The sequence below is a fragment of the Anguilla anguilla genome, chromosome 3, assembly GCF_013347855.1.
Source record: "Anguilla anguilla isolate fAngAng1 chromosome 3, fAngAng1.pri, whole genome shotgun sequence".
Taxonomy (NCBI): domain Eukaryota; kingdom Metazoa; phylum Chordata; class Actinopteri; order Anguilliformes; family Anguillidae; genus Anguilla; species Anguilla anguilla.
This window is the reverse complement of record NC_049203.1, coordinates 19,013,996-19,086,084: the sequence shown is the minus strand read 5'-3', so window position 1 is coordinate 19,086,084 and position 72,089 is coordinate 19,013,996. Positions and strand designations below refer to the sequence as shown.

General features: G+C 41.8%; 1 protein-coding gene across 1 annotated transcript; it reads right to left on the bottom strand.

The window, feature by feature from the left end:
• Nucleotides 1–21,231: 21,231 nt before the first annotated feature.
• On the bottom strand, nucleotides 21,232–60,007 carry sh3bp4a (SH3-domain binding protein 4a). Its single transcript, XM_035411326.1, has 5 exons — nucleotides 59,869–60,007; nucleotides 43,689–43,887; nucleotides 40,466–42,825; nucleotides 23,614–23,802; nucleotides 21,232–22,837 (listed from the first exon to the last, which is right to left on the bottom strand). Exons 2-5 carry the CDS (start codon nucleotides 43,807–43,809, stop codon nucleotides 22,613–22,615), a joined length of 2,895 nt encoding a protein of 964 aa, XP_035267217.1. The 5' UTR covers nucleotides 43,810–43,887; nucleotides 59,869–60,007; the 3' UTR covers nucleotides 21,232–22,612.
• Between the last annotated feature and the right edge of the window lie 12,082 nt (nucleotides 60,008–72,089).

The following is a 72,089-nucleotide window of genomic DNA, read 5'->3' as shown; positions in this document are numbered from 1 at the left end:
ATGTGATCTATTCTTAAAGCTGGATATTTGAAGTAATGCAGGTTGCAAAAAAAGTACAATGGCATCAGCTCAGAACTACTGCAATTGTTTTATCTGCTAGTAGGTAACCCCCAATAAGGGTTTCTGCTCATTAAAAAAAAAAATAATAATAACACCAATTCTGACAGTTGCCTGGATTAGTTTTCAACAGTCAAACACCTGACCAATTAAAATGACAAACCCAGTTTAGCCCAGATTAATTGCTGGATTAATAATGGGCATGACAGTGACAGTAGTGACTCAGTTAAGCCCATCTGTGAACACAAGTGTTATTGGTGGCCTTAAACAGATTACAGCTATTATCACTACAGCCTCCCACTTCCTGTGCTTTCAGAGACGTGATGCTTGAAAGAGGAGACCCTACTCCCGGTCTAATGCTGTATGTAAGTGTTTCCGCATGGCAGTAGCACTGAGAATCTCATACGTACCAGTGGGGACATTCCAGGTCAAGCTCAAGGGAACAGGGTCCACTTCTTAGCCTGTTACAACTTAATTAAACTTCAGTGTCCTGTGAATATCCCATCGGTCCGGATTTTGCTCAGCCAAAAACTTTAATAAATAAAAAATGGTTCTTGGCTGAATCCAGCTAGGGGGGCCCTTGAGGCTAAGCCAGGTGGATTGTGGGAAATTGTGCTGGACTTTAAGAGGGGGCAGGTGCGCAACAAGCACAGGTGCGTGGAACAGAGTGATGGAGGAGATCACTCATCTCCCCAGGCGTACGTTCCCATAATTACAGCAAGATGAGTCTCCTCATGTCTGATCTAGAGAGGGATGGGAATATGTCAAAAAACACAAATTATGGCTCAGTTTTCAGGCCGCCCAACACGCACTCAAAAATACATTCCGTATGGAATAGGTTTTCGGAAACCTCTCAGAAATACCATTACCAATTTTCCCCCTTATCAGGCTAAGAAGAGGACATTTGTAGTCTTTGAGGCAAAATAAATTTAGACATTACACGCAAGGAGTAAAAGGTTCCGGGGCTGCTTGAAATTTGCTATGTAAAGCAGATTCCCAGATTCTGCTTTCATTTTCTGTCGTGTCTCACGGTGAGCCCATGTACCTTGTATAAAAGAGAAAGGTTAATATCTATCTGAAAGCCCCCATTTCAAAATCACATCCACCTAGAAACAGTCAACAGACACATTTTAGATGGAGCTGCAGGATAAGACAGGAATGCAGATAAGAGCCTCTCTGAGGGTCAATAATAAAACATAAAAGGGAAATCGTTGCCAGGGCTGTGTTCGGCTTTCGAGACCAGAGTTTTAAGGCAATTAAGGTGCTTTTCTCTTTTCAAAACTGCGCAAATCTTGATGTTTTCATCTCAGCCCGCTTCTGGGGATAAAACAGTTGTCCCTGCGTGACTGGTGATCCAAACCTCTCAACGGACCAAAGAGAAGTGTGATGATGCTGATTTAATTAGCAAGCAAGGCCATGTTTGGAGAAGAGACTGAAGTATGGGCTTAATAGGATTCGCTTCAGGCAAAAATAAATAAATAAATAAATAAAATAAACAAGAGGAGGGGTCTGGTAGGGCTAGTCCTGTTACATGTGACACCATCACATTGTTTTTAGTCTGAAAGGTTGATGTAAATGGGAGCAATGCATTATATGAGACATTTTTTTTTTTTATTTAACTGAGAGAACGACTTACTTAGCTCAGTTTCCTTATGCTGTCCATGTAAACAGCTGGAAATGAACTGAAACTATGCTAGTTAGCTGCTTGGCTCAATGATACAATAGAGCCCCATTCAAGACTGAGGCAACTTCCTGTTTACAACTGTTATTGTCTTACTAATATATATTATCATTCGATGGGGCCAGAGGGGAACATTGGAACACACAGGCTTTGCTCCCAGTCTTCACTTTGTAAAGATTTATATTAAATTTCAGTGAGCTGCGTGGCAGATATTAGCTGGAGAACAGTCACCTCGTAATGCACAAGTGCTGTGAGAATTTCACAGCAACATGGATGGCCTACTGCAAGGCATGATGGGAAAACTTAGTTGAGCATAAGGGATCTGAGGGTCTGAAGGGGGGTGTGATGCGTGATCGTCAAGACGTCCTGGAAACGTGAACAAAAGCCATGGTTCCGGTCATTGTGAGAGCCAGGGAGGGGAGGGCAGGAAACCGGGGAATTGGGGGAGGGGGTAGCAAAGGCAATTCTCCTCCAGTACCATGATCCCAGTTATAATTTTCATCTGTAGACTGTCTGCTGCAGTATCATTTCGATTTTCCTAGTGTTTCTTGTTCGGACCAGAAATATTAACAGCTAAATTTGTACATGGCCATATCACGAGACTGGATGAAAAATAATGAAACTGGCTCGTACAGGACTATAACTCAGTTCAATGGTAACTCAGGCTCCAGCTCACCCTGGCAATCACAGCATTCATGGTGTTCCCCCTTTCTTTCTTGGAGAAGATCAGGAAGGAGGGGCTTCATAATGTAATACAAAGCGTGATCAAAGGAAGTTTTAGAAAGGGTCAGAAAAGGCAGAAACTGAAACCCCCCACACCCCTCTGACCCTCTGTTTGTATGACAGGTTGCTCATCCTCCCTCAAACTCCTTAGGGGACACTAAAATGTCCACAGAAGTTTTGAATTAGGAGAAGGAGGAGTCCTGTCTCAACCACACATTGAAAAGGGACCCTACAGAAGGAGTGTGTAGAAAGCCGTGTGTCGAGAAACATGTCCTTTGGGAGACTGTGTACTACAGTCCTTTGAGAAACTGTCTCAGCCCCAAATATCAGTCCTCCCATTCTGCCATGCATTAGTTCACCACTTTGGTAGCCTCCATACTGTGATCCCATTTTTATATCTGTAACCCTCTTTGCTTTTCCCTTGTCTAAATAAAGTGAAAAAAGCACAATGAGTGTGGACTGCCTGCTCTCCGTTATGTCAAGAAAAACTTTGATTCCAGAGTTTTCCTTTGTGGGTGCTCATTTGTTTTACCACAATTGCTCTGTAGCAGTTCACAGCTCCTGATAAACTTTGGGCAGGGAAAGTTTTACCCCTCGCCCAGCCTGCAGAATAAACTGTGTTTTTTTTTTTTTTTTAGATTAGATTCGAATTAATTTATTGGTTACATCTGTGGAATAGTGTCTTAAGCCTCACGTGCATACATTACTCTACACAATTTCCGACAATATATCTAAAAATGCATGTGATGGCACGTGACTTACGATGGGCACAGGTGTTAAACAGGCCAATGAAATGGTTTTGTTTTGCTATCTTCTGAAGATGCTCATAACCTGACAGCGTTTCTATTTTTGATACTTAAATTGCCATGTGATAACACACCATATTGAAGGACAGGGTGATTTCCATAATACATAGAGTGAGGGGCTGCAGGATGGCTCATCCTGTCAATGTGTTAATGCGCTGTTACAGTGTATGGATGAGCCCTATGGTGCTGTCAGGGGCGCCGTCAGGGAATTTGGGCCAAATGGAAAGATCTCACAATGGGACCCACCACCCTGGGCCACTCCATCCCTGAACAATTACGACTCAATTTTTTGAGGGCCCCTGTCAGTAAGGGCCCTTGGAACCATCCTAACCTCCCACCCCCTCCAAACGGTGCTACCGGGTGCAATATTGAATTTGACCTGTGCCAGTGCCAACTGTGTCCAACAGCACTGCAAGGTAACACACAGTTGATGATGGGCCAAGGGTTTCAGCTGGCTGGGACTACCATGTTTCATCACGCATCAGCAACCCCCACACAGTAAAATGTACAGTTTTACATCAACTCTTACAGAGTACATAAGCTCATAGTTGGACTTATACATACTCTGTTGGAGTTGAATTAACAATGAACATTTTACTGTGCACCGGACCTGCACCTGAAGCATCTTCCTTATCTCTGTATGAGCTTGACTTTTTCAACTGCGGTGTGATAAGAAGTGACAACGACATCAAGTGCATGTGTGTGCTCTCCGGAATCGAGAACGGAGGTTTGCGAAGAGCATCGCAACGTAAGCACAAATGGGCTTTCCAAACTAGGGGGAATCAAATAGAGAGGAATGCAAGCAATGTCACACTTTATGCCATTGAATCTTATCCCATAAGCTGGTGTCTTTCTTTCTGCACAGGATTCACAACAGGAAAGAGTTCAACTGAAACCAAAAAGTTATTTTTCTGAGGATGCGTTTTATTCTGTGCACACAATCAATATTCATGTCCCAGTCAGTCGGTCACACTCATCTCAATTTTACCATCATCCTCAAAATGTAATCTGTCATTCTGCCAAAACGAAAATAAATCTCTCATTGATCGCACCTTGTCGGTGTCAGAGCAGTAATGGGCACAGAGCAATTCTGCAAAAAAAAAAATGCTTGTTTGCCAGCCAATCTAAAATGCCCACTCCATTAATTTCCTGGTTTCAGTCTAATTCGGTTATAAACATGTACACGGAATGGCAGTAAATGGCAATGCATTAACATTTCGATAATATATCCCAGCAAATGAAACCCATAAAAGTAATTATTTTCTGTTGAAATAATGAGCTGGTTGTCAATTGCGAAAATGAGGTGGCCACCTGATATAGCAGCTTTGTATACTCTCTGTAAGTTTATTGTCTTTGTGCTGCAAGGTCATTGTCTTGTTGGCCTGCATACATGAGATCTGTTATTGGTGGGGGACTGGTTATTGGCATGACCTGGTTCAATGGGGCCACAATAGTGTTTCGTTTATTTATTTAATGTGCTAAAATCGCTTTCTCTTCCTGTGCGGGCCATTGATTTTGCATGCACTGTGAGCCGGGTCGATAGAGCAGAATAAGAAGAGGCAGGAGCTGTTCTCAGATAAGCACCATGCTAATGACCCTCCTCTCACCCAAGGTCCTGCTCTGTCTTGCGCTTCAAAGAGCTCATGATCTTATAGGATGTGTTAGCACCGTGCTAATGACCCTCCTCACACCCAAAAACCTGTAACTGCATGAAATACACTGTCAGCTTTAACATATCATTCTCTCGTCATCATTCAAAAGGGGTGCAAGTGCATCATGGATATGGTTTTTGTACACACACACACACACACACACACACACACACACACGTACACACACACAGCACTCCTGCAATGCAACAGTTCCACTGCAGAATGAGATCAGCCGTTTTCAGTGAGCTGTCAAATAGCATTAGCATGTCTGCTGTTGTGAGTGTTGTTCTTGCCAATAGCTCAATTATGAGATTGAAGCCTATTGTTTATAGCCTTTAATTTGCCAATACTGATTTAAAGGTTCTGTGGTGTAGGGGGGGGGGTTATTAATGTGACAAATTAATTGATAATTCCAGGTGGCTGACCAACAGTGAATGAATCCAGATAGATTTTTTATCTAAATAGTCTTAATAGTAATAGAGATTATGTTGTACATTTTGTTCTTCGGTTAAATATTATTTGTTATTCAATTCAGACAAAACAGAACTAGCTTCACAGTTCGACATGAGGTAAAATGTCGGAGATGTAGTCTGATACAAAATCCTGACCACTCTCTGGAACTCCATGCAAAAATTAATGTTCACAGCAGTCTGGTTATGAAAAGATACCGAGAGACTTCTTGTTCTCTCAAGCTTGGTTTATTACAGAGTGTCACTGTCTAGCAGTCAAAGTAATGTTTTTCCACTTTGCAACTAGCCCTAAAAATTACTGTAAGGATTTTATTTATTTATTTACTTACTTATTTTTAAATATCATATTTCACCCAACTTCTTTAAAATATGCCCATTAAATATTAAAAAGGCTTCCTTTTAGTTATTTGTAAGCAAGGAGTTCTGCTCCTTAGTTACAAATCTCCAAAGGATTAGCACTGCAATACCCAAGCAACTTCATCCACATAAACCTACTTTAGTAGCTGACTGCTTGCTCGTCATCAGAATTTTAACAGTTGAAAGAAAGCGGGGCTTTAAGCTACAGAACCGCTGAAATAAAAATTACATTCTCTCATCTTGTGGGTCAATTAGAGTCCTTCTCCACATTTACTCCAAAACTTAGATTAGTTTGTATAGAAACTTAGGTTAGAGTCCCTACCACAAACTGCAGTGTTTTTCCTCATAGCTACGTGCCTGTAGTTCAACAGCTGCCATGTTTAGACGTGCCTCCTAAGTGCTGGGTGATGTATTGCCTTGCTCTTATTTGACACGCTGAGAGGTGGTTTGAAAAGGGTAGTTTTGTATTTGTGTTGCATTTACACAGGTGTATCTGACTCATCCGTCAATGTCAGAGGTCAGCTGCCCTTAATCTACCCCCACTTGCAATAATAGCGCAAGACAGATGGGTAAGGAAAGGAGAGGAAAAGGAAACTAGCTCTGTCGGCCGGCTCAATTTCTACCGTTTGACAGCATAGTTTTGGCTGACCTGTGGCAACTTCCATCTGTTGCATCTGTTACTGATAACCCTGTTGCATGTTTGCATCTGTTACTGGTTAGCTTCTTTTGTAGGTTAGTCGAACAGTTTATGTTTTATTGTTTCACTGCTTTCAATATTAATTTGCTGTAATTTTGTCTCTGTTGCCAATGTTTAGTTTCCTTTTCTTGTGTCACGTGGTTTATGTTATTATTACTCCCGCTTGCATTTTTTTGTCCTTGCAGTGCGCTCTGTTAGATCATTTGTAAAGAGCAGTCTAATAATGGGTCGGCTGACACACACATAAACATGCACTCACGCGCACACAAACACGCACTCTGGCACACACGCGCACGCACACAACAAGCCCTATTCTCTTGATGTAGCACTGGGGGTGGAGATAAGTCGCTGTCTGCTCCAGCTGTTGCCATGGTTTCAGTGTGTACAGGGCACACCGTGTTCTGTTTACTAGGAGTGAACTGCTTTTCAAAAGGTGCTTCAGTCCTGTTGTCACAAAAAAGAGAGAGACCCACTACATTTTCCATCATCTTCCTACTTACTCGGTCCTTCCTGCTGAACACTTGAATAAATAGTGTTGGGCCATCACCATTATTATGAATTAATTGAACTTACATGACTGTGTATGTATCTCTTTCCCAATTGAATCCTGTTAAATTCAATTTATCAGTATTGGCTTGATAATAACAGTATTGCATTTTGAAATGCAAAGTAACAAAACAAAAAAATAATAATATTCTCTCACTCACTAATCCCAGGATGATTTTTGTCTCTCTTTTGGAGTTTATTGTGTGTTTTTCTTTCTTAAGGATCTCTAGGAAATGTTTAAATTATTTATAAAATCCTTTAAAGGTATAAAGAAAAATCATTTCTCATATAAATGAAAGCAATCCAGCAATAGATCTGTTTGCATAAAGATGTTGTTTTTACTTTTTTTAACCCTCGGTCAAACTCTAGAACCTCCCCGGCCCAGAATTAATGTCGACTTACAAAGAAAATGGCCCCTGATGAAAAGGATGTCGGCAGAAGAAAGACAACATCTGCCATTCGCTCAACGGTAAGCCGGGAGAGCTGCATCCGGTCCCCACTGGGCGTGGCCCCAGGGGGGCTCGAGTTCCAGTGGCTGGAGCCAGATACTGAAAACCACCCCCCGCTTCCCTGACAACCAGCTGTGTCACAGTAATCTTCAATCTCTGATCCCCAAACCTTTGATCAGAATGTTACATGGTCGGAGTATGGATATCACACAGCTCATTTAAGATGGAGGGCTTCAGGATTTATTTTCCTATTTGTGTGATGACCTTTTTCCCACCACCACAGATTGAAATGTAAATATTGTTAAAAGTAATAATTTCACCATTAGACCCAATGTGCACAACAAGAATGTGAATAAGAGGCAATTCAATGTTTATATAATAATAATAATAATAATAATAATAATTTTTTATTTATTACATGTTTCAGAATGGGCATTCTGAAGCAGTACAAGGTTACCTATCAAATAAATACAAATCATTATACTGCAATTTAGAACGTAAATGTTGATATTATCAGTACCAAAATAGAAAGACTTGTCATCCTAAATAAAAATAACATGTATGAAATGTTTTTGAAAGGGCCAATCCAATGTAAATACATTCACCTTTCCGCAAGATAAAAGAGTTGGAATTTTTAGCCAGATCAAATAATTAGATCAAAATGAGTTTATTTACATAGAGTTGGAAACCACCCTTTAAATGAAATGGTTCTCCCTATTGCATCTGTAGATAACGGCCAGATGCTCCAGAAAATGTACTGGACAGGTTCCACTTCAGGCGCAGTAAAATCAAATTGCAGAAGGTTTCATGTAATGTAGCTCTCCTCATATGACATTGAAATGAACCTCCAGTGAGCAGAAGAATGCTCACAGTAGTAATAGTACAGTAGAAGCAGTTCAGATGGGCTGATCTGTTCAGATGCATTTTTTAAACAATAGCAGGTTTCTTTTTCTGTAAACACAGTCAAAGGAGTGCTCTGTTCAGGTCATTAATGGAGGGGCCTTTTACGAGCGCTAAATTAGCTGCATCTGGCCCGGAGACATGACATAGACCATTACTCCTCCGCCCCTAAGGCTAACAGCAGAATTAGCAAACCTTTCGGTCAGTTAATCTAAAATGCCCGTCGTCCATCTCCCGAGATCCTCGCTGCTTTTGCGCTGTCGAGGAGGGCCGCGGTCTCTTGAGCTTGGCCAGATCAGGAAGCGAGCTCTGTTATTTTGCCTTGGGTGAAGCAGCAAAACACCCCGCTGTGCGCCACGAGAGAGCCGCTTTACACCCCCGACTTCCTCGGCCCTCGATCCTTTGAAACAATCCGCCCCTTACGGGGTATAAAAAGACAGGCCGCAGCCCATTCCAACGAACGCAGCCGAGGTCAGCGCCACTTCTCAAAGACGGTTAGAAGCATCCGGCTAATAGGAAACGGATACACGGCCGGTTTTAAAAAACGGAACGGAGTTCTACAGAATGGCATATCTTCCTCGTTAAGTTGCTAGGTGATGGCTGCTTCAAGGACCTTGAAGTCTTCCTAGGCACAGAGACTGGAATTATGGAAATGTGCTGGGGGTAATTAGGCCAGAGGGAGAAGCTCTGCTGGGATATGCTCTGTAAATCTTTACACTGCACACCGGGCACCTCTTTCAGGCTAGAATATACAATATAAATGTAGCGCAGCATAGATACAACCCCACAGATTCAAATAAAAAAGAAAATACCTCACTTATCTCCGATGGAGGAATAAGTCTGTGTCAAAGTGCAGAACCACATTCGTGATTAAAAATAACAGTCATTGTTGCTGTGGAAATACTGCGCTTTCAGCTTGGTGGTCAGCGTAATCAGCTTGGTCAGGGCATATATTTTCACCTTCGTTGTGTGACCTGTTTTCCCCTTAGACGGCCGTGGGTGTCCTGAACGTGCCTGTTAAAGAAAGCATTGTTTTTTTTTTGTTTTTTTTTTGCTTGATCTGAAATGGTCCAACGCCTCCTTCGCTTCTTGGTGCTTTTTGTGTCTCAGATGATGGAGACTGCACTCTCATGACACCCCTTGGCAAGTCTGCGTATGCCGAGGTTACCAAGGACATGAGTAATTGTCACAGTAGTCCATTCAGCAAGCTGCTCTTTCTCGCTCTAGTGCTTTCTCTCTCTCTGCCTACCTCACTTTCCGAGTACAGAAGGACAACCACTTCCACCATCCCTCAGGAGGTGATGCACACTACATAGGAAGACTGTCAAACAGGAAGTGAAATTGACTGAGCCGTATCCCTGCAACCATAGACGTTGGGGAAACAGAGCAGAGTGCCACAGTGACATCTTAAAAGCTTTCCACCACCACCCGAAGTGTGATAATAGAGTGTCGAACAGCTAAAACGATTCCATTCACAGAGCAGCCCTCGACATTAGCCATGACATTGCCAATGTCACCCTGAACTTCCTAATGGACATTGCTGTCCCATTCGTGGCTGACCCCGAACGGACAGGCTCTGTGGTGCAGTAATAACTCATTTCCCAAAGGACCAGAAAAAGCTTCACACAATACACAGGTCTCGCTGAGACAAACGGGGGTTTCTAAAACCCTAGGGGGCAAATATTATCTTTTCGTATCTATTCAATGAATCAGATTAATCATGATTTTTTTTCCCCAGAAACAGAAAAGTTTAGAATGCCTGTTCAATTAGTGGCTAGATGGTTCAATATGAAATAATGGTATATAAAAATGTGAAACAATTTATCATTTTGATATTGTATTGCAGTCCTGTAGATTTATTTTCAAATATTTTGCTTGTATAATTCACAAATTAATGATGAATGTTGATAAATGGTGTACTTTTTAATTTTGTTAAAATGGTATATATTGCAAAAAAAGAATACATAAATGTATTCAAGATATGCAGTTTTATGTAATGTTATGGACACATTTTTGGATAAAATTCTATCACTAGTTGATGCCAAAACATATTAGATTTGAATGAACAGAATACATAATGCAGTCCAAGCATGTGCAAAAATAATACAGCCATCTGCCTATACAAGCATTCCAATTATTTTTAAGACACTGAGAGACAGTACTGATTTAGTACATGCTTCATTCATTTTTACAGTTACAGTACATTTTAGTCATTTAGCAGATATTCTTATCCCAAGTGACTTACACAGCTTACATTCTTTACAGAGAATTTGTTTATAGAGATGGATGTTTATTGAAGCAACTGAGGTTAAGTACCTTGCTCAAGGGTACAATGGCAGTGACCCACCTGGAATGAACAGCCTTGGAGTTATATTTCCCAACCCTTCTCTTGGAGTTACAAAGAATATATTCTGGACTCCAGTTTCATTGGCTTGGTGGTGGTCAGTGCCATTTCTTACATCTGTCTACCCCTGGACATGTTAATGCCAGTCAGCCAACTAGTCCACTTCAGTCTACAGCCAACTAGTCTACTAGATAGGTTAGGAGCTAAGTTACGCCACGCGTAGGTTATAAACATGTTTAAACTCTGCTAGGGTGGGCAGCAATACCAAGGTTTACAAGTAGGTGCTGATATTGTTATAGGTGCCAATATTATTATTATTATTATTATTATTATCATTATCATCAACAGGATAGTAGTTTACCTCTTTTAGGCAAGTCTATTGTGTAAATGTGACATGACTGAAGGTTATAATCTGTGATGATTAGTCTTAAAAAATAGACAGGGATGGGTTAAGGTAGTTGAATGACACCTGCCTAAGAAATTAAGATTTTCAATCCAGGATTTCAATTAATGGTCACAGATTGCATTCAAACTTAAAAGGAATATGACATTTTTAGCATTCTTTAGCCAACTGCATCTCTATACCCATAGTTTGAGTGTCCGGTATCTCTTCTGGAGGGTGGTAAAGTCATAAAATTCTGAAAGGAGAGGAAACTCTCCAGGACAACAACCTCCAGCGTGGTCCTAATTGCCCCAAAGGCATTACTTTGGCGTTTGTAATGCGGAGGGGGGGCAGATAAACAGTGAGGAAATTGACAACATTACTGTAGTCACACAGAGCAAGTTTGCCTGATCAATTTACACCGCCTGTTTCTTAAAGGTGGTAATCTAAAAATTTGATATCTGACAAACCACTATTATGTTCAAAATTAAATTAATTAATCATGGTCACTCATTTTGTGGTAGTAATATTAGTTCTAGCTATCCATCTAGCTATGTTAAGATCACTATATTATTTTAAGTAAACTGAACTGAAGGAGCAAAATTTCAAACAGAGGGTTCAATGTATGCTTTTGTACTCTCATAGAACTGGCTATGGTAGCTACCAATGTCCTTCTCACGTCTATAAGACGTGAACGTCTCTGGATGTGCTTTGACAAACTTGACATTGTCAGAATGAAAAGGTATTCATACTGGCGTCACTATCGTGATAACAATAAAAAATAGTTAGACAAATAAATCAAATCATTTAAAACTGCCCTCTGAGTCTAGGAAGGTAGCTTTTAAATGTCAGCGTTTCCATGGACAGCTGAAATGCAGTGAAGGAATCTGAAATTAAAACTGATGAACAAAATAAATGGTGCATAATGATGAATATGACACGCCTGGTTTTGAAACATTTAATATATGCCATTGTTGTCGTAGTTAATGAGTTCCGATCATATCCTTATTGTGTCTCATGTTCAACTGTCTTTTTGCACTTCTCAGCCAATTCTGGATTGGAATCACATTTTTTTATTTTATTTTTTTTACAAAAAGCTTGGAATCACTTTTTTTTCAAGCACTTAGCGTGACACCAGCCAGCATATTGAAATATACACAGTTCAAGAGATCAATGATGTGAACCTTTTATTGAAGAGGAACAGGGATGTAACTAATCACAGGGATGGGGGGATTTCTGCCTCATCCATGAAGGAAAGCCAAGGATGGAGACAAATGAATTAGCATTCTGGGGATAAACAGGACACCTTCTCAGCCCACGACTGGAACACATGCACTCACAATCACCTTGTGTGCAGCCAGCAAGTGGCAGCCAATTCAATTTTCAGAACAATGCCCACTGGCACAGGAACTGGGCATCTTTTTGTGCAGAATCAGCACCTCACCACCACAGCTACACTGCTACCCAAAATATTCACATAATTTCATACAGTATGCAGTTATAATTCAAGCAAGATAACTGCCATTTACATTCAGTGTGTACTGTATACAGTATACAGGCTAAGGGCCAATAACATTTTGCATGCAAGCATAATGCCAAAATCAGTCTTAATTAGTTTTACTAATCATGAACATCAAGTCTATGAAGACTCTAACAATCTATATAGGTCGTTTAGTTTTACTACTGAAAATGGCACTCAACTTTCCAAAGTTATGGAAGCATGACTGTCACACGCCAGCGTGATACCCCTGGGAGGGAGATGCCCAGTTCCAGGAATGCACAGCTGGTTGCTGCATGGAGAGAGAGAGACCGCACGTACACAAAATACAAAATTAAATAAACGGACGCCTTCATCCTTCCCCCTCACGGGTTCCAGGCAAAAACAATGAACTAAAACAACAGACTAAAATAACAAAGACAAAAGGAAGCAAAACAGAGTGGCAACTTTTCAGTTCCCCGCTCATAGCTGGCCAGATTTTCACCTGACCAGCTCCTCTCTTACTTTCTTGATCTTGTGTGCTCGAACAAAAACTCCAAAATAAAATGAACTGAAAATCATAAACTTGCTCCCAGTCTTGGCCCCGAACGGTGGAGAGAAACACACCTTTAAGCACCTGGGCTAATTAGTCAATGCAACTCAGGTGCGTGTGCTGTCTCCACCAGCCGGTGTGACCGAGACCAATACGCTTCTCTGACAGACTAAATTCCACAATGACATTTTGCATATACATTTTCTACAGTTGTATCACTCAATATTTTTTAAATACAGCTTTTATGTTTGACTTGAAATGTGTGTTATTACAGTTATTGACATTACTTTGAATAAATATTTGCTGGATGTGTGGTCAGTACATCCCTCTGTGTTAATTTATGCTTATTTTAACTATTTTCAGCCCCTTTGCACTCACTTGAATGTATTGCAAGCATCACATTTCTTGTAGATCGATCCAGGCATTTTTTAAAAACTGTGAATAGGTGCAACATTGTTAAATATAATGTTGATGCGCTTCAACAAAATGTTTTAACACCTAACCTATAGACATTGCTACAAATTGGCAAACATCTATTCATGAATAGGCTATAATCAGTGAAAATGTTAAACAAAGTTAACTCACATTAACTCTAATCATTTAAAGCCACCCTCTGAGTCTAGGAAGGTAGCTTTTTAAATTGCTTTTTTTCAGAACTGCTGAAATGTGTAGAAGGAATTTGAAATTAAAACAAAATAAACTGGGCATTATGATGAAAAAAAAACATGCCTGGTTTTGAAACATTTAATATATGCCATTGTTGTTGTTAATGATATTGAGTTCCAATCACTTCCTCATTGCGTCTCATGCTGATCTGTCCTTTTGCACATATCCGCTGATCCTGGATTGGCATCACATTTAATTATTTTTATTTTTTTTACAAGAAATGGAATGATATCAAAACCTAGGACAGAGAGGGGTGGGTTAACTCAGAAATGTAATTTTCAAGCACTTCTGAGACAGCCAGCCAATTTGAGGTACACAGGCCAAACAATCAATGATGTGAAACCTTCTATTGAAGATGAACAGAGATGCAACCAATCAGGGAGGTGAGGGATTTCTCTTTCATCAAAGAAGAAAAGACAAGCATGGAGGCAAATAAATTAGCATTCTTAGAGGAACAGAATTCTAAACAGGGCACCCTTTCAGTCCTCCACTGGAATGCATGCTCTAGCTTCAACTTTGTTTGTAGCCAGCAAGTGGCAGCCAGTTCAATTTTCAGAACAATACGCGGTGGCACAGGAATTGGACATCTTTTGTGCAGAACCGGCCTTTCTCACCACCACAGAATAAAGACAGTAGAGCCATCTGTGCAAAACTTCAAGTGTCCAAGATAATCCCTCACGTATCAAGATTCAATTCCTCTGTATTTGTGAGGCTTTTACCAGCTCAGTGGGACAGTAAATCAATGAAAAGGTACCCCTGTCTGACCTTCCCACACCAGTCACTGTGGCAGCGGCTGGCAAGAAGAAAGAAATAAGTACTGGAGCAAATCTGGATTCTGTGGTGTGTCTGAGCCACAGAAAAGCGGGACAGTGGGGACGTTGGGGGTGGGGGGGGGGGGGGGGTGGGGTGTAGTTTTTGGGCTCCCCCCCATCTGTACTTGTGGAACTTGGGTCTGGTAGGATAAAACAATAACCATGGCAACTGACAGCCTCCTGCGTCCAACTGAAGAATCCAAATGGGAGAAATTAAATTAAATTAAATGAAGAATAAACAAGAAATATTTTGATTCTCTGTTTTTGTCTTTATTATTCTTATTCTCTTGAGGAAGTCTTTTTCAAAAAGCCCACATTTTAAGAAACTCTGTTCTACACTAATACCACTGGGCCTTTTGGCTGTGGCAAGAGCTGCTTTCAATACAATATAACGATTCAGAAATCTCTGACTTACCATAGTATCCTATGGCTATTCATATATATGTGCAAGATTACAAAAATAAAACAGTGACAGTAGGGTGTGTGTGCGTGTGTGTGTGTTTCTGTGTTAAACCTCTATTCTCTTCATAAATGTGTCAATAACTGTTACATATACAGAACACATGGGAGACTGACAATTAGATGAGGTTGGTTTCAGGGAAGCTAGTTGTCTTGAGGCTAACTTTGGAGATGAGTTGTAGAGAAGCTAATTGTCTATTCAGTTCTGATTCCCACAGGCATGACTTACAGACTCAGATAAAAATGTCCTGAACTGATATAAATGCTGACTTTCGCAGCAACGATGGTTGGTCAAAGAGTAATGAACAAATAGAACATTTTTTATGAAAAAAATCAATCATAAGAACATTATAAAATATGATTCATGCAGCAAATCCTACAATACCCTATTAAGTTTTCTGAGTGATCAATCCCTATATCCTTTGTCATCTAAAGCCGCGTTTCCACCAAAATTACCCGGAACTTTCAGTCCCAGGAACTACTTTACCAGGAACTAAAAGGTTCCTTCAACCAATGGTTGTCTGCGTTTCCACCGGGGTCTAAAGTACCGCGAAGATTAGGCAAATTAGCCCACTGACGTTGTCGTCGGTCCATCTGTCATATGATTTCTTCTGTAACCCCATACTACCACCGAAGTAGCCTACATTATTTTCTAATAACCGGGACAGCCCGGAGGGGTTTATTCCACTTATATACAACGGGTTACCAACAATGACTATATATGGTTACTTTTGTATTTATTGATTTTCATATATCCTCTCAAACACATTCATTAACAGCAGAAAACATGCACACGTTGTAAACAATTTGCTGTTTTATTACTTTCTCGTCGTCAATTCCATATAGGCTAATCGCAAAATGACAAGAATAGAACGAAAACTCGGACTTGCGTGAAAATGTAAATTAGTAGTGGTACAGCCACCGTTTGCTTTCCTTCGAAGTTACTGCTAGCCGAGCAGCGAAGTGTGCCCTCCAGATGCGAACCATGCACCATAAATGAGTCCATAGTCTTCCTGGTCTTTTCGTGGAATTGAAAAATGGCAGTAAAATTGAGTAAAATTACGGCAGTCTGAAAAAGCTAAAGGGAAGATTACTAGAATTAACCTGTTATTTTACCCGGATAAAAAGTGCGGAAGGTGATTTCCAGTTTGCTTGTACTGTATCACCAATGTTAATTATGCAGAACTACCGCATACCTCACATAACTGTATCAAACGTTTTGAGTCAATTACAACGGGCTAACAAAGAAAATCCGGAAGAAAATATTCAGCAACCGAATTAATCCGTTTGAATGTTTTGGTAGCCTACGTAATATGCTGTCCCAGCACGAATGCTTAGCATTTTATAAAACGAATACTAAAGCAAGAAAAGAACAGAAGAGCACACGTTATAATTCCAAGACGTTGACAGGCTATAACCAAAAGTAGGCTACTGCGCCGCATAACATACAAGTTTGATTTGAAGTTATTATGAAAATAAATTGGTTTGCCGCTGCATATTTTCAAACATGGCGGGTAATGACGGAAAATAAATACAACACAAATGCTACGAGTACTCGACCAATCAGAAATGTTCAGCGCTGCAAGCTCCACCCAAAAGGTTCCTGTACTTTCGGAAAGTACTACCCCCCGAGCAGGAACGTTTTGGGGGGTAAAACAAAGCCCCCAGAACTAAATTTAGAGCCTAGTTCCTGCGGTGGAAACGCACTGAGTTCCTCAAAAGGTTCCTAGTTCCGGGGTATAGTTCCTGCGGTGGAAACGCGGCTTAACTGGGGAAAATGCACATGCAGCTATCCATTCTGAATGACTGGGAGCATTCCATCTGCATACACTTCATACATATACAAGTTTAGTTTAAGGTTCAAACCAAGACTGAACTAAGTGCAGATAGAACACTGTCACTGTCGCCGTTGTTGCCATTGTCGTAGTCGTAGTCGTTGTGTTGTCATTGCTGCTGTTGCTGTTGTGGCACTTGTACTTGACCCTGTGCATCTCAGGTCACCCGGTTTCAATGCAGGCAGCACATATCAAGGTTAGCACTAATCATGTAACTGCCCACAGCTGCGACTTCCGCCCGACTAATCCACTCCCCCATCTCTCCGCCTGCAGCCAGCACCACGACCACGCCGCCCCCTCACAAAGTGTTAAACACACAGTTGGGTTAAAGGCCATTCAGATTTAAGGGGAAAACAGGGTCAGCCAGTCTTTTCTGAAAGGGTGAAAAACAGGCCACTTCAGTACACTAGTCATACATATATCAGTCAGTTAGATGCTTCTATTGAAGGGCAACTTGTTAGAATTTGTAAGCAAACTATCCATTTAGTTTTTTTTTTTTTTTTCAAATCTGTAAAGGGACACAACAGTTCACATTTCAAATGGGTAGGCTATTAACAAGTATTTTAACCAATATATATATATTTTTTAATATAGGTAAATATTGATTTTGCTCTTATTTCAGGCTTTTGGGTGAGGCTTAGTTGATCCAAGTAATTCAGTAGCTACTTTTAAGGAAATAGTCACAATTATGTTTTTATAGTAAAGGTGAGGCTAAATGACATGAATGTTTCAACATTCATCAGTGAAATGGTGTGTGCTGATAGTATTTATACATCTTAAGTGGAAATGGATTGCGCTTTAGTCTTAGCCCCGGGGTGCACAACTCCTGTCCTGGAGGGCCGATCTGCATGCTGGTTTCTGTTCCAACCAATTACCGTAGTTTTAGTTTTCTAACAGATCATAAACTACAATGGTTCACTCCTGAACTTAAGCATGGTTAAAATCTTTAGGGGAGTCTGTGGCTGTACCTTGCACATATACCAAAGTCAAATGCAAATATGAGTGAGCTAATTAAATAATATAGAGCAGAATTTGGCATGCAATCCTAAACGGATCAGTTCTTTTGCATTCTTGATTGTACACCTGGCTCCTTTAGCACGAGGCTACGCACCGCTGACCTGTACAAACCTTGCAGCATTCATTATTTCTCAAATTTGGTTTCATTGCGTGTCCGAGACTGTCCACTGTGCCTGAGACCACAACTTAGACCCTAAGCCCCGGAAATGAAATACAGAAGAATTGAAGAGTCTATGTTGCTTTACACAAGCATTCTTTTTCCCTTTAGACATTTATGGCTTTGCAATAGAGAATGTTCATTTCATCAGGCAACAAATACTTTTTCTTTCTCACCACAATATAAAATGCTTGTTCAGTTTGATTCCAGTTATTGACTTTGAAAAACTCCTTTGTTGTTCTAGCAGTATGTTTGAGATCATTGTCTTGCTGTAGAATGAAACAACATACCCTTTAATAAAAGCTGAAAACCTGCACTTCAACCAAATGTGAATTGTTTGATTTAAAAAGAAAAATCCAAAATTGTGGAATAGAGCCAAAAAAAAAAAAAAAAATTGAAATAATCTATTTGTCACATGTAGTAACATCAAGGATCTGGCAAGGCTTGAGCTTGGGTCACCAGGGGTGAGAAACGGCTGTGCTAACCATGGCACTAAAGATGAATTCACTGTTTACAGAGCAGTTAGGCAGCCTCGGCAGTGGATCGCTACGCTACATACAATAAACACACATTTGTATGGAATTGTTAAATCCATCCTGTCTCATTAAAAAATGATTTTTCATGTTTAAAGGACAATAATAATAATGAAAAATTTCTCGCAAAATAAAATAATGGTAGAGAAAGCGAGTTATACACCCCTGAGCCCTGTTCCATAAAAGGTAATGGTCCCCGTCTGCATCAAGGGGTTTACATCTGATTAAAAGAGACGATTAAACAGTGACTAGCAAAACAACAGAGATGAAGACTCTGAGGAAATGGACATTGTGATGTAAAGATCGTGATGCAAACGGTTCAGCATCAGTTGGCGTCCACAGGGTTGCTCACCCCAATGTGAAACGTGACATATGGCTGCCTGCATTCTACTTTATGCCTTTGCAATTAATTCCAACTTTATTTTAATTTGAATTCCTTATTTCTCCCGCAGTCATCCGTATATTAACTGCAGAATCGTGAAAAACATGCCCTTGGAACCATTGCTCCAGTTAAAATACTGCATGTGACTGATTTTCAGCATAAGAATGAATAAAGTGCTGGGGAAAGCATAAACAAGTTAAATAAACAAACGGATAGAACCCAGGAGCACTGAAACACATCACTCCCCTTCCATTGCTTTTCCCTCTGAATTGGTCTGCACTTTCAGTCAAGCACTGTAAATTTGCAGAACTGTCAGCGTTTTGCCTGTTCATAGTCTTTTTGTGGATCCTGAGGTGTCTGACCGCAAACACACAGGAGCTCTCTGCATAGTAAACCTATTCCGATTTAATTTTGCTCTATTGGAGTACGATCCCTCTTGGACTCACAAACACTCAGTTTGAGTTAAGATAATACTGAAAATTTCAAAACAGTAAAATTTTTAATACTGATGCTTTGTCAAAACATTGCATCAGTGAAAAGAGGTAAGTGCATAAGCTCTGGAAGCTTTTACACAATGCTCTGGAATACATCACAAGACCATAATTCAGAAAGTTGCACCGCCAAGTAAAAAAAAGAAACCTGTGGAATATTTATCCATCAATTAAAAGGAAAGAAAAATATTAAAACTATACAGACAGTCCAATTTCAGTGATTACAGGAGTAATCGGCAGTAGTAGTCCATTACATTACATTACATTACATAATGTAATGTAATGTAATGTAGTAGTCTTCCACACAGACCAGACCAGGAGTCATAATCCAGTCCCGGAGGGCCGCAGTACCCGGAGGTTTAATTTCAGTCCTGGATGGCCACTGCATCTGCAAGTTTAACTCTAGCCCTGGAGGGCTGCAGTGCCTGCAGGTTTAACTCCTGTTCTGGAGGGTCACGGGGTCTGCAGGTTTAATTCCAGTTTTGGTGGGATGCGGTGTCTCTGTGTCTGCTAGCACCAGCGAATCATTCAAGTAATTGAATGACCAAATAACACAACTTGTTCTAAAGCAGTTGACTGAGCTGACAGAGAGGAAACCACTAAAAAAATTTAAAAAACCGCAGACACTGCAGCCCTCCAGTACAAATTTGACATCCCTGGCTTGGACCGTGCTAAACTGTTTCAGCTGTTGTTCAGTAGCAATGTTTTCTAAATGTGGAAGTAGCATGCTTAAGTTGTGCCTTAAGTACCTCTTTAGCACAGGGGAAATGAAATCAAGCAGAAATGTTCTGCTAGATATAGCAAGTGTTTATTAATCTGGCCTGCAGGGTCATTAACTTTGTTTTTGCTTGATACATCCAACATCTAACACTTGATTTTCAAACCCATAAGCAGTTCCAAATAAATGTATTCATCATTTATTGTTGACATGAAGTCAGAACTCTTAAAAATGATCTCTCACATATAGTATCTGCATGTTTATTTTAATGAAATTTAGAATCCAGGGGGAAGAAACTTCTCCAAATAAAGGCCTTGATCAGGTGTTTGAGTTCAGAGGAGGAATACATTTAAGAGAGGAACAACCTCTCCCGGAACTGCTCTCCCTGAGGGGCGAAGAAATGTAAGGATTGTTAGAGTGGTTTTTTGCACCACACTTATTTTTCATGTGTCATTACAGAGGCTCCTGAAATCACAACAAGTCAAAGAGATGGTGGTGAAGATGGACCTTGGGCTTTTTTTCCCAAATGAAGTGTTTAACAGTAGCATGACATGATGGAACTGGGCTTGTAACTTCAAGGTTGTGCGTTCCGTTCCCAGGCTGGGAAACTCTGAGCAAAGTAATCGTTCCTTGACAATAATGGAAAAACTGGAGACAGGCTGGTTCACTCACTCAAGTTCTGGCTGATTATCCATTTCTTTTTGTGTGTCACACTTACATGTTAGCCAAGACGGATGGCGATGATGCGCTGGCCTACTTTCAAGCTACAAAGCTGTTTCATCGGATACTGTCGGCATTAAAATCAAAGTGTCAAAACCATGAAAGAAGGAAAGAAGCATACTACTATGGCTGACCACAGCAAACGATCAGAGAAAGCCAGAAGCGGAAGCTTGATTTAAAAAATAAATAATTATATATGTATAAAATAAATAATAATAATAATAATAATAATAATATGAATTCACCAGACTAAATTCAGGAAGATAAATGTGGTTCCAGCTCGCCAGTGCGGAAGAGATATTAATGTGAATTTTCCTCGTAAGAATTATGATCAGGATACAACGATGTAGCAAGAAATATTTCCAAATGTATCCACTTTATTGAATTAATGGGGGAAAAAACTGACAGATGGCTTTAAATGACTTGTCTTTTCATCAAACATTTTTGGCAGCAAATTAACAAAAATAATGTTGACTCGGGTCATGAGCGCATCCAATGTTATGCCTCAGTGGACTACAAAATAACCAACACAAACACAAATGACTGAAAATATCTTGCACTCTTCCACCAGAAAGATGTACACATCTTTTCATCCAGACACCATGGAGACGTGCTTGCGAGACTTTTCAGAATATAAACAATAAGTCCAACATTAAAATATCCCTGTAACCATGTGTACAAATATTTACATTCATTTTTTTTTATTTCCCTCGAAAACAGATGCAGTCACAAAATAATACAACCCCACCCCCCCCCAGCACTAAACATTGATACAGTACTCTGCACTGAATACACCACAGAAAACAGCTGAAAGCCTTCAAATGAAGGGCAAATTCTTGAAATAAAGGTAGTTGGCATTGATGACAGACACTTGTTTTCAAAGCATATAGGCTACACGTGTCAAAAAGCCTTATTCACTTGTTTGATAAGCTTCCATACAAAATGTACAAAATCATGTTTGTAAAAAGTGGATAAACCGGTAGAAATGTCTTCTGGAATATTCTATAAAGAGCTGCAGCAGGAGCAAAGGTATGTGGAAAAGCTTTAAAGTAATAAAAAATACAGAGGTCGCTCTTCAGAAGAATGAAATTTGAGTCTCACTTACACGCTGTTTTTCATCTTCGCGTTTAAGGTTAAGCAAGTAAGAATGAAATGTAAAAAGACCAAAAGTGAGCAGAAATCCGACAGTTGAACACGGTCATTGTGTTTTCAACATAAAAATTTGAACGTATATAAATATACATATATATTTCCCATTTAAGACATGACAGGGTTAACATTTAGTTAAACTCCACCCCCCCATAATTAGCATTCAGTCTCTACGTAAATGATGTTGGATAGTGTCACAGTGGTTCTAAAAAACTGGTGCTGTGCCATTTTAAGAGTAAAAAAATATATACTGTGAAGGACATCAATAAAAATACCCTTTTACAAATTAGCAAAAAACCAAATACTGAGACCACAACAGTGATTGGCTAGGGAGGCTACCCACAATTGCTTCTGAGTTAGGGGGGAAAGGAAGGGGCAGGGCAAAGATGCCAAATTCTCCCATAGGAGCAGGGCAGAAGGCAAGAGCCTACTGGGGATTGAGCGGGAACAAACAGCCATTTTGACGGTCGATGATGAAAGGCGGGCATCAGGAAGAGGCGGGGCTACAGTCACAAAGACCCCGCCCCCCTCCCTTGTGAAGTGGGGGCTTGGGGCGGAGTCTCAGGCATTGGGCGTGGTTCAAATGGCGAAGTCATCCTGAGCGGCGGGGCTGAAGGCGGAGCTCCGGAGGACGTCCAGGCAGTTGACGAGGATGAGCGTGCCCGTCAGGTGCTTCCAGCGCTTGGTTATGGGGCTCTTCATCTTGTCCAGACCCATGTGGAGCTCCTGGATCACGTCCCTGTAGCTGTCCCCGATCTGGGCCGCCCACGTCAGCAGGAAGTCGTACGCTGGCTTCCACATAGCCTGTGGCGAGAGGGCAGAGGACGGGATCAAAGGCGAGACAATACCCTGGGCTTAATATCGTCCTTTGATCCGCTCCCTATTAAATTCCTCCCTCAATATTCCTAGCTTTTCTTATCTTTTCCATCATTTCAGTCCCCATTCTGTTCATTCTGCCTCAGTGCCTGTAACTGTACTGTGTAATACTGTCATTGTCAGACTTATTATTCTTATGGTTGTATCCATCCGTAATAACTCCTGGTCTGCTATCTTATGAAAATTATATAATACCTACACAAATTCATCCTAATTTGTTTCTAGCCTTGATGTGCCTGCATTGTTACATCCTAGGCTGAGGAAATTTGGTTGATGTAAATAAAAATGTGAGCTCACATGGACTCCACAGAAACACAGTGAATATTAGCAAAATAAAGCAAATAAAGAAAACTATCAGTCAATACGTAACAATAAATTATCTCTCTCGTTATGCTGTGCAAGGTCATTATGAATACAATAAGTAAATAAGTAAATAAATAAATAAATAAATAAATTCAGTGATGAAACTAGAAAACTAAGCCATTAATGCAAACCAATGCCATCTCTACAGAGAGAACTGCCTGCAGAGAGAAATTCATTTGGATTTTGGTAATAATTACTGTTTTTAAAAATGAAACCCACTGTTTACTGTAACATTGTTCATTTTAATGAGAGGCGGAATGCTGGCTCAGCCTCCATGGGGCGATATTGACCCCCCCAAACCCGCCCGCCCCCTCCCCGACGCGGGGTCCCACTGCCCTCACCTCGCCGTCCACCACCCCATTCTTGTCCCGGTGGGGCGCCTCGTAGGCATCCATCTGCTGCCGGGACACTTTGGCCAGCTTGTCGGCCAGCTCCCTCCAGCGGGCCGCCACCTCCACGGCCGTGGTCAGCAGGACGAAGTCCATGACCAGCCGCGCCACCAGCCCCTGGCAGTCCATCTTCAGCAGGGCCTGCGGGAAAACGAGCCGGGCGCGGGGACGCGTTAATCGCCATGGTCACCGCACATTAAGTAATCCAAAAATTATTACCTAATATTACATTTACATTACCGTACTTATTCCCTTACAATTCACATTTTAGCCATTTAGCTGACACAGCTTAATTTATTTACATACCGTACATTTATACAGCTGGACACTTTTGGTAATTCAGGTCAAGTACCTTGCTCAAGGGTACAAAGGCAGTGCCCCACCTGGGAATCAATTCTACAACCGTGCAGTCACAAACCGAGTTTTCTAACTATTATGCTACTCTACTGCCTCTTGCAACATTAAGCAGCTTTACATTGATTTAGACACACACAGTTTTATTAGGCTACATTCTATTTGACATCGCAGTTTTATCCACAGTGAATTGAAAGGGCACATTTCTATTCAAGTGCTACCATCTCAGTTACATGAGCCACAGTGGCAGGCCTGGCTAACACCCTTCCCAGACCTTCCCAGACTAATACAGATTATATTATACCGACCCTTATCTATCTGGATGGTAACAGTAGCAATGCAGATTTAAGCACCTTAAGGCTAAATATCTCATTCCTGGGCACAATAGCTTTGGTTCTGCCTGGGAATCCAACTACCATCTCTCTGGCAGTCTCCCTTTCAGATCCCCAATAAAGCATCTGGGATATGCCATTAACTCTGTGAACTTACTTAATGTTGACACAGGCTTCCAGTAATCTAAATGGTGCAGCAGAAATCTTATAATGGATCTGGTTGGCTGGGGCTGCTAAGTTGAATCCACACATTTTGTCTACCTAATGATGGGACATGGAAAAGTTTGATTTATCATGCCTGGCCTATGCTATGCAGTTTATAGCAGTTTGTTACTGAAGAATTACCGAGCAGTGACCAGACAATGCTATCATTTGGCAGTATGCCCTTTATTTTCAATCACGGAGGAACATGTGACATGTTTGAAGGTACGAGTTCAAGGGGTCATTGCTAATGGACAGTATTGCATTGTTTTTGGGCTGTCAAAGTGACTGATTTGAGTCTAATTAATAAATCGAGGAACGCGTTTCAGACTCTGGAGCTTTGCCAGATGTGTACACAGTGGTTCGATTTTAAGTCTCACTTGATTAAATAGTCAGCTGACATTCTTTTACCTAGTGCAGTGACCCCACTGGCTTTTTTGGGGTCAGATATGGAAGATGTTAGCATATATATGGCTAAATGTACATCACTTATTGATGCACCACCTACAGAGTGGCCTCGCTTCGGATTGCTACCTGAATATGGCACGCTGCCTGCACAAGATCACCGTTTATAAGAAACAGAAGCCGACCATCGGGTCAGTAGCAAAGCAGAGCTGCAAAGCTGAACATATTCATGAGCCTGACAAGTGAGGTAAGCTCTCGAGTAGAATTCTTGCCCTGGTAACTTCAGAAATAGGCCTCACCAACCGTGATAAGAACAGGCCGGAGCACACACTTCTTTTGTGTCTTTCCCCACAGTCAAACACTGCAACAGTCAAACACCGGAACTGCTCTGAGAGATACTGCTTGTCTTGTCTGCCGAGCGCCAATCTTCTCTTTGCCACAGCTGGGCTGAAGTCTGCTTTTCACACTTGTCTTGTCACTGGCTGGAGTCCCTAATGGCCGTGCCGCACCGGCAGCTGGATTTGCTAGTGAAGGTGCGGCGGGAAATCAAACCGCGGGCTGCCCACTCCGGCTTCAGAAAACCAGCCGCCGCCGCCGAGCCATTCGGACACCTGACAGGAAAGCTCTTCCCCGTCGCGCGGTGTGATCCCATCCAATTCAGGCTCTTGCGAGGTGGGTTACTCCACACCGCACCTCGCCGGGCACGCTCACTGGGTTCATTACCGAATTCCACACAGGGGTAAGGGGGGGGGGGGGGGCAGCAAGGCGGCGCGCTGCCAAGCGCATTACTGAGGGGGATAAATGAATCCGGAGCGATTTGGGATGCAATTAGTTTGCTCTTGCGGTAGAAAACAAGCGCCAGTGATTACGCAGAGATAAGGTGGAAAAGGAGCCGAGTGCGGGCAATTACAATGCTGGGGCAGCGCCGCGGGGAACACATGCTTTTCTGTCCAGGGAATTATAAAGAGGACGTTGCCGGGGTCAAACTGACCCCAGTTTCCATCGCCTTGGTTTGTTTGCGCCCACTTCACCCCCCTCTGTACCCCTTGGCCTGAACAAAGCAGAGGCTCTACTGTCTGTTGACAAAAAAGATTTGTGTTTCATTCACAAATATGTTTGCTGGGCGGAAACCAGCGAAGAGAGCAAACACACGCACCCTCACACACAAACACACTCACTTGCTCACACACACACACTCACCCACTCACGCACTTGCACGTGGACACACACGTACGCGCGCACACACACACACACACACACCCATCTCTTGGCGGAGAGTTAAAGCGGGGCAGGGCGGCCCAGCCACGGACAGCTCTGACTGGGGCAGGAATGCGTGGAATGACAGGAAGCGGTAATCCCCGTCGGCCTCCAGGGCCTGACTGGCAGCCCCATTATCATCCCGTTTCAACGGCCGTCTCAACGCCGTCCCTCACACACACTTTCACTCGCGTCTTCCAAATGACCACGTTATTCATCACTGCCAACTTTAACAGCTGCCCTTTGCCAAGGGTATCAACCTTGGCAGAGGAGCGAATAGAGCCTGTCTCATCTCTAGTGTGCCTCCATTTTAATCATCCTTAGGGAATGGCCAAGACACGTCTCCTCAGTGGACAACCGGAACTGGTCTTTAAAATAAGGACTCTGGCCCTCTTTTGCAGCAATGAAGTACAATGCACAACTGCAGACCTCCTGCAATGTCTACAAAATCGTACCATATTTGTGTAGTGCTGGGTTATCAAACTAAAATCCTGTAGGGTTGTAGCATCTGTTGATTTTCATTGTGTTCCGGCAAAAAGTCTGCACACCCAAATTGTCTACTTTGCTGCTCACTAAAAGCATACCACAGAAACCAGCAGACACGGAGACCATCTAGGACTGGAGTTTGACATACCTGGTTGTGTGTCATTGGTCTGTAGGCTTTGCGCTAGGAACTAAAAATCCAAGTCCAAATCTCAAGATTGACTTTGAGCTCCAATGGGGATAAGCCTGGTGGCTGAATGACTGAGGTGATGTGGGAATGTCTGACCACGCCTCCAGGATCCATGATCCTGACCATGTATATTGGGGCATGAGGGATTATGGATGCCACTTCATCATGGATATGGTACATTATAGGAAAAAAATAAACTCTGAACTGAAGGTGGTGTAAATCAAGGGTGAGGCTCTCTCTTGCCTGGCTTTAGAATAACAGTTAGCCTATATTAATTAATATTCATATATGCAAATATTGGACCACCAAGTCAAATCATAATTAAAAGTGTGCATATATTTCAAGATAAGAGGAAGAGGTTAAAGTCGAGAAAAAATAATGTACACTGTGGATTTTATTTCCAAATCCAAAGGAAATGACCGAAACAAATTGTAATGCTTTAGTTCTGGGGAGAAATAAGACCGTTACTCAGCAAACTGTAACGGATTAAGGAGGCGAGGAAAATGTTTTGTAAAATTGTCTTTATAAGCCTTTCCTCCTCATTTGGCTGGAGTCATTTCTGCTGAGTAATTATTAACAGCATGGAAAAAAGTTTGCTCATCAAAAAATAAAAAAGCCAGTTCATTACTCCAACTCTGGTGCACAAACATTTGTTTGATCGGATACACTGTCTTTATTTTAAAATTGTTCATTGGTTTTTTAATGAATTTTGTAAAATTATCCTCTCCTGAATCTGGAAGCTATAATGTAGCTAATCCCTAATTGATCTGTGCTTTGTCTTCCTGATATAGGGTGACTGAGGGCAGCTCTCAGAGATTTGGAAAGCTCTGGAAATTGTAAAACATTGAAGCAGAGACACTGGCATTGCTGACCTTCAGTGAATCCAACATTCACAGTGAGGTCATCATTCTCCTGAAATGAGCAACAGCCTTACGGGACACAGGAAGAGGAAGTGAGTACGTTAGAGAGGGATCCTGCATCACATGACCTGCGTTGGGATGGCAGTATAGTAGAATGGGTATGAAACTGGCTAGGCTATAGGCCTACCTCAGAGGATGTGAGTTTGACCCCCAGTTGGGGCACTGTCAGTTGTCCCCTTTAACAAAATACTTAAACCAAATTGCTTCAGCAGATATCCAGCTGTGTAAATGGACTGTATTAAATATAAGCTGTGTGCATTGCTCTGGATAAAAGCATGTGCTAAATGTAATTATATTCTTTTAATTACCAGGCAGGCACCCTAATTCAGTTTTTGTGCACTTACGGGCCTAGCTCTTCTTGAAACAAAAACATTAGCCTAGAGAGACGGTCACTACTTGGGGCACAGTTCCAGTACTATCTCATTTAACTAAAGCCAGGAAGAAAAAAAAATCACTGTCTTCATTATTTTCTTTCCATCAATATTCATGAAATACAGAAATAAGATAGTATTCATTAATATGATATATTCTTCCTGAAAATGTGAGTGAATGTCATGAATGCAGATCACTTTGCAGTAGGTTATTACAAACACTGACAAACTGCAGTGCTTCAAGGGGCAGCGTTGATTATTTGTGTATTCAATCTTGGGAGCCTTGGAATACAGGCTAAGGATATTAAATCCACAGCGAGTATTTCTCATTTCTACATGTGCGTGGGTAAGTGTAAAAGTCATTTTGGCGGGGGACCCCTACTGCTTGCCTGTTCTGCTCTGGTACTGAAAGCATGCCAGCAATCCAAGCACAGCTCCACCCTGTGGTTTGCATTCAAGTGTTGGCAAACTTTCTGCCAACCGCACAACAGGAAGCTGCAGTTGTGATGACACATTTACAGTACACACAGGTATGCATGACATCACTGACCCAGATACGCTGAGTCTGGTCAGACCTCTGGAGAAAACAAACTGGAGACAGGTTCCTTTGAAGGAAGGCTCAGCCAAACTGCATACATGTTTTTAACACCAAAGCCCCGTCGCAAGACTTCAGAGCAAAGTTCTCCTCAAAGTTGAAGCTCCCTGGAGGTGGATAGGGCGTGTTCACAGCGCATCTGAAGACACTTCCTCCTCTTCCACTGAAAGACAGCTTTCAGGGTGGAGGCGACTAACAGTATCTCTCAACCCCACCCCTCAGTACCCCCCCTCCCCCACCCTGTCTTTGCACAACCTATCTGTATTTTTCCACCAGGACGCTTGCACAACAAAGTAAAACAGGATCTTTATTGCCCGTCACAATGAACCATCATATCCTGTGCTAATGCATGACTGGTTAATGCAGTCAAATTGAATTGAGTTCAATGTAGGCTAAATACACGAAGGGAAATCAACACCATTAAAGCCACACCCCCTGAATAAAGAGAACTGGAAAAAGCTTCCTCAAACAGTTCAAAAAGGCATATGCTGCCGAAGAGGCAATGATCACAGCTGACAGCAAAAAAAAAAAAAACTAGACTAAAAAAATAATGTACAACTGGCGGCTCAGCTGTTTCTTAGCCAGCTGTGCGTCGCTGCATCATTAGTTCATGCAGGAGAAAGTTAACAGAAGGTCTATAGTTGATTCAAGCGCGCCATTAGCATTTGGAGTCGATTGCTGTGGTCTCTCGCCAGCAAAGCAGGCCATCATGGGGCCTACAAATCCAAATAAATCAATCGATCAGAGACAGCCAAAACATTGTTTGTGTCAACATAAACTATTTGGGGCACTGTTCAGAAGCAAAAATGCTCTGGTGAGCTAAGCAGTTGCAAACGACCTGGTAGGCCACGGCTCAGATTAAAGTCAGAGGCAGAATTTCGGTTAACACATCTCCTAATGAAATCCTGCCAATAGTTACCTTATTTAATTACATCTGCTTTGCAAATTCCCTTACAGAGCCCTACCAAAAGCAGAAAGCAAAATTTACATGTTGTGTATAGGTATATATAGCTATATGTATATATGGCATTAAATGTACTGAGTTCCCCACCTGGGAATCAAACAATAGCCGACATCCCACACTGCCTCTGCATCATTCAGAGCCCCGCCCACCTCGCCCCCGGAGAGACGAACGGACGAAAAGAATGGCAGCGGAAAACAGGGAAGTGTAAACAAACGGAGCCGGACAGACGGGAGAAATGACACGTAATTGTCGCGAAAAAGCCGCTCGACCTTTGAGAGCCGTGTTCCTGAAATAAAGTCCATTATAGGTCAGAAATGCTAGCCGGCGCGGCCGTCCGTTTGAGGGCTACGCAGAGGAAGTTTGACGCGACGCTGACGCGGTTCGGGGTACAGCGTACTCGCTTGCAGACCGGCGGCTGTGTCCTCTCACTCCACCATATTGCTATCCCAGCTTTCAGTAAAGACAAACTTGCTGAGTAGGGAAACAACGCCCGCAGCTCCTTAAGCAGTCGCTGGACTGTTTTCCCATCACGAGGAGGGACCTTCCAGACACCACGACGCCTGTTTGTGTTTCGCGCCTAACAATGCGCAGGAACCAACTGCGGGGCTGAGATTCCCCGCGTCGGCCTGGGGCCCCCGCGGCGGCCCAACCCCCCCGTATTCCGCTGAGACTTTCCAGCGGCGTTAAGGTCCACAATTCAGTTACATGAGAAGCTGCGATTTCATCCTGGCCTTTGTGAGTAGCAGTACGGCTGCTGGTGACAAACCTTGACCGCCCTGGATCTGAACTACAACCATGTGTGCGTGTGTGCGTGTGTGTGTATGTGTTTGTGTGTCTGTAAGCATGCAAGTGCATGCACATGTGTGTACGCATAAGCATGTGTGTGTCACCTTCCATTTTTTAAAATTATTATTATTGTGATAATCATCAGTGCGTAGCGTAATGACACAATCAATGACAAGTAGAATATGAACAAAAATAGAACGCTTGACCGCTGTGTGGTGGTGTGTGTGTGTGTGTGTATGTGTATGTGTCTCTGTGCATGTAATTGTGTGCACATGCATCTATGAGTGCTTTAATGGGCTTTTACTGTTGAATCAGACTTCCTATTAACAGTCCATTTCTAAAAATAGCATGCGCCTGACCATCTGGACCAGCTCATTTCTCACCATCTGTCCCTACATCTACGCAAGAAAACCTGCTACAAACCCCGGCACACACATACACACACGCACACACACGCACTCCGCTAACCAGCTACACACACCAGCACACACTCTGAAAACCTGCCACACACACCAGCGCACGCACACTCACTCTGCAAATCAGCTACACACCCCAGCACACATACCAACACACACTCACTCACTCTCGCCAGCTACACACTGCAGCACACACAATGACTCTGCAAATGGGCCACACACCACAGCACACACAATCACCCTGTCCCCACTGTTACCCAGCAAATCTGCAACCTACTATTCTTTGGAGTGTGGTTGTTTGTTTTTGAAAGCTGTGGAGGGGCTCTCTGTAAAATGCCTAAGCTAAGAACTATTATCAAAAAAAATAGCAACACACAAAAAAATAACAATAACTCCACTCATGCGGCTTTCACTTTCATTGCACATATGCATTAATCTGCAGAGACGCGCTTCGTAAATGCTTTGTACATCCAATTAAACTCTTTCTATGGCTCCTAATTTTTGTAGATTCATCTAAACTAAACTTAAGAGAACTTCAATTAGCCTACACTAAAACCCTCAGAAGAGATGGTAGCGTTTCTTAACTTTAAATCAGAAAACTTGGATTAGGCTATCCTAAATAGAACTATTCTTGGTCTCTAGCACAAGTTACCTCGACAGTCAAAAAACAGTTAAAGTTGTACTCTCATCTATATTTAAGTTGTGTGTGTGTGTGTGTGTGTGTGTAACAAATCGTCACATGTGAACACAGCCTCAGATTAACAAACAGCGCTGTGCTTGAACACCTGGACAGAATAGATTGTTTGAAATGTGTCCCTTTTATGTTGCACGTAGCCCCGTACCTGATGTTCTTGTGATCTAGCCTATACGTTTTTTTTTTCACGATAAATGTTCCAGGGATAACTGGAACAACTTTTCTATGTTTTAGAACAAAGTAGGGAGGACAGAGCTTTGCAGCTTTTCATCCTTAAGATTTATTGCACTTAAAAGCTTGTGAATATTGTGCAAATTAATCTGCCTTCTGTAGATTTCAGATTCCTCTTCTTTTTAAAACCCTCTACGCCTGTTTCTTATCAAAGATTGCAGGCGGCAAGGAACATTCCACAAAAAGCGTTGACCGCGCACAGAAAGTGGGCCTATATTTCTTTTACCGTAAACACATCATGTTCACCGCTGACAAGATAAACCCTTTCTTTCACAGAAGCAAAAGCTTGCAGGTACGTGGTATTTATCTTTGGAACCAACACACATTATTTAAGTCCCGTTGACTAAAAGACCATGTTTAGAATCTGGTTTAAGCCTCTGCTAAGGACGTTATTATGAATGCACCGAGTGAACAGTGTATGGAGAGGCTTTGATTTTATATTTCTTTAAAAAGGCTGTCCATAGACCTATTTTATTCATGAATAAAAATGTGCATTGAAGCCTGTACTGCAGAAGCCAGCTCATTCTGTCTGGCAGCCATTTCCTATGTTTTTCCACGTGTCTCAGAAAATGCAGGAGGAGAAGTGTCAGCCTTGATTGATTGACAGGCACAGCCCTCCTAAGGGTGTGGTTCCTAAAATGCCAGTGTAGCGCAAAAGTTAGGGAACTGCGCTTGTAAAGCTGGGTGAAAACGAAGGTGAATCCAGCCGAAATCAAACCACAGCTGAACACGGGCCGCATACAAATGGGTACATTTGTACACTCAATGAGGCTTCAAACTGTTCGTTTAGTGACACTCCACGCAAGTGGAGAGCGCAGATTCAAATTTTTTGAATGGTTTTGATAACCAGGCGAAGCATGGAAACAATGTTTTTTTCTGTACCAAGTAAGGAAAACAACAATGACTGCGGGGAAGGAGCATACACTTCAGCATATGGAAGAGGATGATCGCTTTAGATTATTTAGCGGTGAAAAAAAAGTATGCAATTGTCATGAAACATATGAGATGAGTTTTTCCACATGGCAATGCGGCCACCCAAATGATATTTTAAACCAACTGTGGGCGATCTCTACATTGACATCATCGTGTGATCACTTCGGCTAGTTCGGTCAGAAGGGATGTACACACTGCGGTGGCCAAAGTCAATGAGGAAGGGTCTGTCTGTAGGCCATATGGCAGACTATGCGAGCCGCCATGACACCTGATCTCTGGCGCCCTCATCATTGGGGCCTGGAAGTGACATAATTTCAACAACGGGGCCCGCAAATGAAGAATGAGAACGCGGAACCAAAGATGCCACAGGTGTCTTTTAGATGCATGATTCTACGATTAATAAGTATACTTTCCCTGCACTTTATGTTCCAGAGCATGCACCCATTCATACTACAAGATGACTTTATCAATGCTCCCTGTGCCCTGCTCTGAAGACAACAAAGCTTTACAAGATTCAGAAGCAAATGGATGCTCATCCAAAAAATACACTGCATTTCAAAGGTAATCGGATGTCATTCAATTTATACAAACAAGCCAAAGTTTCTTTCCGCAGCAAATAGGCTATGCACAGGTGGAGCACTGCGATTGTACCCTTGAGCACTTAACCCAAGTTGCTTCAGCAAATATTCCAGCTGTCTAAAGGGGTCATATGTAAAAGAGCTGTGTTAGTCACTCTGCATAAGAGCATCTGCTAAATGCCTAAATGTAATGTGATAGTGCCTAGGTTCAAGTCAGACAGCTACGCACAGCCAATAGTGCTACCGAATACATTCTATTGTTCGCACAACAAAAGTTCAAATTTATTTGGATGTGCGTACCCCCGACCACAACATCAATGCCGGAAGCGCCATCATTTGTGATGATTTTTAACATCAATAACTAAGCCAACTCTTAGTTCCTGCCAAACCTGAGTCAAATTATACATTTATTGAGCAAAGCCTTTTGTTCGGCCATGAACCAAACAAGGAAAAGAAAAGAACAAGAAAAGGCCCCACAATTTTGAAGATGCAAAGCATTTCAATTCAATTCGGAGATACTTTGTTCATATGCTCACCTTCATTTAATTTTAGGAGGTAGCAGGGAATCGGGGGTCTTTGCTGTGGAAACACATCCACTGTTTTCAGGGGAAACTGTTGTTTTTTAAGAGTTTGATGGTGGATGACAACAGAAACATATTTCCTGAAATAAACAGCCCTAAACCAATGATGAATTACATTTATTTTGACAAGTAAAATAAAATGTACATGACCATGCATTTTTTTCAAAATATAGGCTACTTTAAACTTTTTCCAAGACAACCCAATTTCATATTTTATTGCTTCATTTATTGAGATGGGGGCTGTCCGAGTGCATGTTTTTTGAGATTCCCCAGACATCACAAAAGGGCTACTTAAATATTAATAGGCTACAACATTCCCTCCATCACTGAGGGCCAAGTTATATCAGGATAAACCCCCCCAAAAGGGGGGGGGGGGGGGGGGGGGGGCAGGAGGGATTTTGTTTTGCAGTTAAACAGACATAAATATGGCTGAGGTGAAGGCTGGCTATGTAACACTCTATAGTGGGGGCTGACTATGTAGCTCTCTATGGTAGGAGCTGGATGTGTAGCACTCTATGGTGGGTGCTGACTGCATAGCACTCTATGGTAGGAGCTGCCTGTGTAGCACTCTATGGTGAGGGCTGCCTATAGAGCATTCTATGGTGAGGGTAGCACTCTATGATCGTGGCAGTGCTATGGTAGAGGCAGCTATTGTGCCATAGCAGGAAAGGCACAATGCTATTATCTTCTGAACGTTTGTTTTGAAAAAGATGACCCTGTGTGACACCATTCTCCCCCCTGCCCCTCTGTGAAGTAGTGTGCATTTAGTTATGAAGTTTTATTCACATTGCAGAAAACCCTGATAAAATACAGTGCTCCAGGATTTAGCAGCGAGTCAGCATTACACTGCATTAAATTACTGTCATTTAGCAGACACTTTTATCCATGATGACTTACAATGCAAGCATGTGCAAAGATCAGGGAGTGAGGTTCAGTAATTCCCTGGAGGGGAGGAAATAAACTGTAATATTGTCCCAAGAAAAACAGCCAGTGCAAGAAGTGCATACTCCATTAACAATTCATATCAGATGGTCCACATAGGATTAGGCTACTTTATAAAACATGCGGTAAATAAAATGCAAGTTAATGTATGAGCTATATATTCACCAATGTCAATAAGGTACATTTTCATTGAAAAAAATTCACCAATCAAAAGCTTGTAAAAACTACATTAAAAACTACGAATATCCACCCTGCTTGTATGCTTTCAATATCCAAGTCTAACCCTACACTAACCTTCTTATGTGGGGTTTCCTGGTCCTTTGGGCCCTCTTGAGTATAACCTCATCATTTTCCATTTGTCCACCATGATTACTACAGTAATGGCCTGACAGCACAACCAATGGCTTGACAGTGTGGCCAGTAGCATGGCCTATCAGCCTGACAGCATGACAGTGTGGCTGACGGCCTGACAGCATAGCCAATGGCATGATAGCATGGCCAATGACCTGATATTATGGCTGGTCATAATCAGTGTCAGGTGGCATGAGAAGGAAGAGTAAGACTAAAAGATGGAAAGAGAGTGCACCACACAGCACAGCCATTTGAGGACATGTAGCCCATAGCCAGAGATACCACAAACTCAGTCCAATTAAATACGGAATTTTAAGAGCAGATGTTTAATTGAGATTCCTTACATGTTTCAAATACAACCGGGACCCAACAGTGGTAATTACCAGTAAAATGGCATTCCAAAGTTCATCTCAGTACTTTTTTATCATTTGATCAGCCATGACTATGTTACACCCACATCACCGCTCCTCCACCCCACCTAAGCACCAGAAACTAAATTTTCATTTTAATAAGAAATTCCTTTCTGGAACACAACCCAGGGTAAGTCAATTGCATCCTAGCAACCCCCTCAACACCACCCCCCCCCCACCCCCCCCGTACCCCACAGCAATAAATTCTTCACACCATATCAGCTAGATTTACTGTGACTGTCAGTCAATGCACAGCTAATCTCAGCTCAGAGCTTACTTTGCACATTGCATTGCCAATTAATCTAAATGCATCCATTAATTAGGAGCATGCATAGATCTGAAACATTTCTACAAGTTCAGACAAAGTACAGATGGTCAAATGATAGAAGCAGGAGGCGTGTGGAATTTATAGCTAGGTGCCATGGGTTTAAAAAAAAAAAGGAATAACACTGACTTGAAATGGGCAGGACAAGCCACAAATTTTCTTGATTTGGCTCTGTACTCTATAATTTAGGCTACATAATCAAACAATTAATAGGCCTATGTGGTTAAAGTGCAGATTCACAGCTTCTATTAAACCTAGCTACATTTTGGTCTCACCAAGTAGAAATAACAACTTTTATACATACCCCCACCCCATTTCAGGGCACCATAATGTTTGGGACACATGGCTTCACAGGTGTTTCTCATTAGTCAGGTGTGTTCAATTGCTTCTTTACTGCAAGTATAAGAGAGCTTTCAGTATACAGCCTTGGTTCTAGGCTTTTAATTTTCCTTGGAGTCTGTTATTGGCGTTCGTCAGGACCAGAGTTGTGCCAATGAAAGTCAAGGAAGCCATTATGAGGATGATAAATATAAAGAAAACATAGGTCAAACATAAGCCAAACCTTATGCTCACTACAATCAACTGTTTGGAACATCATTAAGAAGAGAGCACTGGTGAGCTCAGTAATCGTAAAGGGCTTTCGAAGGACAAGGAAGACCTTTACAGTTGATGACCAAAGAATTCTCAACTGCTCCACTCTTTCCAGAACAGTGGATGCTGTTATAGCTGCAAAGCGGGGACCAACATATATGGCAGACCCTTCCTTTAAAAAGCATCTCAGGAAACAATGGCGCGCTTACTCAGTCGAGTGTCCGACTGAACAGCAGGCAAGAGAGATAATGTGATGGTATTTCCACAGCTAAAAACCTGCCTCAAAAGAACAATCACTATTCACCGTACTGATCTGTCACATGAAAATGTGATGGGCTATTATGGGTAACAATGTGAAGTACTTTTACCAGATATAGGAGCATAGATGTTTATGATATTTCTTAATGGGGATAACAGACATTACATTACATTACACGCACACTGCACTGACATCACTTAGCAGACACTTAGCCTATCAAGAGTGATGTACAAAGGTAAAGAACATCACTGTTAGGTTCATAAATGCAGAAGTGTGATATCCCTAAGAAGGCAAGGAAAGCCCATTTGTACTAAGTTTGTATTAAGTATAAAGTAAACCAAAAAAATCGACAATTAGTATCATAAACAAGAGTACGTAGCTACACAGCTATCATATAATTTACACAGTTATAGCCTACCTCTAACACTATGATCCCAAAAGGAAATTAAAAAAGAAAGCAGCTAAGAGAGTTAAAGAGGATCCGGGGAGTCATAGTGCAGTCTGAAGTGGTCTGCATAAACTGAATGCATATAAATCTATCTTTGTTTTTTACCATCAGTACTGAAGAAGCAGCTCTAGTGTAAATTGATTTTCTCTGCATAGATTGATGCTTGAGTCCCAGGCTTCACTCAGACCATTGCTTCCTAACCTTTTGTCTTGCAGAGAGCTGCCTTGATTGGCCGTATCTCAGGCTGCCCCATCTCACTGATCACGTAAAAAATAATTCTACCATATAGGCTATTTATTTCCAGTGGCTGGCTGGCTGGCTGGTCATTTGGGATTAGCATGGTAAGATATACAGAGTCTTTCTTCCTCTGTCAAGTAGGCTATGTGTTTACACACAATCCCTTGTGTGAGGTCGCTTGTGTTAAACCACATACTGCTACGTGGCTAGTCCTGTCTGTGTCCCCGTCCCATCCTTATCCCGCTGTAGCTCAGGCCAAAAAACAAAAACCAACACAGAAATAAATGAGCTAAAACCCGCAGCAAAAATGATACACATTCCATGTTACTTAATGACACCCCTGACCTCGAAGATGGCTAAGAATATCCTAGCTCACATCCGCACGGCTATAATCGCATACTTCCTGGGAGACGCTACAGTGGATGTGTGTACACTGACGTCTGGAGTCTTCTACGCTGAACCTAATGGCTGCTCACAGCTTCTAAATGCCCCACCCCATCATCCCTCAGGGCGAAAACGGTAGTATCAGGCTGTGCGGATGTCCCATGTCAGTGTGAGCGATGCCGATAAATACCACTTTCAAAGGATTTTTCTGCTCACGATAGCATGGAGAGCAGTGCTTCAGACAAACAGGGCACAGATTTATTAGGCCTAATACTGAGGGGAAAGCACCAGACGCAAGCATGAATTCACAATTCTGTTTATGTCTTTCCTGTTTTTGGTAATCGCTTGCGTACACCCTCATCTTCTACACGTATGATCGGGAACAATTCAGCGGGAAAGAAAGGCAATTCGGAGACGGACAGCCATGGCAGCGGAAGATAAAGAAAAGGGACCATGGCAAGGAACATAAAAAGTTGTGCATTTACAGACAAGAGTTCACCAAGGACCTCAGTTCTGAAAATCAGTTTAACTTCTGCTAAGGAGATAGTGTCCCACGCCTCTGCATTATACAAACTGCCTTGTGTGAGCCTGATAAATAGCCTATAGCATGTCAGATGCAATCGCCTCTCACTGTTTCTCTTTGTATCGCACACTAACAATTGATTTTCTTAATTACAAGATCATTTATACACCTCTGCTGCAGACTTTGACAGTTAAGTCTCAGCAGGACAGTTACACACTTAATTTGACCCTAAAAAGCTAACACAGTAGTTAGCAGTGTGTTCTCAAATAATGTGACATCAGGGATGGAAAAAAGTCTGTGCACTGAAACGCACTGAAATAACACACAGTCGCTAAAATATCGGCTTACCTGTGTTTGTATAATAACTCACGCATAGATGACAGTGGTGGACAGAGCATGTTTACAACGTGAACTAATAAATGTGTACTTTACTATATATAAATGTTACAGATTACTGAATAGATTTTTTTTTTTTTTTTATCATTCCAGTTGAAGAAAACCTGTTGTACAAAACCAGTTGAAAATGTTCAATGCTCAAAAATTGTATTCTGCTCAAAATAATGAAAGAAAAACTAACTTTCACAGAAAGTTACTGATTGCGCCTTACTTAATTACTGATAAAGCCCACTGCCAACAACCATATTAATTTTAATTTTGCAAGAACATACTAACATTCAATTTTAACTTGAACAAAAAGCCTGATTTACTGATGGCTGTGGTTAAAACAATGTACCCCCTTAAGCATGTCTGCTGCCAGCGTAAACACACTGGAGTATAACCCAGGATGGTCTCGCCATGTCTAAAACCTCCAGTTCATTTTAAGCACGTTTCCCCCGACGCCAATATACATTTGTGTCTATAAATGTTTGCAACCGGTGTTTATGACTACACATAAATTATAGCTCTTACACCCTGCCTTACCCCAAAGCCTCCCATTCCAGGGCAGAGGCCTTTAAATGAACCAAAGCATACAAAGCAGGAGAGTCAATAACACGGTCGTCTGAAGCAGCGGACAGACAGCTCTGAACGTTAGCCTATTTTTCCCCCTCCCCTGAGGAGACTGAAATGCGCAACTTTCGTTTTCATAACCGACTCCACGAGCAAAGATTCTTATGAAAAGCCACTCATTTCCCTTCTATGAAAAAAATGCCAAATTCTGGTTTCCCAGACAGCCTCTAAGCGGATTCAAGTTCAAAGTGGTGCTGTCTGATTTGCCTGTGGAAACACAAGTGCACACGGCAACGGCACGGATTCCACAGAGGAAACGCAACCCAGAGGGAGAGAGGAGGTCACTGCACTCGCTGCGTTATCCTTAAGAGTTCCACAGAGTACAAACCTCACAGGATGCTGTTATCTCTGTTTGCGTTCTATTCACAGCCGACGGGAAAGCAAGCCTGGTATTTCAACTTACTCATGACGCCCTCGCTCAGACTGGAGGAGCCATTTGCATCCAATCGCACTGATTTGGAGGGACTGCGCAACATACGCTAACCCTCTGCTGACTGAACCTAGGGGCACACACACATGAACCCCAGCCCCAGTGCTACCAAACCCGATGACAATCTCTGTTCTTAACAATAAGGCTGTTTGTCTGTGCATGTAAAGCACGGTACTGCAAAAACTGTGTTGAAGCTGAAATCCCTCTGCTGTTTGACTCTTAATAGAATTGAATATTAATGGATATAAAAAAGTAAGTTTTAAATTAAAGGAGCAAATAAACAGATAGACTTCTCCACTCATTTAAGCATGCAACGTGCATTCCTTATCCAAAGCAATTTACGAAAGAGGATGGGGTGGGGGTGGCGGGGTGGGATTATGGCAAAATATTTAAATACTTGCTGCGCTTCACAACTCCCACAGCCTCAAGAAACCCAAAAGCCATGCAGCGCTTATCAACTAAATTCAAAACAGAATTAGCCCCGTGGACCATAGCTTCACGTAGCACTCTGCAGATAACAGCCTGGCACTGTCACTGATGTCCTTTTCCGTGCTGAAACAGTGGAAACGAGGCAAAGACACAAACACACACATACTCCCACTCACCATCATGAGCTCCTTCTGAAACGACTTCTTCTCCTTGTTCTCCGCATTATTGCAATCCTCCTTGAGCTTCTCCAGCACGGACGCCACGCGTTCGGGCTCGCTGTCCAGCTCCGCCCGACAGAAATACGTCAGAGGCAGGTTGGTGTACCCGAGGGCGTCAGCGAAAGCCCTCCAGTTCCCGACGTTCTCCATCAGGATCGTCCTCACCGAGGCATAGATGTAGGTGAGGAACTTGCAGGGCTTCAGGATTTGCTCCAATAGCATAGTGGTGGTGAGGTCCGGTCCGCAGAAATATATGGGCTTAACCTTCCCCACAATCAGAACATTTTTTGCGTGGACAAGCCCTGTCTTGCCCTGATAGTATCCGATGTACCACTCTTTGGTCCACAGTTGTCCTTTCAGTTTGATCTTCTCCTCACTAAGCAGCGCAATCACGTCCCCTTTCTTGTACTCCAAGAGATACTGGTTCTTAGTTTGTCTGATCACCGTTTTGAGTAGCTTGCCAAATTTCATGTTGGTGACACAGCGATCCTGAAACACTGGGTATTTTGTGGTTATAGCCAGTGGGGACAAAATTATTTTCCCAACTTCCTTCTTCTTCAGGAACCTCCTCTGGCCTGTTGTCCGCATACCTGTTTTGGGAGGCGGTTGAGGTGTCTGCACGCAGAACTGTGCCAGGATGGAGTCATGATCATCTTTGATCTGGACCCGCAGGGTAAAATCGGAGATGTCATCCGGATTCCGAGAGGATATCATGAAAATGAGCCGGCTGACCTTGCCCAGTTTTACCTGAAAGCCTCGCACCACCCTAGCCTGATCGTTGACTTTGACCTCATAGTTGGACATGTTGGAGTACACCCCAACCTGCAGGTCCTGAGGTCGCCCCAGGACAAACTGATGCTTACCCCACAGTTGAAGGGCCACTGGAGGAGCAGAGTGGATCTGCTTCCCTACCTCACTCACCAGCAGAGTCTTTGGGGCACAGTCATGGCCGAAAATGGCCACCACCGTTTTGAAGGAGGGATGGATGTGCTTGGGCCCATACACGCCCAGTGTGACCTTCTTCAGAACATGGTCCCAAACGGTGGAGTTTAGGGACAGGTGCTGGGCCTGCACCACAACAGCAATGTACATGCAGGGCTCCAGATTGTCCAGCTGGACCTGGACCATATCCCCATACACATAGGCCTGAGGGATTGGAGCGTAAGGGCCTTCCTTGCAGTCACTTCTAACGCACACGATATCGGCCGTCTGCCTGCTCTCCTTCTTCACCACCACTGACACCTTCATCTCCAGTGTGATGAAGGTCTTGACCTCCATGTTGCTAAGCTTGACCTCCACCACAGGGCTCACTGTGGAGCAGCGGTCGCTGTTGAGCTCCAGTGGGGGATCCAGGAGAGCTTTCATTGAGATCTGCTGGGTCTCTCCTGGGGCAACGTGGCCCTCGGGGATGTGAATACTGATGTTGGTGTCCGGAAGCTGGACGGCTCCACCACAGCTGTCCAGCTTGCACACGATGTTGGTCTCTACCGGCTGTGTCTGACCCCAGCCCGGGTTCTGTCCCAGGGAGTCAAGGTCATGACAAGACCGCGCCAGCTTTCTGTGGTTCAGCCATGCCGTCCTGAAGTCTTCCCTGCTTTGAAACTGCTCTGGGGACGGAGCTTTCAAGCCACTGAAGAAACTGGAGGAGGTTTGGGGAGCATTGGAGTTAGCCTGGAGGATGGAGAGCTCCGACAAACTGTAGGACCGCTTGCTCCTGAAGAAGGGGTTGTCCTTGCGGAGAGAGTGCCCAAATTCTTGGTTAGGGCTCATTGGGGTCAAGTCAAAAATGCTGTTGCCGAAGCCGTTGGCAGTAACCGCGGAGCTGGAGATGGAGCTTGGGACGGTTGGTGACAGAGTGTCAAAAAGCAGCAGGTCCACACTGTTGTGCACCTTCTCATTGCTATTCTGGTCCAGGGCTCCGCTGAGGAAAGGGTTAGTGGAGGAGCGGTTGGTAAATGGGTTGCTGTCATGGGGCAGGCTGGACTTCGGAACCACCCCAGTCCACTCGCCAAGAAGATCCAGCTCCTTGGCGCCCTCCTCAGGGCCATCCCCGAGATTGTCAATCATCCCACTGTCACTGAGAGACGAGTTCCGGTAGTTCACTGGCTGGACGTAAGCCGCGGGGATGTACCCCATCTCCGTGTTATTGTGGGCGTACCACCATTCTCCCCCTGACGTGTCCAGCACGAAGAGGCGGTCACCCTTGGAGAACTTCAAAGTGGTAAAGCTGGAGGGACAGTAATCCTTGATGGCAACGACTTCCCGGGCCGTTCCAAAAGAGGCCGAGGTGTCCAGTCTTAAGGCACTGGGAGAAGGCACTGCAAACACGAGATAGGAGAGGATAAATAGCAAAAGAAGAGAATCAATCAACAGACGTTTTAGTTAATTATTTTTATTGTAAATCAAAGGTGTTCTAATTGGATAATTTATCACACTAAGGGCCATATTTACTAAGCATTCAGCAAATTATCATCGGTGCTACAAAATTGCAATTCCAAAAAACAGTTTTTGAGCAAGCAAAGTAAAAATCTGTTCTGGAAGTAATTTTGCTTCACAATTTGAGGATGTGGCCGATCTCACATTACCACTGGAAATGTGTTTCCATGATTAACGTTAGTATGTGCAGGAAAAACCTGTGTACGCACATTATAGGGCATTTTCATTTACTGTTACAATTATTCCTCACCTTGGATACTGTCATACCAACCTTGGTTTTAATTGTATCCGACTCAATTAAATTGTGAATCTAATTGGAACGGCTAACGACTTGATTATGTGTCAAAGCAGTCTGAGGTAAAATTCCATAGTGCTCGGCTAAATATTTTCTCAATAAATGAGTAAAATCCATTTATGGCGACTCTCCCCTACTCAAACACACTGATGATTACTTCTCTTACGAATGGCCAGACTGGTGCAGATATTAAAAAACAGATGCAAATACCTTTGCCGCAATGGCCACCAGCCCTGATAAATCAGCCCTAGCAGACCATATGCATAAATTTCCATTCTCTCCTCCCATATTTTTGCGGTGTAACATGAGATCGCCCACACCATTTTACCAGCGCAAATCTCCAATGCGACACCAAAGTAAATATGGAAAAACATCTGCAAAAGCCCTGTAAATCCTTAGTAAATATAGCCCTAAAACTGTTACGCTTTGTAAATGGTGTGAGATGCTGACCTTTGACATCTGTGAGGCTGGCCTCAGACACCCCCTCGCTGAGGTCAATGAGAGTCCCCTCAGATTTGCAGCGAGGGAGTGCATTGTTGTTGTTCGTCGCTCGGATACGGTGGGCGGCCATGTTGTTTCTTCTCAGGCTACGCTTCCTGGTCCATTCCACCAATGAAGACAATCGCTCATTGGCGATCTTCCATTTTGTCTGGAGAAACAAAAGCAGACCAAAAAAATCCTGATTAGTAAAGGCCTAACAACTTTAGCAAAGATGCTCAACAAAACCCAACAAAATGCTTTGGAATCTTTCTTACAAACTAGTTTAAGCAAAACCCTTACACACAGATTAACTGGGCAGAAGGCTTATTCTGCTGCATACATGCATGCTGTTAGCATCTCAGTGAAAGCTCACAAATTAAAAGTGTAAAAATGTACTTAGGGAGTGTTGTACAAATATGAAGTGTTATATATAGAAACAGACACACAGACAAACACACATAGTAGTGACGTGGTCAAGGGCTGAACATTTATTTATTAGGCTATATGTAAATTAATTAATATAAATGAATGTCAAATGAATCCACCCAACAGCAAAGTTCGTATTGTATTTGAAATGCTGCAACATAGCCAAAGTATGCAGTTTCACTGTGCAGAGGCAACACAAAAAACCAAGCGGGCCCCTGTGTTTAGTGGTTAGCGCAAAAAGGGAAAAAAACTGAAAACTCCTTTGATTTTCTGCTGGGAAACTGCAGCATGTCCTGACAAGGCTCTGGGGGTAGCCTTGGCCTGAGGTGAGAACAAATGAGACTCTGGCAGATGCCAACCCCCACCCTCACTCCCCCTCAGGTCTTGTTGAAATAACAAACACCTCCATTCCCCCATAAGCCCCAGCTCTGTCACAGGTGAGGGCGAAACCGTTCATGTTACATTCCTAAAACTGCAAATATCATGGCGGTAATAAGTTTTAAAATGTCACAAACGTATCATTGCAGAAACACGGCCTGCTTCGAAGGCACTGCTCCACAGAGAGTGCATTTCAGCTTGATGCCGAATAGCTCCTGATATCACATATTCCTTTGTTCATAAGCCAAGAACAGCTGACCTGTGAGGACAGGAGACATTATGAAATAGTCCTCAGCTGGGTATTTTGTTGAAGTGTATCTATCAATGTCTGGAATGTCCTTCCCCTCACTGCAAGACTCTTGATATATTAAACTCCTAAACTTAAATCCCACAGCTATTCCACTGAGGCCACAGGGCTTCATAAAAAGTCTGAAATGTTATATGATGTTTAAAACTTTACTTTACAGAGCATAAGCTTACTGCAAGGACCTTGTGCCATAGCAGGAACAATTCCATTTTCTTCCTGCGGAATGCTATACTCTGACACCGACGTTTGACACCTTTCTGATGTACGAGTCATCAATAAGCACCAAATTTCTATCTTCCTGTAACAATTACTCTCCTCTTTTCTCCTTGTGATAATTCACAGAACAGATGGCTGCATTCAACCATCTACATCCTCTTAATTGCTTCTAAATAGAGAAGCTCGTAACAGGTTTCGATGAAATGGAGTGTAGTTTCTTATTCATCTCCAGCCTGTTTTTTTTAAGTCCCGGGGAAGCAATCTGGACGTTGCTCTCCGCAATGTGAGTGCACACTACACACAAAACTTAACAAATGTGAATTCAATGCAAAAGATAAAACAGTCCGTCAACCAGCATATAAAAAAATGTGTCCATGATTCCCTGTTCTGCGTGATGTAGCCTATTGTCTGGTTAAAGTAGGTAGATTTTTGGAATCCTAAACAGAAACAGGTATGGCACTTAAAATATTTAACCCTTCAATACATATTTAAATTGTTCGAATTTTTGTCAAGCGTTTCATTTTTATAGCCTACATCTCAATCTACTGTGGTGGTCTCCTGAAGACCAGAACTTGTAGCTAAATATAGGGAGTCGACACGTTGAGTTGACAGTGGCAGTAAAATATTAGCTGTCACACAAACTCACCACCTAAGCACGAGTCAGGAAAAACCCTGTCCTAGCATGGGGGAAAATCTATTTTTAGAACACATTTTGGCTGGGCCTAATAGAAAATGCATGCAGGCATATCACATCAACGCACATCAATACTCAATTTTTTCCATCATGATAAAGTCTTAATGCTTAGCCGACTGTGTCAATAAATACAGTCAGTGTGAGATTAGATATAAATAATTTTACTCACAAATGCTGTGTGGCCACAATAGCAATATATAATGGCGTGGCTGAATACTCAATTTTGATTGGCAGGGATTTTGATTGTGAATTATTTTCAACATATAGGCTAGGCCTACCCAGCTACGAAATAGCTCCTACAAAAGTTCAATCACCATTCTAAATTCATGTGCATTGTTCTGACTTGATAAATAAAGTGGAAATTTGTAAAAGCAAGCACGCCAACAGTTAGGCTATAATATACTTATCAACAGTGTCAGCTTGTCCATCAATGACTGTAGACAGTAGCTAGCCTACTTATAGCTTGACTATGTTTACAGTTTAGCCTGTTTTGAGCAGTTGGCTAGCTATAGGCTACATTAAAACAAACATGCTGTGAGGCCATTTCTTCTTAAAACCAAACAGAATTTTATTATTAGGTAACCCGGTTGAGGTACTAGAAAGACGCATTCTTATTTGGGATGGGTTGCTTGCTGGAATACTTAAGTAACGTTTCCATTCCAATAGAATTGTTTATTTTGAAATGTCTGTTTTCATTACAGTTGACGGAGGTAGTAAATATGCCTTGGGCAAATTTCCTCAGCTGGGGGTTCAAACTGCATAACACTCAGCCCCTCAGACATTATCCCACTTTTATAACGGCATACCAAAAAAAAGTTAAATTGCAATCAAAAAATATTTCAAAATATATCATTTCTTTAGTTTGTTCATATTAAATGAAGAAATATCCTCTATTTTTATGTGTTTCTTCTTTTTTACATACTGCATGATAAAGTAATAAATGGAACCAAGTTTCAACAAGTTTCAACAACTAGTTGTACATGCGTAGCCTTTATGAGAAAATGAAAAAGATAAGACTGAGCACCTATACGATGAGTAATCGATCAATCCATTACTCGTACCCATCACTACTTCCTAATGTCTCCCAAGGGCATGAACAATCAAATGGAAAGAAGCAAGCAAACCCTGAGGTGAGGTTCCATGTGATGGGGCGGGGGGAGGGGGGGGGGGTGGCTTTTTGTCACCACCGTTTTATACGACCCATAAACCAGTGCGGTGTGAGGAAACCTTCCAAGCCAGTGAAGTGCGTTCCCGTCGCAAGCCAAGGCCTCTGTTCACAGGACCACGGTTTTTTGGATTGCTTCATGCGGTTTTATTAACAGGTTTCCAAAGGCCTTCGGGGACGACATTCACACACACACACCCACAGGGTTTGCGCGCCAGCCGAGCCTCATTACTGCAAACTCCTGCCAAGACCCTGCGACAAGCTACGCTAACACACCCCCACACTTCACAGCAAACCAGCCTAAACCCTCCTCTCTGTCTTATTTTACAGTCCATTCATAATTCATAAAAAAATGTCAGTTCTTGAGAGGGGACTTAAGAATCTCAAAAACAATACCACTAATTAGTGCATATCATTTTGGAGGTTGTGGTGGGGGTGGGTTGTGGGGGGGGTAGGCCCTAATCGGAGGGTTGCCAGGGGAACAGTCCTGTTTGGTGGGAGTTATATCAACACCAACCGAGGCACAACGACATTTTGACCTACGTATTGGATCATGATGTCTGCATCTGATACGGTCTCGGTAAACTGAAGCTATTTCATTTCACTAATTGACCTGAAGGCAATTTATGACCACGAAAAATCAGGGCGCAAATTTCACCATAACAACAGAAAAAATATGATCAGATCGGAGAGAAGCAGCACACACGCACACAGATACGTGCACGCACACACACGCACACATGCGTGCGCACTGTACACACAGTGCCGAGCACTTCCCTTTCAAACAAGAGGTAACTCCCTTAAGAGAGGCTTCCGGTTCAACAGGATGAATCAGTATTACACAGTAGCACACTTCCAGACTGACAAACTATCTTCCCAAACAGTCCCAACAGGTCTTTTCTCATAGAAACGCAAAATGAACATTCACTCTTTTCATTTTGAATGGTAGAGAAATTAAACGTTAAGAAGACATAGCTAAGTAATTTTCCTTAATTTTGTAAAGCCAAATGGCAAACATTTAACTACTATTTTGCACAATGCTAAATAACACAGGACTTTTCAGCATCAGGTCTCCCCGAGTTCTTCCAACGTATAATAATAATAATAATAATAATAATAATAATAATAATAATAATTATTATTATTATTATTATTATTATTATTTCACATAACAAATGCAAAGTCAAATGAATGACTGCAGCACAGCCATGTCTTCTGCATATTTAGGCTACTTTCCAGCGCAGGAGTTGAAAAGCCAGTACCCCACCTGCAATGTACATGTCATTGATGCCCAAGTGAATTTTGCGTATCTAATTCTGAACAGGCCATCAGGATCCTACATGTAGAATCTTACCAAACATATCAAATATCCATGTGTTACAACTGCACAAAATATATTGTCAGAAAATGTCTGTTTAGCCATCGTAGTACATTTACATTTACAATATTTAGCCAGCAGTATTAGGCCTAAATTTTAAACAACATTACGATGGCTAATAAAATATCTGCTCAGCCATCGTAGTACATTTACATTTGTGCGGCCAATCATGCTACAGTTTGAGAAGGAGGTGAAATGAGCTGCATCCTGACTATCTCTGAAATAATAACACCTATCAGTGCACTCTTGCATTATGAAGGAGACACAGGCTACAAAGCTGATGCTGTTTCAAAGCCCCATAATTACTTCATTGACAAGCTGTCACATCTCCTCTACTGTATTATGCAGTTGCTCTAGTGTTACTAATCTGGGAATGAATAGGCCTATATATACTCTCAGTGTCTGACGGATGTTCAGGTAAAAAGATGGCTAGGTGCTGTCCAGGTTACGAGAAGACAGATTTCAGATGAAGTAAAGAGCGGAGATTGAGCATAAAGTGCGGATTTTCCTGCAGTGTAGAGATACTGACTGGAAATTTGACAGTTTACAAAATCGTGCGAGGACATCACTGTTCATAGTTAGGGGTTGAGGACAGCTCCTCTGTTGGTGGAGCAGGAGGGGGGGTGGGGGGGGGCTTCTCTGGTAGGGGGTGCCCCAGGGTGCCAGCCCTGGTTGCCAAGGACGAGACACAGGAGGGCACTGCAGTGAATCGATACTGCAGCGACTGACAAGCGATGCAAGCCGTCCGCTCTGATACAAGTACCCGATCAATGTGCTCGAAGCTAAACCGCCTTCCCCCTTCTCAGCCCAAAAAACTGGTGCAGTTCAAGAGTAGGGTCTTAAGATAAAGTCACAGAAAGATTAATTCACTGACGCTGCGAGTAGACCTAATACATTATAATCCGATGCACCCTGTCACAGCTTTCCAGCTCCAGACTTCTTGAGGACCTGAGGAAGGCTGCTGCAGTCTTATTCCTCTCCAAAATGGATGGCCGTGGAAGTCACCTTAGCGAAATCAACACCCGTTCTGGGTGCCACAAACCTGGCCTTCTCATTTCTACCTCAGGAAACAACTGGTTAATTTCAACTGCCGAGCCATGAATGCCTAAGCCCATTTTTTTATGTAAAAGCTGGCCGGTGCAGAGGGAAAAGCCAAATTTTTGGCCACCTGTCTTCTCGTTGGTCTCTGTGGACCGCTCTACAACTTTAATAACTGCACTTGTTAAACAGGCAGCTGCTTCTGGATTGACATGAGCGAGTAAGCATGAGTGGATGGAATAAACACCTCCGGGGTCTGATGTCGAGAATGTAAGACAGAAAAAGGCCGCACAGTCCACCGGAGGCGCTAATTAAACGTGACTCATTCATATTAGCGTTGACCTCCTTGTCCCTATTGGGCCCTGACAGGTTAATTACATCAGTAAAGTTTAGGGAATTGGGCAGACTATGAAAAACTTAATAGAACATCAGAATTATTTATGAGAATAATATAAATGTCAAAAACACAGAGGAAGGTGAACGACAGTGACTTTGTTTCTCATTATTCAGAAAGATATGCCCACAACAGGCAGCCTAATGTGTAAACTTAATCATTTTATTGTACGTTTATTTTCTCAGTTTTATTTGTCTTTTAATCCAATGGCCTGGAGCTGTCAGTTTGTCCACAGCACAACATTAGAATAGAGAATAGCCTGTGTGGTGGGGGTTTGAGTGCATAAGTCACTGGGTGTGTGAAGGAAAAAGAGAGTCTCTCCTGGCCCTGCCTCTTTTCCTGCCTCTTCTCCCAATGGTGGAATGACCTTCCCCAATCAATCAGGAAGGCTGATTCATGGCTGTTTTCCACAGAGATATGACACCCCACCTTTTTATACACCACCGCAATGTTTCTAAAAATTATAATAATAATCCTTCTCTCCCATTGTTCGCAGGTCTCGAGGCATTTCCCCGCACAGTGGCACCGGTTTGACTGTAAATTCGCTTAGCGTGTTAAGTGCGCATTTGTAAGTCCCCAAGAGACTCCCCCTGCCAAATGAATAGATTGTAAATTGGACAGCATCCGTCACGAGGTGCTGGCGGGAGGGAAATTATCCCCATGCTAATTCCGACTAAAGCACCATTTTTTAGTCAACCTACCCGCCTCTCAGGCAGACACATCATCTGTGGGTGTGTGTGTGTGTGTGCGGGTTTGTGTGTGTTTGCGGGGACCGCACGCTAGCCTGCCCACCCCCCAACAAATTAGCCTTAGTCTAAGGAAATTAAACCTTAATACCTCACGCCCATATGTCACTCCGAACACGGGTTTCTGAAAGCGATTCCCCATTCAGGGTGTGTTGTGGGGGGGATTAATGCGGACTCAGACAAAGCCTTTCAGCAAATTAATAATGCTGTTTTTTTACACAGCCTAAATCCATTCTGAACAGCAACACAACACAATAATTAACCGGGGTCGGTGCTGCCGCTGATGGCTGCTCTGCCGCCGCAGCGGTAGTTTCCACGGCTACGGCCCAGCGTTTGTCGAAGAGGCTCTCAGATAAATAAGAAAGTAAGATGACCTTCTCTACCGCTGTGGATACCTTCTCTCACAACACAGGCCCTTTATGATTTTTCTAAAAGAAAGAGCAGAGGCCGGTCTTGTTATGAAACAGAATGCAGGAAGGCTACATTGTATTTTTCCCTAAAAGCTTCCTCCCACCTCTCTACTCTGGACAGGAAAGTTTTTCATTTTTTCTTTTATTTATTTTGTCGCCGGAACCACAAGATTAGCAGAAAAAATGCTGAATGGTTTTGGAAGGAACTTCTATGCCACAGACCAAGAGGGATAGGAGCTTAGCCAGTCTTCTGTGCCTCAGGATGTAAGAATGTGTCTGTTTGTGTGCATGCTTGCAGTGTCTGCAACCAGAGGCTACGTGAAGAGTGTGAAAAGTTTGCCAGCGGACAGAGTGTGTGTGTATGCGTGTGTCAGTGCGGGTTTGTGTGCTTGTGTGTGTGTTGCGTATGTGTGCGTGCGTGTGTTTATGTGTGTGTATGTGCTCATGTGTGTGTGTGTATATACGTGTTTATGTGTGTGTGTATGTGTAGTTGTTTGTGTGAGCGCATGTGTGCATATATGTTTATGTGTGTGTTGTGCGTGTGTTTTTTGTGTGTGCCTCTGTGTGTGTGTGTGTACCTGTGCCTGTGTGTATCTGTGCACTGCTGCGTGTTCCTTTGCGGGAGCTTAAGTGCGCGCGTGCGGCTAAGCCAAAGCCTGCGTGTAATATAAGAGGCACAAACGGGCACAGCCGGCACTAGGAGGGCAGGAGTGCACGGCGACTGTGAACAGTAGCCCAGCCCCGGCACTGGGCCGACGGCCTCGCCACGCTACGGCACACAGGCCTCGAGAGAGAGAGGGCAGGCCAGAAAACCCGGCAGAAAGCATCTGTCATCTATCCTCTCCCACACGTTTACTGTCCTCTGTTCTTTTCTGTGGAAAAAAAGTTCTTATGAAATACCTTTGACCTTCAGCCTTTTTACGTGGGGTCCAACTCACTTTTAATGCGAGCAGGTGTCAAAGCAGAGATGAAATAGCCTACCTTATTCAAGCTCAAGGCTGATAACAAATATACCATGATTATGTGAAACTGAGAACGGATTGTTGATTGCTCAGTAAAAAAAAAAAAAAAAAAGTCTGATGGAATACATTTTACTCTAATTGGGTAGCCTATTTTTAGACCCATTTAATCACTAAGATGCTCTGGAGATTAAATAAAGCTACACATTTTTCGGTGTAAATTTTCACATAAAATGTACAATATGGACACTGTTTGCTTCTTGACACGTAAGCTGGAGTTACAAACCAAACTCATGCCTTTTTTAAAAAAAAATAACACCGGTTTTTATGAGGAAATGGCAGCGCAGAAAAACGGTGGTGGCAGATAATTCCCGAAAAGCGTTTCCCATGAACTTGTCACTCGATCTCTCCACGCTAATGAATCGCCAAGTTCATTTCGGCTATCGTATAATCGGCTGAATGCGAGTGGGGAGAGGAGAATGGTTCCTCAATTTGCATTATGTCCCCGCGTGACGTCATTCATTTATGAGAAATTCAGCTGGACTGGCTGAGAGAGCTTCCATTTTTTTCTCATAACCAAGGACAGAAGCACACTTAATCATCTGTCGCAATTTTCTGTCGTTGTCCACACACACACACACGTCAGACCTATTCAAGCATCATTATACACACAGGTGTCAATTAAATATGACTAATCTGGCTAATAAAACCAAGCTTTCGCCTTTTCCTGATAGACAGCCCTGTTTTGTAACGACAAAACAGCTGTCTCCCAACATTACTGAAATAAAGCACAAAGGCAATGTGCTATGTCAGGCTAACCATTTAACCTCGATAGTGATATTCTCCCAACCCTTTAAGGGATACATCTGTACTCTGTACATTATTCACTGCAAGACAACTGTCATTTTAAATGCCTCAAAAAAACCTGATAAAATAATTACTTTGACTGCAATTGCAGTTTGGGTCTGGTCTGTTTCAGAAGCTACTGGAACAAGCAGCCACACTGAATGGTCGGAGTTAGGCTACTATTTCAGTCACTAAAAACACATTTCACAATAATAGCTGATACGATGGCAATAAAACGTGCACTTCAACACTGTCGTCAACTTTGGAGCATATAGGCCTAGGCCTAGGCCTAATAAATTATAATAATAATCACCATCCTCATCCATCATATTTGAGTACATACAGGCTATTACTTAGCTTATCTGATGCTAATATCACTAATTCACAGAGTTCATCATATTCAGTGGAAATTCAAGTGCACTGTAGTGTATCAGCTGCGCATAACCCAGTCAAACTGTTGGTCTGGACAGCATGCTAAGAATGTAGCCTATATGACTCCTCTCCCTGGGGCATATGTAACATCTGCCATTTGCTAGCCTGTGCTAGAAAATCCCTGTTAAATGCTTCCACGTGCCTCCTCCTCTTTCCATAAACTGAAACAAAAAAGGAGCCACACAATGTTTATAATCAGAGAGGCGAGGAACCAGGGAGGAAGAGAAAGAGGCAGAGAGAAATGTTGGGGGTGTGGAACTAGGGAACAAATGGCCTGTCCTCCGGTGGTGGTTTCGGCCCCTGTTTATAGATTTGGGAGGGTTGTGCTTGGGACAGGAAGTTCCTGAGCATCAGGAAATGCCTTCCTGAGGTGGAACTGCCAGCTGTAAGCCTTTATAGCTTCAACTCCAGCACATGATTTTAAAGAAACTGTTTCTTATTCATGTGTATCTACATACGTGACAAAAAACATTGGTGAAAGTGTACCCCTATATCGCACCTGTGGATATATGCTTCTAAAAAATATCCGAAGAAAGTTTCCTCAAGGGTGTCTGAGTCATTTCCCTGGGAAAAGGAATGCCAGTAGTTTACCATACAGATAGTCTTAAAAATCAACATATAATTACAGCTCAAAATAGGCTATATTTGAAGATTCCAGGAGAAAAACAAAATCGCTTGAGTTCCACCATTCCACTGACTTTCAATATCAAACAGTGAAATGAATGAAACATTTGTTTTTCTGTTCCGCATAATATGCAGTCATGATGCAAAACAGAAAACCGAATGTTTCATTTATTCAGTGTTTGATATAGAAACTCAGGGAGTCTCCTGTTAAATGTATCAAGTCACTGGCTCGCACAAGATTGTTTGGAAAATTGCTTTCCCTGCATTTTATTTTCTTACATAAGCGACCGTTATAAAGCCGCTTTAAGCTTTAAAGCCCACTGTGTCGTAATCCCTGCCATTCCCCTGAGATGTCACACAATGCTTACAGGAAACGGGAAACAGGAAATGTGAAGGTGGGAGTGGCGGACGGGGCGTGCTGTGTCTCCGCCCGCCTGCCCTGACCCTGGCCCTGCGTAAGTAAGGTTATCTGATGAGTCCCAAATCCCCTCGCCGTCCTGCGCCCTGGAACTCTGCCCTGACTCATCTCGCAGACCAAGCCGTCGGGAGTGACACCTATAATAAACTCCCACGTGTTCTGCTGTCACACTTCCTGCCTGAGCCTGCCATCCCTCTCCTGTTTATCACCTGGCAGCCAACACCTGGCTCACGTTCACATGGCCTACATCAAACCAATGGAGGAAACCACACACAATCACACACGCACTCCATGCACACACACTCACAAACACGCACACACAGACGCGCACACACACACACACGCACGCACAGACAGCGGTATTAGGACATTGTCTGAAAATTTAAACCCTATCGTCTGCTGAACAGCGCTATCTGTTGCCCAGGGCATCAGACATGCGTACTCTCTCACAGGGGTCGTGGAGCAGCGGAATGCGAGGAAATGCCTCCCAGACGCCTGCATGTCTCCCCCTCTGAGGCTCACTTTACTCCAGGAGGAATATCTGAGTCATGAAAGCCAAGGCAAATCTCCCCTCTGAAGTCCGGAGGATCGTCGTGCGGACCGACGAGAGAAGCAGTGCCCTGTGGGCCAATAGGAGAGCAGCAGATGTTAGCGGAGCTAGTCACTCAGACGAGGCTGTATGCAGCATCGGGCAGAATTACTGGGCATCACCTACTGCGCCCGTTTGCTGTGTCCTCCACTTGGAAAGTGGGGCAGAACCATGCGGATGATGACATCACTTCAAAGCCTGTGGGACCATGTGACCAAGGTTATTGTCACTGGCTAGGTGTCTGTTCTTATCATTTCATGAGCTTTTTTGTCGGGTGAACGTTTGGCAGCTGGCAGGATGGCTGGGATTTGCATGTAATGGAATCTCACCTGGGGATGGCTGCTGGAATGGTCTGTGGGGAGGGGGGGCGAGGCTGATTTCTTCATTCAAATATGTGCTGTTTAAACTGCAGATTCAAATTGGACACTGCTAAGGCTCCAATGCAGCAAATCTTACAGCGGAAATCTGATAGAATGCCAGTTTGCAGAGATGCATTAGCAATGTTCACTAAGGGTGAAATTACTAGTCTCAAAAGTTCCAACCACTGTAATCTCCTGTGCACTTCCAGTGACCCTATTACACATACCCAAATCAGTGATTAGTTAATCTCACTTAAAAGGGCCAACTAGGCAACTGGTGTGTTGCTTGGAAAAATCAACTAAATTTTCTGTGGAGCTCATCTTTGAGCAGAAACAAAGCTATGTATCTACAAACAATTTTGTTCAATAGAGTATTTAGTTACATTATTCAGGAAACAGCCCCAGGTGCCCTGGAGGGATATTTAAAATCTTCCAGTGCCTGTACACCGTAAAAATGCACATCTGTAATTAAACTCACATTGATCTGTTAAGAGAGATTCTGCGTTATCTGATATTATTCCACAGCTACCAAAAAAAGTAGGCAAATTAAATTAACTTCAAACTCAAAGAAAGATCTGCCCTCAAAAACTGTTCATTGAATTCACAGTCAGATAAGACTTGGTCCTTATGGCTTAAAAATTCAAAGAAGATGGAAAGATCTCAAAGAGGTGCGAGGTTAACCCTATGCTTCTGGAGGCCAACAGAGGCCAATGGATGCACCCTTTCTGTTCTATAAAAAAAATGTCAGCATCACATAAGGGGTGAACCTGAGGAAAGGACAGAGAGGCTGCCACTGGTGTCCGAAACTGTCATTGAACTCAGCTTCAAATGTCTTAAGGTCTCTTTCTTTTCCTTGTTTTTCAGTGATAGTTAGCTTCTACGTATTATGATTTGCAGTTGGTCGTAACTGGCACCTCATCAAAATGCATTGTGTGCAAGATTTTGGTTCGTTTTTATTTTATTTATTGATTTTTTTCTGACTTCAGCAGACAAATTTTAAGGAAGAGTGAACTCCCACCCAGGAAAAGTGTGGCAACATGCAAAGTTACAGGACCACTTAAAGTGGATTAAAAGTTCAAGCCTAATTGCCTGTGCTCTCCTTAACCAATCAAGAACATTGTGGCAATGTGCGCTAATAAAACTACAATTCCACGTTGGGAAGCAAAAAGGGGTAAAAGCAATGCAGAATTGTTTAAAGTTCCTTGGACTCTTTAGGTAAACAGGTGGTTCAATTACAACATTTTCTTTTAGCAAATTAAGAAATATGTTCTCTTTAACCATTGACTCCCCCCCTTCCCTTTCCTTCTTTTTTCTTCCCATGATAAAAATATCAGACCTAATGTTCGTCTGGGACAAAGTAAAAATAAAAATGTTTGGAATGCAGTAATGAAGTCATGCATTCTTGCGCGACAGAAGACCAGAGCAGAAACATGGCACCGGTGGGCTGGGCCATGGGGATCAACAGCTGGAGGAAGACTAAAAAGGCAATGCGCCAAAGCCATTTGTGGTAGACGATGGAGTTGAGTTCAATGAACTGACCTTTTCACCTTGTCCAGTTCCTCTTACACCCACATCACCTGTTTCCTTCGCTATAATGTCCCCTGTCTGCAAATCCAGTGTGTCCGGAAGCTGTGACTCAGTGAGGAGACACAGCACAGAATTTATACAGTGTTCAATTGGAAACTGAGAGCCCAATTAAAATCTGTGATGGGCTCAAGGATTCTAACAAATATTTAATGTTCAGCATGCAAATCTTGACAGATGGGGGTGGGGGGGGGGGTTCTGCCATTCAATCATGCTATTACAATGACCAATCATGTCATGTCTGTACTAATTCAAAACACCATAGTAATTAGGCTATATCCTTATGCAATTCATACCGAACTTATACTAAAACAAAATAACCACATTGGCTGATCATATGAGAAACAAACACTTTCGTAGTGATTTTTTTATGCTTACTGTTTTATGCTTGGTCATAATGCAATAACAGCTGCAAAAATGATATCAAAGAAATAAATTCCATACATAAAAAGGACAGAACCACTGAAAGCATACTATCACACATTTTATTACACCCTTTTATGAGCAGCTAAAGGGATGGACCAGCACATGTGCCCAGTGATGTGGTAGTAAAGAAATTGGGTAAACCACAAGTCATTGGAGAGAGACAGCATTAACTAGCTAGCCTTTTTTTCCATAATTGGTCAATACATTAGATCTGAAAAAAGAGCAAACAGGATCATTCTGAAAAGGTGTGTAAACTTTGAGTTGACAGCAAGTTTGTTCCAGGTCTCAGAGCAATCTACCACTAAACAACACGGCTCTACTGTTAAACAAAACACACAACCCACCGGAACTTTTCTGGGAGTGCTGACATCACTTCCTCAGTTTGTTATAAACAATTTTAAATGGTCTACACCCTGTGCACGTAGCCATTAAATTCCACCCCCTTTCACTCAAATTCAGCTGCGCACCAACCAAATGCAAAATTCAACATTCCAAGCCGTGTGTCACAATACAAACCCCCGTCTAGAGGACTGGGCGGCACAGTCAAGTTACTACAAAAGCAGCTTATCTCAAATCACATGTTAATTCATTACACAATGTGCTAATCCAGTTGCCACTCAAACTGCAAACTAATTTTAATTTATTTCTTTATTTTTTGCTGAGGCTGGACCCAGCGCACACACAGTGTGTGTGTATACCATCAAAAAAAATCCTGTAGAACTAGCACAAATCCTTTAAAACCCTTTTGCAAATTCACCGAAATCAGACATCAGCATGACCATTTTTACATCGCAGTGTCAGCTTTTTTTAATGTCGTTTTCCCCCTAAATGTGACAAAAAGGAGATTTCCATTAAAAAAAGAAGAAAATAAAACCTTACAACCTTCCAGATCTGTTGTCTCAATTAAACATAGGCTACATGCTGTATCAATTATTCAGCATTAACTTGAAACTAGTGTAAGTGCTCAGCAAGGGGCAAAACAACCCCCAGCAAAGATTCCACTGTCTGGTCCTCTTCAGCAGGTTCTTGATGCCCCAGGCAAGGTTACCCAGGTTTTTTTAATTATTTTTTTAATGTGGGTAATGGTGCTCAGGGATGTTACCATATTGATTAGAGCTGGACGCCACACAGCTGTAAATCTGATTTATACTGTAATATAATGAACAGGGCCACGTCTATCACCTAGAGACGTTTGTAACAACTGCAAATAATGGGCGGCAGGGAGTGATCAGCAAAACAGCCAAATACTCAATCGGGCAGTTTATGGAGATCCATCCACAATGCCCTCAATGATAGTCACTAGTTTATCCTTTGCTTCTCCCATAAAAGCATTTACTAAATAATAGGCTACGTAGGCTACCGTCTTTCGTTCCAAAAACATGCCTACCGTAAACGTGTTTAGAGCACACCTGGAACGTGCGGAAGGGATAGCAAACTGTATATGTGAGCAAGTCCACTCAAGAGGAGATAAAACGGTTTTAAAGCACGCGCTGGCGTAACGCGCAAAAGAGCAAAAGATGTCAACACAACGATCTCGTTCAATGGCAATGCATTCAGTAATTTTCACAAGCGTGGAAATCAAACCAGAAGAGTATTAGCCTATAACACAAAACCCGGACCCCCAACCAATCAACGTGCTGCATATTTAAAAGTAACAAATTCTTTGACCGTGAGAAAAGGTTTGGGAAAGTAGCATATCCTAAACTAGTATATTAGTGTACCGCTTGTAAACAGCATTTCAGAAGAAGTGTGGGTGTTCAAATCGTCTGTGCACTATTCCAGACGGTGGTACGGTAAAGCCGGCGTGTCACTGCTGCATTCAAATTCTAAATGGAATGTGCTGGTCACAAAGGGGGGGTCGGGACTCGGGGGGGTTCTTTCTGCCATGGTAACGACCGACACGCACGAGAGGTCTGTCAGGTAGGAATTAACCTTTAAAGGGGGTGTTTCTCGATAAATACATTATTCATGAGCTACAATCGTGATAACGGTGTAGGTAAACACAGACTTTACAGCAGCCCAATAATTTAATAGTGGGACTAAAGTTACAATTCTGGCATTGCTATTGGCAGGTTACAATATAATGGTAACAAAACACGCATTTAGGCTACACACAGTTTTATAGGCTAGCAGGCGCAAATTAAATAGCTGGGGGGAAATAGAACGAACACAAGAACAACGAAGCACATAGCCAGGCTACGTAAATACATACACTCAGCAACAGATGACTGAATCAAGCTAGCGAAAATCAGTCAGTCAGTTCGCTAAAGTTCTTGAAACGAAAGACAGTCCAAGTTATTGTTGAATAACGGTAGCTAGCGCATTACCTTAGGCTACAAAGACAAAAGCTGTCAACTAATCGCGCTGCGTGGTGGGGCTGGAATGTCAAAGAGAAATCCATTCTTGTCCATTAATTCCTTGCATGTATTAATAGTAGGCTAAACAATCTACAAAAGCATATACGTGCAGAAATCGCTACATAGCCAACAGTTTAAAACAGTTTTTTTTTTTTAACAGTGAGCTTCCCATTCTTTCCCCTGTAATACAAAGTAAACAAGAATGATTCCGTTAAATTCACTAGATATTAGCTACGAGAAAGACAGGCTACGTGTTCAAGCGCAAAGCAAATGTTCAACTAAGACATCCCGTTTTCCTTGCGAACTGCCCAAATGTAACCAACAACTGTGTATAGCAAAGAATAACCCGACACACAGGCTACATTAAAATATGAGCGAATAACAGGAGGAAACTTTATAGTCACCTGTGTAAATGCCCGTGAAGTGGTCGGTTAGTGTTGAATGCATCCAAGCGTCAGGTACTCCTTTGTGAGACTTGTGCAGACACTCAGCGCTGGCGAAAAGCAGGCGCTCAGTGATGTCACTGCGAGGGAGTGAACGGGAACCGTCCGCTCACTGATGTCATCCACTTGGAGTTTCATATTACAACTGCAATCTTTCGGGCTAAACCTACTTTGCGATAGCCTACGTGAATAATCTTACTTTTGAATCAATACGAAAATAACTCTTTATGTTAAGCGGTTCTATGTAGCCTAGTGTAGGTAGTGGGTATATGAATCCTGTGTAACTGCCGACGCAAATTAAATAGAAGAGTGGCGTTTTAGGATTTTACTTTCAGGTTTATATGATCACTCTAACGGAGTAACAGCCACACAGTATTTTTAAAAAATATATTATTTTACTACTTATCAAGACCATCTTACCACATCGTCTTTTTTTACAGTTTATACTTTTGACAATCCAGTTCAACCTGCTTGCTTCAACATAAAATAGTGTTTGTATGCAAAATAGGATATGCGGTCGTGAATACCCTTTGCATAGGGTGTTGAAGCATCGTTGGCTAAACATGCAATGAACGTCAACGTGCTTCTGACAACCCTGACTGTACTGCAAAAAGTCGGTGTAACAAGTGTTTTAATCTGGTAATGAGTCCTTTTTTTTCACTCAAGTAGAACATATTCGTTTGTTTTAAATTACTTTTTGCTTTACAAGTGAAATTGTCTTACTCCACTGGTGAAACAAGTAAAACGGTCTCACCTCATTGGCAATCTATTGTCTTATTTAGCAAAAAAAAAAAAAAAAAATGAAAGTGGAATAAGAAGTCTAAATATTCAGACTAAAATACGTGTTAAGATTGACTTATTTTGGGGTTTTGCAGTATACTGAAACATCTCCCACTTCATTACCAATCTCTGTACGCCAGGGTATGTTTGTTGGGAAACGGAAATACTTTAGCAATAGGTGTAACCAGAGGAAAGGGTGTTTAACATATAGGCTACACTTTACAACTGAGACAGCTAAATGGGACTTCAAAACAAGCACCTGTATTAGCCTATGTCCTAGTTATTAATAGTTGAATGTGAATTTGCTGACCTTTTTATCTTTTTATTACAGGTAACAGACTGTCAGACGCATACCACTTTCATTTCCTCACATGTGACTCATGTGTTGAATGTGTACAATGTTTGTTCCTGGCACTTACAATTAATACTTTAATTGTATCAAGGTGACACCCCCCCCCCAGGTTGTCAGGTGCAGAAGTTGTGTATATGAGCAATGTTCTGGGGAGGGAGGGGGATCTGTGACCAAACCTGCTTTGGAGGCCCTCTTATGCAACGAGTTTCAAAAATGATTTGACTGCTTTCAGAAATAATTTCCTTCTGCACAAGTTAAAAAGCTTTGTTATCATATGGTCTATATTAGCAACAGATAAAGGGCAGTCTCATCTGTTTGCAGAAGGTAGGACAAGGGTGTTACTGCCCACTGAACATGCTAATGGTAATTACATTATTTAAGAAAATACTAATTGGATATTGGATATACTTGTGAGACCACCTTATCACAATTCATTGACATTAACATTTACATTTTTTAGGCAGTATTAGCTGAGACTTTGTTTGCATTTAGTAGGCCCTGGAGTAAATCAAGCCAAAAAGAGTTTACCAATGTGTTAATTTCACATTAAGATAATACATTTGGTAGGATGTGTCTAGTGCATGATAAAGAAGCAACATACATTTTTATTAATGTTTTTCCCAATTAGCTTTCTTTAATGTATGCAGTCAAGCTGTGTCTTGAAGTTGGACAAATTGGGTGTGTGGTGTCAGCAGGGTTCTAAAAATTCTTAACATTTTTAAGCTAAAAACCAAGACACAAATTAGTGGTAATATGGTCACTGGTGCAAAACAATGAGATTTTTTGCTTGTGTTTCAAAAAATGTGCATAATGCAGTTGCCTCAGAGAAAAGGGACGACCATTTCATATAAGAGGTGCTGTTCAAGTATTTACTCAAAACATTCACTGACCAAAAGGCATGGGAGTGTTTCAGCTTGCAGATGTTTATGTTCTGTTTGTTTCGGTTTGTTTGACTGTCAGCATTATTCATGCCAGGAAAACATCCTCGAGGCCCATAACATTCCCTTTCTGAGGGCTTGCCTGTTGCCTGCGTTTACAGTCTGTTCATCCATACAAACAGGTTTTTTTCTGTTGCAGTAGTAACGGCTGCAGCTTTGACTCATTCCACAGTGCTGTTGCAGACACAAGTTGGTTCGTGTCTTAGAAGTACTGGTGGGAAACTGTTGCAGACCTCTGGGTACTGGCCATACTCTGGTGAAGGAGAGACATTTTGTCTTAAGGTACTTCAGTTTACACAAGTTATTTTTTCACTTCATTATAATGGAAGAGGTTTCTCTTCAGGGACTCATTTTTGCTCTTTCATTGCTTGCGTGAATGTTTTTTTCGTCTGCTTCTTTCTTAGCCGTTTATAGCAGACAAAATTGCCCCTGGGGCCTTACTTACTCATGTCCTCAACAGGCTGTTGCAGGACCCAGGTTTTTTTTTTTTTTTTCTGTGGCATCTTTTGAATCTCCACAAAAGGAATTTGTTCAAGCTCAGGCACAGGGCAGCTAGTCTTTTTTTTTCAACACATTGTTGCATTCATCCCCTGGCAGCTGAGGAGCTTGCCGCGAAAATGCAGGATAGCCATGGGACGTGCTGTCAAAGGGAAAATACAAACAGCAAAAACGTATGCTTTTTGTGTGAAGATAATGTATAAATACATTATATACAGAATGCCCCCTGCCCCTTAAAAGAGGAACAAATCCTACTCTACCCTCCTTCCCAGTCTCAGGATGTGCTCCAAGTTCAAAAATAAAGTAGAAAACAAAAAAGACAAAATTGTTAAACTTATATTTCACTCAATGGGAAGCTGTTGTTTCATGAAAACACAAGCGACAGAAGACAGGCCCATGCACAATGCAGTTAAAGTTTATATGAGTCCAAGAGGGATCGAATGTACTCTATTCGAGTTGATTTAACACGGAACATTTTACAATGCAGGAGCAAAAAACCCACAAACAGCAGGAATAAACACACACACACACTTACTTTCTCATAAACCCAATCACACAAACATCAACACAAGCTCATCAATGTGCACACTTGCATGCATGGTCAAATGCGCATGAATGACAACACGTCCACGTAAATATACATGCGTGCGTGCCCATCCACACACATCACAGCACAGCACACAGTTTTCTGAGCTCTCTTCATTTTACAGCATTCCCCTTTCTGAATGGAAATCGAATTTACTGACTCGTACCCCTGAAAGAGAATCTGCTTTGTGCCTCAGTGCTTCTCATACAGCTCATTAGGTCTCAGTGACTGGGCATCTTGCGCTGGTTGCCGGGCGGGGGTGGGGGGGGGGGGGGGGTGTCAGGGGGGATGCTGAGTTTCTCACCATTGACGGCAGGCAGGAAATGCGCCGAGAGAGGGGGCGTTAGAGAGCGGATGATTTAGATGCAACGTCTGCAGAAAGGAGTATTAGTACAGAGGAATTCAAACAAGTCGTTAAGGCTTATAGACTTGACTGAGTAACGCACGCCCCTCCTGCCCACTCCAGATCTTCAAGGGAAAAGCATCCCAGTGGAAACACAATCCTCCGTGGGCTTACAGTGGCTACGTCAAAAAAGGATAAACCTTGCCTTTGCATCAACCCCACTCTCCACTAGCAAAAGTCTTTTACCACACTTTCATTGGTTTATAGGAGGACTGGGTTGTTGCCGAGTGGTTCCAGTTTGTTGTTATAGAACATGTTACTTTCTCTTCCCCAATGTACTCCATGAAGCGCGTTTAACTTTTTTTTTTAGATGTTGGACATTTCGTTAACCTTGGACTCCAGCGAAACACTGGGGAGCATGACGCCCATGGCAAGCCAATGTTTGGCAGCTTTTTACTCAAGCCTGGCAGAAGGATTAACACCAGACTCAACTGGTTTATTTTGGATCTGCAATATACACAAAAACCCCTATCATTCCACCCAGCAGAATATTATCTGAGTCATTCACTGACTGTTGAGTAAGACCAAAGGAATGAGAATAGAAACAGCCGCTTGCATTACCTTATCCGGAATTTTGTTCTGAATACAAAATAAACTAATCTAAACATTGGTTGGAAACGGTTCCCTGTATAGTGGCCTGTTGCACAGACTCATTATTGTCTTTCATTATGACTTTTTTTAATTAAACCCCACTGCTTGTGTTTTCAAGCCCTAACATGATTATATTGTGTCAGCAATTTAATTAAGCCTGGTGATTGTCGAGTACTTAGAGATTTAGCTGCAAGTTTTGAGTTTTATGAGAGAAACAGAGCACAAAAACCTGTATTGAAAACCTGTATTATTTTGAAAACCTATATATAAACATTGAACAAAACAAATGAACAAACAAACAAAATGAAATCTCACATTATTAGAACAATCAATCAACCGATATCCAGTTGACACACCAGTTAAAATTAACTTCTCTGAATTCTAAAACTAAGAAATGCATGTGGTTTTGACAGAATAAATAAAAAGATGTTGAAAAGCAGCAATTAGTAAATACAAGAACCCTTATTAAAATGAGTCAACCTGCCACTACATACTGGCTGCTTCCCTGACACCTGGAACCAAGGACTTATATCCCTGATGTACAAGAATGGAAATAAATTAGACCAGAATAACTACCAAGGCATTTGTGTAAGCAGTAATATAAGAATTATAAACTTCCTTATTGAGCACTGTAAGATTCAAATTGGCTTCCTCCCAAAACACTACATAACTAATCACATTTACACCCTCATCCTCATGTTCACCAAATTAAAAAAGACAAAATCTTTGTATGATTTATTGACTTTAAGAAATCATTTGACTCTATCTGGTACCAGGGATTAAATTATAAAATATTCAAACTGGTCTAGGGAGCAAAGTATATGATATTATTACATCAATGTATTCAGAAAACAAATGTGCAGTGAAAATTGACAATCAAAGAACATAATTTTTCACTCATGTCATGAAGTCATGAAGTGAAATGGATTATTTAACATTTAAATTAACCGGCCACAATGTTGGAACAATATGCCAGTCCTGGACTCACTCTACATGACACTGAAATTAAATGTTATACCATCACAAAACAAAGTTTTACAATATTAAAATACCTGTAAGAATATGGTTAAAAATAATTGATAGAATATTACAATCGATTGTGTGAAGTGAGGTCTAGGGCTTCCTTTGCCATCAAGACTACTTAGGATGGGACAAAAACCCAGTGGAAACCCTGTATGCTGAATTCTACAAAACATTCCAGGTCCACCGAAACACACCAGACAATGCAAGCAGGGCAGAATTAGGCTGTTACCCTTTACATATAAACACATAAAAGAGCATTAACATTGTGGATTCATCTAAAACAAAGCTAATCAAATTCCCTCCAAAATAAGGCCTTCCTATCCCATGAGCTAAGACCCAGTAGAAGTCCTCTCATCTGGCCTTGGAAGTATCAAACTATGCAACAACTACTGTAACAATACTAACTATGACCAGTTTCAGACCAGGACTGCTATGCTTAAAACCATCCAATTAATAAATTGAACAATAGATTCTTATTTGGGACATATAAGATAATGGGACATGCAAGATAATGACAAAACTGCAAACAAACTATATTGTTATAATTTATAATGTTAATACATTATAAATTGGCAGAATATCTCTCCAATGTCAGAGATATGAAGCAGAGACAGATCACAGCCTAGCCATTGAAGACATAAACAAACCTGGCACCCCCCAAAGAGGAGAGGACATGTGATCACTGCACTTCCTTCTACACTGCAATAAATATACAGAAATTCCAAGAACTTCTTTGAAAAATAAAAACAATATTTTGCAATCCAAATTTTGCCGCAGTTCCTGATAAACAAAAGTTACCCATTCCCCTGGGAGAAATATGAAGTATGCTTTGTATGTGGTAACCTGTCATTGACACAGAAGTGCCATGATTATCAACATGTGCAGTTAAATATTATTTGCATTATGTATATCATGTGGCATAAATATGATGAGAGAGAGAGAGATCTGCAGCAGTTCGTTTAGTTTAGGGCAGGCAAAAATGTGAAATAAAGTAAGCTCAAACATGCACAATCCAGGGATTATCAAAAAGGAATTTGTCTATCCACCAATGCCAGGAACCCTACAAAGTGCATTTGGGGGCAGAAAACTATGCCTAAACCAAATACTCATGGCAGGCAGTGGTATATTGTGATTATATCACAGCTGAGGGGTGTTGTGATAATATCACCCCCTTAACTAACAAGAGTTGATGCCTTATTGATGTTTATTTGTATGTTCCCCTTGATTGGGCAACCACTGAAAAACTGTCCGACATCAGTGGGATCACATTTGCGTAGGTCTGCTCATTTTGTTAAGTGGAGTAGGTGCAATTCTCGGCGTGGTGAAGATGCCTCTCCACCTACTGTGGTCCCCGAGTTTTGGTCAGAAATAGCTCCGGAGAGAGCTCACACACTTGTGCCTGGACACAATCTCTCTCAAATATTTTAATTTTGTGACTGACGATGATTGTTACATGTAACTGTTTTTTTTTTTATTTTGACTTTAATGACTGCTTAGCCATGGAATGATAATTGAAATAAGTGTTAGACATCATAGGCCTGGTATATGGTTATTATACCGTGGCTATTAGCCAATCAGATTGCAAGATTTGCCCTACCCGTTTTATTATATCATTTAATGTCACAACTGATCTATCGCTAGATCTGAGTGTTTTTTTTTTTTTTTTTTTCTAATTGAGGAACCTTGCAAATAACGTTGCGGTTTTAACCTTAATGCTTTAATATTTTCAACTTAAGTAGTGTTAAGTAGTGTGGCTTATAAAATCACATACATGATTTTTAATCCACCAAATAACAAATAACATATGTGTCAGTAGTTTGTACAGTTCACATTTTTTGGAAACTCCAAAGATATACAAAATATGATTAAAAAGACAGATCTAAACAAAATATGCAGTGAAAGTGAAGCCAAAAAAACACTATTAAATATTGATTATATGATACCCATATGAATACTTACTACTCTTTAGAGCAAGGAAATAAATATGCCCCAAGCGTTACTCATTTGCACACCATACGGCCTGCAGCACCTCTGCAGAACCTGACTACACTTCCCTCTACTTTCCCCACACAGCATCCTAAATTCAGAAATCTTGGGGAGGAGACCCGCGGATTACAATAAATGCATGCGCGATTCCGTTTGACGGAGAAAGAATCCACTCTCCAGGGCTTTCTCGTCTTTTCTGAGACATCCTCCAGTCCTTTCATGAAAGCTTCCCTGTTACCATGGTGAGGGAAAGCAGCCCCCCCACCCCCAGCCCCCACTCCCTCGCAGGCTAATCAGTATTCTGTTCCCAAGGCAGAAGAGGGAAGCAAAGCCTTGTGTGCATAAAGAGGCCTCCAGCACCCCCAACAGAAAACTCCTAACCTGCCATCAATTTGCCACCACCAAAAACATGGCTTTACTCTCTGGTCACCTCTCTCAACATAGATGGATGCTGACCAAATCCTGTTTAAATGGTGATGTGGTTATCATTTCATAGTGTTCTGGCTTTGTAGACCCCGTTACCCTTTTTATACCGAGTCGTAAAACATTTTGAAAACTACAGAAACAGAGCTGAGAAGAGCGTCTGTCAGCATTCCCCACATATTTATTGTTCTGCTTCCAATAGAATAGAATAGAATAGAAACGTTAAACGTTAAAAACAAGGATAAAGTCAGTACAGGGAGAGTCTCCACATCTCACAGTCCAAATATGTCAAGTGCAACAAAGATAAAATGTATACCTTCAAAGAAAACACATCAAACTTTGGCAGACTGAGATAAGAGCAACTGTGTTATGCACTAAGCTTCCTGTCAGAAGACCTTTATCTGGGAAATGATTAAAAAGGTGGGTATCTGGGATATCTTCCCTGAGAAAATTCTGCACACAGTTCCTGCATTTCTATATCTTCTGAGGAGTTAAATTATTTTTTTAAATGAATTTCAATTTCAATAATACACTGGCCTATTACTCTGTGCTCAAAGTTAATTATAACATCACTTGTCAGAATAACTGCAACAAAAAAGCAGCATGAAGAAAAAGCTGATGTTAGCAAGATAAATTACTGCTTGGTAATTTAGCCTACTAGTCAAACAAATGCTATTGCCATGATTTGATGCCTGACAAAGACATTGGAAAACATTCAAAAGAAGTTACAACTAAACTTTCACTAATATTTAAGCAAATTAAAATAGCACTATTCCAAAGCAACCAAGGTTTTCCTTCATTTGTTCATGTTACTGGGTCCTGCATTTCTTCATCTTGACATAGCTGATTAGGTTTCTTCAATGTTGTTTCAGAAGAGAACCAAAAATAGTCACAAATCTGAATCTTGGACTGAATGAGTTTGTGATAAATATATACAGTGCAATCTGTAAATTATTTGGACAGTGACACATTTTTTGTTCTTTTGGCTGTGTACTCCAGCACATTGGATTTGAAATAACACAATGAGCTGGTTGTTATTGTGGCTCTGTACTCCAGCACATTGGATTTGAAATGAAACATTAAAACATTTCCAGTTCTGTTCTTGATGCTTTTTTTTCTTGATGGTTTACCTCTAGCAGTGAACCCTCTCAGATTATGCTGGTGTAGGCCTCTCTTTAAGGTAGTCTTTGACACACCTAGGCCCACATCCTGGAGAGTGTTCATGATCTATTCAACAGTTGGAAATTGGATTTTCTTCACAATTTAATGCATTCTTTGATCATCCACTACAGTGGTCCTCCATGGTCTACCAGGTCTTTCGATATTGCTGGGCTCACCAGTGCGGTCTTGCTTCCTAACAATATTATGAAATAGTTGATTTTGACACACCCAATGTTTTGTCTGTACCGCTAGTCAATTTTTCTTTTAGATTTTCCACCTCATCATGGCCTGCTTTAGTATGTGTGTGTGTGTGTGTGTGTGTGTCATAAAATGTAATAAAATCTTTCTGCTTGTGGTCACAATACTTCAACCCCACAAGTGGATGGTGTTATTTATTTATTTATTTATTTATTTTAGTTATAATATATAATATATATATATATATCAGCATAAGGTATCCTGTCACAGATCACAAAGAACACCAGTAGTGAAACAAATTACTGTGGAACTGTTCCATAATACTTGACAGTATTTAAGATATATTTTTTGTAACTGTTCAACCAATTTATAACTGTTCAACCAATATGAAGAAGGAAGCATTTTCCACCTGAAAATATATCAAAGGGAGTTATGAGGTGTAGCCATTTTCTTCCAAAATACCTTTGGTGGAAAAAACACCTTCAGTGCACCCAAATAGAAAAATGAAATTAGAATGGCTACTTCCCACAGTGATGTAGCTTGAAACATTCTTTTTTTAGTAGTTTACTTTTTCATACTATTTTAAGTTATTTAAGTTTAAAAAAGTGAATTCCAGTGAGTTTCTGTTGGGTACCAAGCTGATGACTATGACAAGGCTGATTTAGAAAAGCAACGGCCTTCATATTTTCAGAGATTTATTTTCTAAGAAAACTCTGGAGAGTTAGAGCCGTCACATTCAGGAAAACGTGAATAGGTGATAGCTAAAGATTCCACCCGGGCCAGATTTCCATTTCATGTGTACTGCATTGGTCAAAGGTAAGATATTCATGCGGTGTGTATAGAAGCAATAGTTGAAGAACATTTTGGTTTTGCTGAGCACATCAGTTCAGTTCAGTTCTTGTCACAAAAAGACAGCGGTAGCACTGGAACGTAGGCCAGGGGAACAGAAGTTGGATATATTGGCTCAGGCAATGGATTCATTTTTTTTCTCTCTTGCCAGCAGTCATTAGAATCTGTGTGAAAGGAAGAGGAACACTGTGAATAAATGAAACCCTTAAACAGGTTGAATTGCTATTGGTACAGAGTTGCATAAAATTTGCAAAGAAACAGAATTCACCTGGGGAGTGGGACTAATATGTCTGTGGGTTTCTGATATCTCCTGACTGATTCTGTAAGTCACATAAATAAATAAAAAATAAAAAAATATCTCCAGAAAGAAGGATATTAAAGGCACTGGATATAATTTCCTCAGGGCATTATGTCCCCAGCTAAAAACCTTTCGTTTTCTTAAAAATTAAAGAGTTTCAAGAGTATTTGGACAGAACTGAACTGCCCGATACAATAATGTTTGTTTGTTTATTTATTTATTTATTTATAAGACCAGAAAACTAAGAGATGTAGTGACCATGGAAATTAAAGTATGGTGCGAATCTATGCCTCACATGTATTCTGTATCTTATACTGCCTGATTCAATTCAGAGACTTTTGATGTACTATGCCACTGGTATCTTCAAATCGAATGCAGTCATTGACCATTTATTCATGACACTCTATTTAAAATAACAGTTTTACAACTACCTTTGTTCAAAAGGTCCTACCAACTCCTCCGTTTGTTTCTTGTTTATAGGCAAGGTACATAAGTTTAGATCAGGGGTCCTCAATCTTATCCAGAAAGGGCTGGTGTTGTCGCAGGCGTTTGTTTCAACCAAGCGATAACACACCTTATTATACTGATCAAGGTCCTTAGCAAAGACTCTAATGGTTGATTAGTTGAATCAGGAGTGTGACTGCTTGGTCGGAATGAAAGATTCACACCCACAGTAGCCATTTCTGGAGAAAACTGAGAACCCCTGGCTTAGAGAATTTTGGAATCCCCCCAGCATACGGTTTTATTGAGAGGAACTTCTCCATAAAGCTACACATGGTAGCTAAAGTGATTGAGTTTGTTGGTGCAGCAGCTTTATCTAAAACCAAATTTAAATCCAAAAACTTGCCCTGTTTCTCAAATGTTCCAGCTGTTCCACAACTTCTTTTGTTTTACACTGTTCTTTAATTTGTATAGCACCTTTCTCAAACCTAAGATTCACAGAGCAAAAGCAATGCACTTGAGTGCTGTGGTATGGTAGTACAATAACAGAGGTGCTGAGGGATGGATACACACACACACACACACACACAGTCTCACCCTCCCTCCCCCCCCCCCCCCCCTCTCTCTCACACACACACACACACACACACACACACACACAATTACAAGCAGCCATTTGTGATGAAAACAATGATATTGTAAATTTAAGTGTGAACCAACCAGTTCAAATGAAAGCCCTGGCAATTCTGCTTCATGGTGCAATATATAAATAAAATTACTTTCACACTTAAAATCTGCTGTATGGATCTTTGCCCATCCAGAACCATTATGTTTCTACAGTCTGATACAGTCTGTGTACATGTTCGTCTTACTATGGGTGGAAGACATAGTGAACCTTTGCAGGAGAAAACCCACTAGGCCCTGTGGAGACAGAATCATTGAAATTCTGAGCACAGAATAGCTCTCAGAAATTTTAAGATCAAAATAGGAGTCTTCAAAGTATTATTTTCTGTCTGAGGAATCACATTCCATTGGTTCTGAACCCTCCTATAAACGCCCAAATTGCATGCACACATTCTTCAAGACATTATTATGTAGCAAAGAAGCAAAGCAGGAAAAAATACACATATAAATACAGTTTACTTCATATTTAGCATGTCATACATAGACTTAAATTTCCTTTCATCATTTTAATTAAGATTTCACTCAAAAAAAAAAAAAAACAGTCACAAAAATAAGTGAATATTTGAATTAGTCAGAAACAGATGCTACCCGCATATGGCGCATATTTTAATTGTCTTCACATTTCTTTGTGTCTCATCCACACTTGGCAAACGCCTGGCTGAAATATCTGCGTTTCATCGTATGGAGGGAAGAATAATTACAAACACAGAGCCAAGAGAAGTGAGAGAAGAATTTTTTAGCTACAGTTTTGCTCTGTGGACTATAGCACGTTAGCAACCGGAGTCAATCACCCTCTGCATTTCATTATGCATGCTAACGGAGCATTGAAATTGATCAATTATTTTACTTTGCCACACTTAATTAATTATCTGAGATTTCACAGATGTTTGCATCGGACCAAGTTGCCCATTTAATTCTCCTGCAGTGTGACAGAGGAGTAGCAATCGACCCCTGTGATCAGCATTCATGTC

Excerpts from the sequence above, each read along its gene's own strand:
- sh3bp4a (XM_035411326.1), bottom strand. The coding sequence starts at position 43,809 with ATGGCCGCCCACCGTATCCGAGCGACGAACAACAACAATGCACTCCCT. Across the intron at positions 23,803-40,465 it reads TTCAGAAGGAGCTCATGATG|GCCCTGCTGAAGATGGACTG; the intron begins GTGAGTGGGAGT and ends GTTTTCCCGCAG. Across the intron at positions 22,838-23,613 it reads ATGGGGTGGTGGACGGCGAG|GCTATGTGGAAGCCAGCGTA; the intron begins GTGAGGGCAGTG and ends CTCTCGCCACAG.